This window comes from Medicago sativa, chromosome 1 (assembly GCF_051527215.1).
Source record: "Medicago sativa cultivar Bolivia chromosome 1, Bolivia_mono, whole genome shotgun sequence".
In the NCBI taxonomy this organism is placed as follows: domain Eukaryota; kingdom Viridiplantae; phylum Streptophyta; class Magnoliopsida; order Fabales; family Fabaceae; genus Medicago; species Medicago sativa.
In genome coordinates, this window is record NC_140749.1 from 19,574,104 (window position 1) to 19,635,051 (window position 60,948).

General features: G+C 33.7%; 4 protein-coding genes and 1 long non-coding RNA gene across 8 annotated transcripts in view; 3 read left to right on the forward strand and 2 right to left on the reverse strand.

Annotated features, from left to right (window-relative positions):
• Nucleotides 1-117, forward strand: part of LOC146953416 (uncharacterized) — a 576-nt gene extending 459 nt beyond the window's left edge. Inside the window, exon 2 of the mRNA XM_085741454.1 lies at nt 1-117. This exon is cut by the window's left edge and continues 14 nt beyond it. Coding sequence (XP_085597580.1) covers nt 1-117 — 117 coding nt within the window.
• A 23,456-nt stretch (nt 118-23,573) lies between these two features.
• LOC146953417 (Duplicated homeodomain-like superfamily protein) lies at nt 23,574-30,557 on the forward strand. 4 transcript variants are annotated; one of them, XM_085709666.1, is made up of 5 exons: nt 23,574-23,643; nt 24,642-24,692; nt 25,399-25,497; nt 25,598-26,174; nt 29,726-30,557. In XM_085709666.1, the coding sequence occupies exons 4-5, from the start codon at nt 25,786-25,788 to the stop codon at nt 30,231-30,233; spliced, it is 897 nt and encodes a 298-aa protein (XP_085565792.1). In that variant the 5' UTR covers nt 23,574-23,643; nt 24,642-24,692; nt 25,399-25,497; nt 25,598-25,785; the 3' UTR covers nt 30,234-30,557. The 4 variants fall into 4 exon arrangements, with proteins under 4 accessions (XP_085565792.1, XP_085565787.1, XP_085565807.1 ...); XM_085709681.1 differs by lacking the exon at nt 23,574-23,643 and adding an exon at nt 23,906-24,109; XM_085709661.1 differs by having other exon boundaries at nt 25,399-26,174.
• Nucleotides 30,558-35,557: 5,000 nt separating this feature from the next.
• Nucleotides 35,558-36,095, reverse strand: LOC146953418 (uncharacterized). The gene is made up of 2 exons (XR_015027946.1): nt 35,951-36,095; nt 35,558-35,839 (listed from the first exon to the last, which is right to left on the reverse strand). It is a non-coding gene; the product is annotated as an uncharacterized LOC146953418 (long non-coding RNA).
• A 12,628-nt stretch (nt 36,096-48,723) lies between these two features.
• On the reverse strand, nt 48,724-50,792 carry LOC146953419 (uncharacterized). Its single transcript, XM_085709652.1, has 2 exons — nt 50,629-50,792; nt 48,724-49,134 (listed from the first exon to the last, which is right to left on the reverse strand). Exons 1-2 carry the CDS (start codon nt 50,735-50,737, stop codon nt 48,914-48,916), a joined length of 330 nt encoding a protein of 109 aa, XP_085565778.1. The 5' UTR covers nt 50,738-50,792; the 3' UTR covers nt 48,724-48,913.
• A 6,345-nt stretch (nt 50,793-57,137) lies between these two features.
• On the forward strand, nt 57,138-58,195 carry LOC146953420 (uncharacterized). Its single transcript, XM_085709702.1, has 2 exons — nt 57,138-57,304; nt 57,787-58,195. Exons 1-2 carry the CDS (start codon nt 57,208-57,210, stop codon nt 58,032-58,034), a joined length of 345 nt encoding a protein of 114 aa, XP_085565828.1. The 5' UTR covers nt 57,138-57,207; the 3' UTR covers nt 58,035-58,195.
• Nucleotides 58,196-60,948: the final 2,753 nt, after the last annotated feature.

The window sequence follows — 60,948 nt, forward strand, 5'->3', positions numbered from 1 at the left end:
GCTGGCTGGCCGGTGGCTTTACTTCTTTGGCAAATTTTGGCTGCACGTAATGATGTCATATGGAATGACGCTCATCATACTTCAACGAGCATTGGGAGGACATCACTAGATGCATGACAACAATGGGAAGAGGTTCGTAAACAGCCATCACCACCGGTTGTGCAACACGGGAGAAACAGAGTGCAAGGTAACAACTCAATTTGGGAGAAACCGAGCGAGACGTGGTTGAAGTGCAACGTGGATGCCGCATTCCATGACCGTAACCATATTACATCTTTTGGGTGTTGTGTTAGAGACTCCTGCGGGCAATTTATTCAGGCTCAAACGAAATGGCAGCGGGCAAATATGATAGTATTGGAGCGGGAGGCAGTAGCCTTACTCGATGCTCCTCACTTTGTGATGAAAGTAGTTTTGCATCAAACAAGATAAGTATTTGTATATCGTCTCCACAGGGAATAGTGCGTTATCAAGGACAGTTTAACATCGATTATCATTCAAAGTATTAAGAGTACTTGTTTGTTTGAAAAGTGATTAGCTACACTAATTGCAAAAAATAAAAGTTGAGAAAAATAAGGATTGAAACTTGTTAGGAGTAGCGTTCCTTAACCAAGCGTCAAACGTAACCTAATTGATCCATACGAATTCTAGCTTCATAAGCAACATTATCACAATCAATTCTAAACTATCCTTCGTGTCCAAAGTGATATAATTATTTCTAAGTTATCGTTTAAACATTCGTGTCCAAATTCCTTAAACGATAACAAAGTCGATCGAATAACCTAATCGACCGTGTCCAGCCTGGTTAAGTTATACGAAAGCATTTAGCTCTTGATTATGGTGATTATCACAAGATTAACAAAGATGTCAAGTAAGTTAACCTAAGATATATTGCTATTCTAGCTCAAGATTCAAGAGTTTGTGTCCAAATCATCTTGAATCTCATTGAAAGCATTAACACAAGAATAACAACAATATTGAATATAAATTGCTAGAAACATATTTTGCAAGATCAAAAGATTACATGTTAAGCAAAGATCAAGTACCTCTCATCCCAACAAAGGGTATTTAGCTACACATCATCATGGAAGCCATGCAAGGATGGAATGAAAAGGAAGGATTCATTACACTTGTGATGTCTCAACAAAGTATTAAGATCCAACTTCCAAAACCAATCTCACTCTATGAAGAACTACCTTACTTCTCTCTATGAAAATATCTAAAATAAAACCTAAGAGAAGCTAAGAAAATATCAAGCTAAGATATGAAAAGATATTTACAAAGAATAGCAAGTGGGCTATTTATAGAATTCCCACTATGCTTGAGCTCGCCTCGCGAGCTACATTACTCGCCATGGCGAGTGCTGTTTCCTGCACCGTTAAGATTCTGCCACGTCATCCTGGGAGGGTCAAACCGCCCTTACTCGCAACGGCGAGTAACTCTGCTCGCCTCGCGAGCAAGAGGGTGCTCACGGCTTTTTGGCTTGAATTGCTTACTCGCCACTGCGAGCTGCTGTGCTCGCCTCGCGAGCTGTGTAGTACCTGCGGCCCTTTTGCACTTTTCTTGGCTTTTTCATGCTTGCTTAGTGTCTTGAGATCAAATCCTGCGCAATTGAGTAAATTAAGGCAATTAAAGCGTAATAAGGCAATTATCACTTTTATCTCGGCTTTTCCCTCAATTACTTGCAAAACAAGTAACAAAAGTGCTTAAAATATAACATGAAAGTATCACTTCCTAGCACTTATCAAACTCTCCCCAACTTAACTCTTTGTTTGTCCTCAAACAAAAGATTGAAAATCAAACAAGTTAATAGAACAAGACACAAGTACAAAAGGTTTTGAAAACATCTTCAGATGAATGATTTAAAAGTGAATGCGCTGGCAAGTCTAAGTTTCCAACTAATCTAAAATTCTACTACTAACATGAGATGAGTCCTAAGTACAAAGTTCATGTCAATTATTTCAAAACAATAATACATTTATTTACGAACCACACCTAACACACTTCTTTGAAAGTAGATAAACAATTGAAAACAAATCAATGAGGGTTATGAACACACATCCTGCAATCAAGTTAACATACCAATCAAGTTATGTGTCCATCCAAATATCGTTTCAAAAGGCATAAAAACATGGATCAAAAGGTCTTTGAGGGTTATAACTTGGCTTGGCTACAAAAGAAATGTCATATGTGGGCAATTGAAATCAAAAAGCCTATCAAAGAGGAACATTCCTTGTATCAACCATTAAAATTCACAATCTTTCCTACCAATCATTACAAACCCTTGGTGCTTAAACAAGAAGCACTTTGATCTTGACAACTTATTTTCTTTTTGGATTTTTCTTTCTTTTTCTCTTTTTCTTTTTCTTTTCATGTACACATTGTTTTTCTTTTCTTTTTGTATTTACAACAACATGTTGTCTTGATCAAAGATAAAATTACACCATTGTACTTGACAAAAGATTTACATCTACCTTCTCTCCCCAACTTGAATCAATGATGTAAGATTTTTCCTACATGTCATATAACTATGTACACGTGAGTATATATAGGATCGTTTCCACAGGGAGTTACGTTAATCATAAGCATTTACACAATCGTTCATATTAAGGGTTTGGATATATTCAAGTTTGTTTGTAACACTATATCCATAGATTACACTAAAGTAAAAACGAGAGGGGATCGAACTATTTCGCTTGCGGTATAAGATAACGAGCAAGCATAACAGCAGCAATCTCTCGATCGATTAACAGACTCTAGCTTTATAACCAATATTATTACAATCATTTCTACAATATCCTTCGTGTCCAAAGCGACATCGTTATTTCCAAGTTATCGTTTAAACATTCGTGTCCAAATCCCTTAAACGATAACAAAGTCGATCGGATAACTTAATCAACCGTGTCCAGCCTGATTAAGTATCCGAAAGCATTAAAATCTTGATTAAAAGTAATTATCAAAGGTTTACAAGCTTGTCAAGAGTGATATAACATAAGATAGATTGTTATTCTAGTTCTAGATTCAAGAGTTTGTGTCCAAATCATCTTGAATCTCTTTGAAAGCATTAAAAGCAAGAATAACAACAATATTGAATCATTAAGCTAGAACCTTATATATTAAAAGATCAAAAGATTACATAATAGCTTGTTTGTTACCTCAATACTACATAGAAGGTGATAGTTACATATAGACATGTAAACTAATGCAAGGAATGAAGGAAAGATGAAGATTCCATGCCAAGATCCTTGATGTCTCAATGAATCTAGGGTTGAATCTACTCCTTAATCTCTTGCTTTGTGTTTCTCTCTTTGAAATAGCTCTAACCTCTCTCTAGAAATGTGTAAAATGTTTTCAATGGAATAGTGAATACCTAAAAGAGAGGTAAAAATGCTATTTAAATGGCCTGTGTTTTTGCACCTGCGCTAATAGCGCAACTCACGCTAATAGCGTGGTAAGGCGGCCTATAATCTGGCCAATGGGAGCCTGCCACGTTGTTCTTGCCCTGCTGCTACGCTCCAGCCACGCTAATAGCGTGGCTCTCTGGAGCATTTACGCTAATAGCGTGAAATACGCTAATAGCGTAGCTCTTCAAACCCAGCTTCTGCTTCCACGCTCCAGGTACGCATATAGCGTAGCTCTCTGGACATTGTACGCTAATAGCTCAGAATACGCTATTAGCGTACTCTTCAAGAGTGCTCCAGATCCACGCCCCAGGTGCGCTAATGGCGTATCCCTCTGGCCTTTGGCATTTCTTCATCACGCCAATAGCGTAGGACACGCTAATGGCGTAGCTCCTTTGAACTTTGACATTTCTTGCTCCTTGCTTGTAATTTCCTGCACAAAAAGGGTAGACTAAGGCTCAAAAGCATAAATGACATATTAACACAATATTTGGAGTTTTCCATAGAGAATCTTGCAAAACAAGTCACTAAAACGCCTAAACTCCTATGCGAAATATATCACTTTTAAACACTTATCAAACTCTCCCCAACTTGGCTTTTTGTTTGTCCTCAAACAAATCAATTGAAAAGGAAACTAACAAGGCTTTGGACAAGGTTTTCAACATGGTGTCAAACAATTCAAAACAAAAATAAACAAATGGTGATTCAAAAATGATCGCGTGGACAAGCATGAAGTCCTCCGCTACTCTAGGTTCAAACTAAGAATGCGAAAAATGTCCTAAGCACAAATTATACATCAAAAACTTCAAAACATAAACATATCTATCTATGAACCACACCTAACACACTTCTTTGAAAGTAAATGCAATATAATGATAACAATGAATGAGGTAATGAACACACATCCAACAATCATGCTAACATCCTATTTAAGTTAGGTGTCCATCCAAATATCGTCTCAAAAAGCATAAAAGCATGGATCAAAAGGTCTTGCAAGGGTTATAACTTGGCCGGGCTACAAAAGAAATGTCATATGTGGGGCAATTGATCAGAAAGCCTATCAAAGAGGAACATTTTTTTGTATCACAACTTGAAATCCATATACTTCCCTACCAAGAATTAAAACCTTTGGTGATTAACAATCAAACTTATAACCTTGACAACTTATTCTATTTTTGATTTTTCTCTTTCTTTTTCTTTTCTTTTCTTTTCTTTTCTTTTTCAAATGTACAATTTTTTCTTTGATTCAATGTTGTCAGGTTATTTTACAACTTCACCATAACTTAACATATAATGCCTCCTTTTCCTCCCCAACTTGAATACAACAAAACTCTAATTGAATGTTCCCCTATCCTAAGGCAAGGGACAAAGTACAAAAAGGTTAAGGGTTCAACAAAGTAAAATTATCAAAGTCCTATAAGATTCAACCATGAACTGGATTTTTGAAAAATTTCAGGCAAATTCAACAAGCATTGTGCTTATGAATATTGACAGTTCGTGTTTGAGGACTTGATTCATTAGGCTCAGATTGGGGTATCAGATACTCGCTCTTCTCACAGGTAGGCTTTATGTGGTCAAGTAGGTTACTCTCAATTCAAAAAGTGCCTTGATCCTTTCCATGCTTTCAAACAATTCAAAATAATTATCAGATTTAACATAACTAAAACAAGTTAGACGGTGATTATCGGTCTCCAGCATATATACAACAGATTGAAGCTACCTCACATTTATGTTAAGTACTAAGTGGTTCAAAAATATTTATGTCTATGAAAAGAATTAAATGATATATATTTTGTGCAAAGTACAAGTTTCACATTCTTATTAAAAACCTAGAATAACAGGAAACCAATACCTTGGCCTTACGCTTTATCACAAGTAATATCATTATCACTCACCTGCTTTTGCTCAAACATGGCTCCATGGAGCACTTTAAAATTTATTGTTCATGAGCAATTTTCTTTTGAGAGACACAAGCAAGATGTAAACAAAAATTTCATCCAAAGCATAAGTTATTAAACTAAAAAGCTAAGTTATTAAACCAAATATAAAGTAACAAAGTAACAAAGTAACAAATCAAGCACTAAAAACCACAGTGCTTGAAGAGTACAAAATACAACCAAAATAAACAGATGTTCCAACATGAAATAAAAACAGAGTTATAAAGCAAAAAGAAAAACATCACTAAAAACTCAAGTTCACTGATCATCCTCTCCAGCATCATCCATATCAAGATCCTGGTACACATCATCATCATCACCCACGACTCCAGCATCATCAGGTGTCGCCTCATCATCAACAGCATCAGCCACCCCCACATAAGGATTTGGCCTGCCCTCAGGCCAATGAACATAAGTCTGGTACTGCTCAGGAGTCATAACCGGGTACTCAGCATTTCCCGGATGCATGTGAGCATTGTAGAGGTCCTGGTGTATGCCCATGTTACTCCTCCAAATTGCTTCATTCTGGTCCATCAAGAAGCTATTCTGGTCCCTCACGTACTGGTTATGCATCTGCTGCTCCAGCATAAAGGTCTGCAAACCTGAAAAGTCAAAAGAACCAGCACCCTCAGATGGGCCACCTTCATCATCAGAGAAATGGTATTGGGCTGCCCTCAGCTCTGATTTCTCCCAAGTGCGAATATGAGAGTCAGTAATGGCCCCCTCAATATCCTCATCATAAGGTCCAGTAATGGCCACTCCATTGGCCTTCAGCAATCCCATAATCAAACCCGGGTAGAACAATGCCACCTTCTTAGCACCCGTGGCAACTTTCAAAGCCACAGCCTTCATCTCATTAGCAATGATGCGAGCAATATCAACAGGCACTCCTTTCATAATGCACCAGATGAGTGGTAGAACGGCTTTTGGGGCATCGGAAGTATGGGCTCTAGGCAAGGCATTGTGGACAAGGAATTGGAAAACTAAGCGGGCAGTAGCGGTCATCTCCTTGGTAAGTGCATGCCTAATCTCTCCCTTGTCATTTTTGACAAAGAGCCTACCCTTGTTCATTATATCACGCTCAATTTGCTGATATTTCCAATTTCCTTGAGCGTTTCTCTTAGCATAGGTACACAAGGTGGGCATTGTGGGGTCCTCAGATGGCTCAAGGTTTAAGGCATTTCCAAGGAAATCATTGATTGCATCCCTATCAAAAGGGATTTGCTTTCCTCGAACATAAGAAGTCCAAGAGAAAGTCTCAGCAAGGGTTGCGGGTGAGGCATCAGGGACAGCATTACAATAGAACTCCCTGATTAGGTCGGTGTTAATCTCAGTTGCGGGCACAAGGAGTGTGGTCCATTTGCGACCGGTAAAAATGTGGAGCATGTCAGAGTGTTCGCCACCCGGTTGAATGTCAAAAGTTTTCTCGTGCCAGGTTTTGTACTGTGCCATCTTCTTAAACCTGGCAGAGTGGGCAGGGGTGGGGAAACGGTTTGGGATTGCAGGTGCAGCAGAGGAAGAGGCACCTTTGCCTCTAGGACGCTTAGTCCCGGTAGTTTTTTCAACATTTTTCGGTGCCATCTGCAACAAAACCAGGAAACACCAACATATTGCATAGAAAATATTAGCACAAACTACAATTGGTCATTTAAAAATATCAAAAATTTTGAAAATCTGGGCAAGTACGAAGAACTACGCTAATAGCGCCAGTCACGCTAATAGCGAAATTTTTCTGGGAAACTTTCGCTATTAGCGTAGGATACGCTATTAGCGAAATTTTTCTGGAAAAGTTGCGCTATTAGCGTATATTTCGCTAATAGCGTACTTCTTCGTTCCTGCAATTTTCAAATTTTCAAAATCTTTGTTCCTGCAATTTCTCAGCACAACCCAGCATATTTCAACCCTAGGTTTCATCCTATGTCTCTAAAACACAATAGAATCATGAAAAGGAATCAGAATCACAACATTGGCACACAAATCATTCAAAACCCTTGTTTTTCAAATTTACAAAATGGGTCAAAATCCTTAGATGAATGTTTGTTGCATGTGGGTTATGATTATTGTTCCTTTTCCAACTATTATCATTAAAGAACAATCTCTATTCACAAATCAAAACTCTAACCCTAACCTAACCATCTCTAATCATGTCAAAAGCATGGTTTTTTTTTTCAAATTTAAGAACAAAGATAGGAAGAGAATCAAACCTGTTAGTGCAGTGATTGGATGCAAGCAATAGAATGAATGATGCAAAGATGAATGCTTGGAACCAATTGACCCAAAAGAAAAGGGTTTTGATTTTTAGGGTTAGTGTGTGAGTGAGAGAAGTTTTTGTGTGTGAGAGTGAGAAAGGGAAGAATGAAACCGTAAAAGGAATAAGAGGAGTGGGTTGTGGGAAGTTAAGGGGAGTTACTCCCCTTGGGCCCACAAAAAATTTTCCCCCACGCCAAAACCACGCTATTAGCGTAGCTCTCTGGAGCTCCCACGCTAATAGCGAAAAATACGCTAATGGCGTGAGGCTTCAGGATCAGTTTTTCAAAGTTTTTCATTCTGCTTGTAAATGTATATGTACTACCACTATATGCAATAAACATAAAAATACTTACAAAACTGGGTGTGCCTCCCAGCAAGAGCTTGTTTTACGTCCTTAGCTTGACGCATTTTGAAGAAATCATGGCTCGATTAGTGAAATCGTCGTCAAACACCGATCAATTTCACCACCGAAGTAGGGCTTAAGCCTTTGCCCATTAACAGTCCAGTTGGCTTTGGTGACTGGGTCCTCAAGTTCCACAGCTCCGTACGGTTTGACCTCTTTAACCATGAAAGGTCCGGACCACTTGGACTTCAATTTGCCCGGAAACAACCTCAGTCTTGAATTGAAAAGTAATACCATTTGTCCCGGCATGAATTGTCTCAGAGTGATCTTCTTGTCATGATACTTCTTGGTCCTTTCTTTGTAGAGCTTTGAAGATTCATAAGCTTGATTTCGCAATTCTTCAAGCTCATGCATTTGAACTTTTCTTCTTTCACCGGCCTTCTCTTGATCGAAGTTTAGGAACTTCAATGCCCAAAAGGCTTTATGTTCGAGCTCGACCGGTAAGTGACAAGATTTGCCATAAACCATTTGGAAAGGAGTGAGGCCTATAGGAGACTTGTATGCAGTCCTATATGCCCACAAAGCTTCATCAAGTTTAGCCGACCAATCCTTCCGAGATGTAGAAACCGTCTTCTCAAGTATGCGTTTGACCTCCCGGTTAGAAACTTCGGCTTGTCCATTCGTTTGCGGATGATACGGTGATGCTACTTTGTGCTTGACTCCATAATGATCTAGGGCCTTGGCAAGTTGTGCGTTGCAAAAGTGTGATCCTCCATCACTAATAAGAACTCTTGGTGTACCAAACCGGGTGAAAATATTCTTCTTTAGGAACTTCACCACCGTCTTGCTATCGGCTTTAGGCGATGCTACGGCTTCCACCCACTTTGACACATAATCAACAGCTACCAAGATGTACTCATTTGAAAATGAAGAAGGGAAGGGGCCAACAAAATCTATACCCCAACAATCGAACACTTCCACTTCAAGGATGAGTTGTAGAGGCATCTCATTTCTTTTTGACATTGATCCGGTTCTTTGGCATTCATCACAATGCTTGCAATGTAAATTGGCATCTTTGAATAGAGTTGGCCAATAGAACCCGGATTGAAGTACCTTTGTGGCGGTTCTCTCCCCGTTGAAGTGACCTCCATAGGGTGAATTGTGACATTGCCATAGGATCTTCTTTGCCTCTTCATCATCCACACACCTACGCAAGAGATTGTCCGCTCCAATTTTAAACAAGTAAGGCTCATCCCACACATAGTGGTTAGCATCATGGAGGAACTTCTTGCGTTGTTGCCATTCAAAATCTTCCGGAATGAACCCGGTTGCTTTGTAGTTCACCAAGTCGGCAAACCACGGTCTCACATTGATAGCTAGCAACCGTTCATCTGGAAATTCTTCACGAACCTCCGGTTCATTCTTGGTTACCTCATTGTTTGTCAACCTTGAAAGGTGATCAGCTACAAGATTCTCCGTGCCTTTCTTATCCTTGATCTCTAAGTCAAACTCTTGAAGCAACAACATCCACCGGATGAGTCTAGGCTTTGAGTCGGACTTAGTAAGGAGATACTTGATAGCTGCATGGTCAGTATAAACAACAATTTTGGAACCTACAAAGTAAGAACGAAATTTCTCCATTGCATAAACTATTGCAAGTAACTCTTTTTCAGTTGTGGCATAATTGATTTGTGCCTCATTTAAAACCTTACTTGCATAGTGTATGGCATGAAAAATTTTGTCCTTACGTTGACCCAAGACCGCACCAACAGCATAATCACTTGCATCACACATTAATTCAAAATTTAAATCCCAATTAGGAGCAATGATTATTGGTGCGGTGGTCAACTTTTCTTTTAAAGATTCAAATGCATCAAGACATTCATTATCAAAAACAAAAGACTTATCTTTGTTGAGCAAGTTGCTCATAGGCTTTGCAATCTTTGAGAAGTCTTTGATGAACCTCCGATAGAACCCGGCATGACCAAGAAAACTCCGCACACCTTTGACATTTACCGGTGGAGGAAGCTTTCCTATGACATCGACCTTTGCTTGGTCTACCTCGATACCCTTTGAAGAAATCTTATGACCAAGGACAATACCCTCGGTTACCATGAAGTGACATTTCTCCCAATTGAGCACCAAGCTAGTTTCAATACACCGCTTCAGCACGGTATCCAAGCTATTCAAACACGTATCAAATGACGAACCGAAAACCGAGAAATCATCCATGAACACCTCCATGCATTTTCCAATAAGTTTGGAGAAGATTGCTTGAACACACCGTTGAAAAGTTGCGGGTGCATTACACAAGCCAAATGGCATTCTTCGATAAGCAAAAATACCAAAGGGGCAAGTGAAAGCCGTCTTCTCGTGATCATCTGGATTCATGGCGATTTGATTGTAACCAGAGTAACCATCTAGGAAGCAATAAAAGGATTGACCGGAGAGTCTTTCAAGCATTTGATCCATGAAGGGCAAGGGGAAGTGATCCTTCCTTGTTGCTTGATTGAGTCTTCTATAATCTATACACATCCTCCATCCGGTGACGGTTCTAGTTGGGATCAACTCATTTTTATCATTAGTGATCACCGTCATTCCTCCTTTCTTGGGAACTACTTGAACCGGGCTTACCCAAGCACTATCCGAGATAGGATAGATCATGCCGGCTTCAAGCAACTTCACTACTTCCTTTCGCACCACCTCTTTCATGTTTGGATTCAAGCGGCGTTGCGGTTGTGCTACCGGTTTGAAGTTTTCTTCCATCATAATCTTGTGCATACAATAAGATGGACTTATCCCTTTCAAGTCGGATAACTTCCACCCTATTGCTTCCTTGTTGGCCTTGAGAACCTCTACCAACTTGGTTTCATCATCGATGGACAAGGAGCTACTAATGATCACCGGTTTTGTACCATCTTTCTCAAGAAAAACATACTTCAAATTAGATGGTAAAATTTTTAATTCTACCTTGGTGTCATCAACTTTGGCTTCTTCCTTGGATTCTTCTTTCAAATCTTCAAGTATGGCTTGATTAGGAAGAACCTCCTTCAAGGAATCTAGCTCCTTTAAACACTCTTCAATGGCACTTGCTTCGTCTTCATCAATAGCATTGAGTGCGTCCACCAAAGCACTCTCAAGGGGTGTTCTATTGTGCACTTGCTTCCGAGTAGTCAAGATGACTTCTTCGGTTGCATCCATTTTGAAACATGCACCCTTGTCTTTCGAGTACTTCAAAGCTTCTCGGATGTTGAAGGTAACCTCTTCATCATTTACCTTGACCTTCATGATATTATCATCGAGATCAATCATCATCCGAGCCGTTTGCATGAAATTCCTTCCCATTAAGATAGGCACATCCTCATCTTCTTCGACATCCATAACCACAAAATCAGCCGGAAAAATAAATTTGTCCACTTTTACAAGAACATCTTCGGCCATACCTAGTGGTTTTGCAAAGGATTTGTCGGCCAATTGCAACATCATCCTAGTCCGCTTTATACAAAGGTCACCAACTCTTTTGGCAACGGACAAAGGCATGAGATTGATGCTTGATCCAAGATCAAGTAGTGCTTTACCTACACGTGTTGTGCCAATAGCTACCGGTAGAGTGACTCTTCCCGGATCTTGCTCTTTCTTAGGCAACGTTCTTTGAATAATAGCACTACAATTGGCATCGATTTGGATCGTCTCTTCATCGTTGATTCTTCTTTTCTTGGAAAGGATATCTTTCATGAACTTTGCATAGACCGGCATTTGCTCCAAGGCTTCCGAGAATGGTATATCAATTTGCAACTTCTTGAAGAGTTCAAGAAACCTTGCGTATTGCCGCTCTTTGTCTTTCTTCGATGGAGCATGCGGGTATGGTAAGCGTTGAGCCACCACTTGCTTCTCAACTACTTGTTTCTTCCCTTTATCTTTCCCCACATCTATCATCTTCCTCTCCATCTCCTCTTGCTCTACTAGATCTCTTTTTTGATTTTTTTCTTTTTCAACTAATACTTCTTTATTCTTTATATACACTTCCTCCTCTATCTCTACACTATCCTCCTCAAACAACTTTTTGTCCTCCTCAATGACAACTTCATCATCCTTCTCTTCAACAACAATATCATCACCTACCCCTATACCTACTACTCTCCCACTCCTTGTAGCTATAGCTTTTGACTGCTATGCCTTGTGGTGCTCCTTAGGATTTGGTTGAGTGTTAGCGGTGAAAGCTCCCACTTGCGGAGGACCTTGAGCCATTTGTTGAGCTAACTGACCAACTTGCGTTTCAAGGCCTTTGATGGACGCGTCGGTGTTTTTCTGGTTAGCCATGGACACTTGCATGAATTGTTTCAAGACCTCCTCGGTGCTTTGGGAATTATTAGGTTGTTGGGGGTTATTTGGTGGTGGATTTTGGTATTGATTGTTGTAAGGTTGTTGGTAGTAGTTTGATGGTGGATATTGATAGTTATTGTTGTACGGTGTTCTCCAAGGTCTTTGGTAGTTTTGATTGGCCGGATACCTTCCTTGAGAATTGGAAGTACCCGGATTTTGGGATTGTTGTGAGGTTCCGGCTTGTTGTGGTTGGTTAGGCCTTTGTTGGTTTCCCACATAGTTGACCTCTTCCTCTTCAAATGAACCGGGTTCGGGACAATAGCCGGTTGGATGATCCCCCGTACATAGTCCACAAGTATAGACTTGAGCGGTTCCTCCTTCTTGCTTGAGAGATTCAAGAATTTGTTTTGGCATAGCTCTCATCTCCTTTTGCATAGCTTCTACTTGTTGAGTGAGAAGCTTATTTTGAGCTAAGACCGCATCATTGGCTTCTAGTTCAAGGATACCGGCTTTCCTTTGATTCGGATTCCGGTTGTGAGAAGATTTTCTTGTGTTGAGGGCCATTTGATTGATGATTTTGACAGCATCAGCTGGGTTTTTCATAGCAATAGAACCTCCAGCACTTGCATCTAGCATCGTCTTGGACATGTCTTGAAGCCCTTGACGAAAAAGATATAGTTGCATTTGACTATCAAAACCATGCTTTGGACAATTCCTTAGCAATGATTTATAGCGCTCCCAAGCTTCACAAAGAGTCTCACTTTGGCCTTGAGCAAAAGTTGTAATTGAAGTTTTAGCCTCAAGATGCCTATCCTCCGGAAAGAACCGTTCTTGAAATGCTTTCTCTAGCTCACCCCAATTTTCCATCAAAGAAGTTGGTTGATCAAGATACCACTCCTTAGCCTTCCCGATCAAAGAATGAGGGAACAATTGCACAAACACACCTTCTTCCTCATCTTCTTTCATACCAAGTGTACCGGCGGTAACATAAAAGTTGGTTAAATGCTTATATGGATCCTCATGATCCATACCGGTAAACTGGTTATGAGTAATCAAGTTAATCAACCCCGACTTCAGCTCAATTGACTTGGCATGACGATTGCCAAGATTAGCTAGCCTCCTCGGACTAATCCACATAGGTAGAGCATTCTCATTATCATTTTCCTGAGCCATGACTACTTCTTCTTCACTCTTTGGAGATGAATGTGGTGAAGAATGTGAAGAATCACCAAGTGAAATAGTATGCACCGAACCTGACGGAGAAGGAATAAAAAGTAAAGATTCCGGCTGAGCCAGCCTGGCTAATCTCCTAGCTTCCTTTGCTTGCTTTCTAAGTAACCTAGCAGTTTTCTCTATTTCTGGATCAAATTGTAGGTCTCCTTTATCAACGGTACCTCGCATAAACAAAGTTCACCAAGACTATACCAGGTGGTTAGCATAAAAAATAATGAATGACATAAGTGTATAAGTATATGCATGAAAGAATTTTGTGCAAAATTGACTTAACATGACAAAATTGTTTCAATACTTATGATAAAAATTTCCGTTACTCCCCGGCAACGGCGCCATTTTGATGTAAGATTTTTCCTACATGTCATATAACTATGTACACGTGAGTATATATAGGATCGTTTCCACAGGGAGTTACGTTAATCATAAGCATTTACACAATCGTTCATATTAAGGGTTTGGATATATTCAAGTTTGTTTGTAACACTATATCCATAGATTACACTAAAGTAAAAACGAGAGGGGATCGAACTATTTCGCTTGCGGTATAAGATAACGAGCAAGCATAACAGCAGCAATCTCTCGATCGATTAACAGACTCTAGCTTTATAACCAATATTATTACAATCATTTCTACAATATCCTTCGTGTCCAAAGCGACATCGTTATTTCCAAGTTATCGTTTAAACATTCGTGTCCAAATCCCTTAAACGATAACAAAGTCGATCGGATAACTTAATCAACCGTGTCCAGCCTGATTAAGTATCCGAAAGCATTAAAATCTTGATTAAAAGTAATTATCAAAGGTTTACAAGCTTGTCAAGAGTGATATAACATAAGATAGATTGTTATTCTAGTTCTAGATTCAAGAGTTTGTGTCCAAATCATCTTGAATCTCTTTGAAAGCATTAAAAGCAAGAATAACAACAATATTGAATCATTAAGCTAGAACCTTATATATTAAAAGATCAAAAGATTACATAATAGCTTGTTTGTTACCTCAATACTACATAGAAGGTGATAGTTACATATAGACATGTAAACTAATGCAAGGAATGAAGGAAAGATGAAGATTCCATGCCAAGATCCTTGATGTCTCAATGAATCTAGGGTTGAATCTACTCCTTAATCTCTTGCTTTGTGTTTCTCTCTTTGAAATAGCTCTAACCTCTCTCTAGAAATGTGTAAAATGTTTTCAATGGAATAGTGAATACCTAAAAGAGAGGTAAAAATGCTATTTAAATGGCCTGTGTTTTTGCACCTGCGCTAATAGCGCAACTCACGCTAATAGCGTGGTAAGGCGGCCTATAATCTGGCCAATGGGAGCCTGCCACGTTGTTCTTGCCCTGCTGCTACGCTCCAGCCACGCTAATAGCGTGGCTCTCTGGAGCATTTACGCTAATAGCGTGAAATACGCTAATAGCGTAGCTCTTCAAACCCAGCTTCTGCTTCCACGCTCCAGGTACGCATATAGCGTAGCTCTCTGGACATTGTACGCTAATAGCTCAGAATACGCTATTAGCGTACTCTTCAAGAGTGCTCCAGATCCACGCCCCAGGTGCGCTAATGGCGTATCCCTCTGGCCTTTGGCATTTCTTCATCACGCCAATAGCGTAGGACACGCTAATGGCGTAGCTCCTTTGAACTTTGACATTTCTTGCTCCTTGCTTGTAATTTCCTGCACAAAAAGGGTAGACTAAGGCTCAAAAGCATAAATGACATATTAACACAATATTTGGAGTTTTCCATAGAGAATCTTGCAAAACAAGTCACTAAAACGCCTAAACTCCTATGCGAAATATATCACTTTTAAACACTTATCAATCAACAAATACCCTAATTGAATGTTCCTCTACTCTAAGGCAAAAGGGACAAATAACATTGAAATTTAAGGGTTCAACAATTAAAAACATATCAGAGTCCTAAAGTGCGTCAAGAATGAACTGAATTTTGAAAAATTTAAAGGCAACTTCATCAAGCATTGTGCTTATGAATTGACAGTTCATAATTGATGACTCCGATTCATTTGGCTCAAGTGGGTTAGCAAATACTCGCTCTTCTCACAAGGTAGGCTATTTGTGGTCAAGTAAGTTTCACTTAATAACAAAAAATGTGCCTTGATCACTTCCATGCCTTCACACAATTTAAAACAATTATTGGATTTAACATAAAACAACCGAGTTAAACAATGAAAATCGGTCTCCTTGCATATGTACAAACACTTGAGGTTTCCTCACTTTTAGGTTAGAACTAAGTGGTTCACAAACAAATAAATTATTGTAAAGAACTAAATGAAATGAAATTTGCGCAAAGTACTCGTTCCATATTCGAGTAAAAACCTAGAAAAACTGGAAACTTGTACCTTGGCTTTGCGCTTTAATCACAACTATGAATTGTTATCAATCATCTGAGATTTGAAATTAAGCAAGAGTGATACGCAAGAAACTTCCACAATTTTTAAATTAAAACCAAATAAAGTACTTGAAAAATGCTAATACATTATTATACTACAAAATAAAATTAAACCATACTAATATAAATACGAACATAATAATACTAATTAAAATGAAATAAAAGTTACCATACATCAATATCCAAAATACTTAAACAAAGTGCTGATAACATAAAATAAAATATGAGTTCATGTGCTAAAAGAAAAATAACCAACAGAATATTGTTCACAAAGAAACAAAAGAGAAAACAAATAACAGCTAAGGAAGACAGCAAGAAATGACTGAAAGCTTGATAAAATCACTCTTTGAAGAACTAGCTTTCAATTTATTTCCTCTTCCTCAAGACTGCATGTCATCATCATCTGACCCATGGGGGGTTGAAGTAGCACTTGGCACATTTGCCGGATCATCATCATCATCACCTAAACCACCAATATCTTCCTCCATGTTCAAATCCTCATGACCTCTAAAGTCTCCACCCCCTCCAAAAGGCTTTGGCGTGTCCTCAGGCCAATTTGCATATTCTTGAAAAGCTGGAGGTGCCATGAATTGGTCCATGATCTCTGGAGGGTATCCATGCTGCTGCTGCATAATGTATTGAGATTGCTGAAAGTACAAGTTCTCCCGATGAATGGCTGACATCATATTATAATTAAGTACATTATTCTCATGTTGCCATTGAACATAACTAGCAAAATCAAATCCAGCTGCTGGTGGGAATGGAAAAGGTCCATCTTGAGGCTCGGATTGTGCAGGAGGTGCCCTAGAAGATGAAGCTTGCTTACCCTTACCCTTTTTAGATTGACCCATGATGTAACGGGTAATGAAGGCATCATCAATGGGGTTTTTGATTATTTCATGATAATCAGCGGGCATCCTCATGTGGGTGTCTTTGATTAGACCCATGATTAAACCAGGAAAGGAGAGACGGGTTTTTGGCTCACCATGGCCTTGAAGCACAACCTTTTTTAGCTCCCAAGCAATAGTTCGGGCAATGTCCACCTTAATGCCCTTGAGAATGTAGTAAATCAAGGGACAAACATCTATGGTGCAATCAGCCATATGGCTGTTGGGCTTGACATTGTGGAGGATGAATCGAAAGATAAGTTTGGCCGGTGGTTTCATCAATTTATATTGGGCAATGTGCTCTCTACCCGCATCACTTTTGTCATAAGTTTCCCCTTCTAACATTACAAACTTTTTAATCTCATCGTGGATATTATCAAGGAGGAAGTGACCAAGGTTTTGCTTTTTATGGAAGTCATCAATCCCATCCTCAGCCTCAACATCTAGGTCGAAAGGGTTTCCTAGGTATGTGTTTATGGCATCCCGATCAAACTTGATTGTCCTACCCCTCACAAAAGTTTCAAAGGTGAATGGATCGGTTTGGGGGTTTTGAGGAAGGGCATTGGCATAGAACTCACGCACCAACTCTTCGTTGATTTTGGTTATGGGGTTAAGGAGTCTAGCCCACCCTTGGTCAAGGAAAAGTTTATGATAATTGCCATATGGTCCTTCGGGTTTGATTTGGACAACTCTCTCAGTCCACAAGGTCTGTTTTAGCAAGGCGTTGTACCTATTTTGGTGGTACCTAGTCCTAAATCTCTCTTGGTCATAGGACTGGTTTTGGGTTGGAGGTTGAGGTACGGATGACTCGCCTTGCTTTCTCTTACCCGTATGAACTCTTTTAGGTGCCATGCCTGCAAAACAACCAGAAAAATACCACACCACAATGGAATATACAATTAAAATCAGTATGGAACAAAATAACACAACTGCAGGTTGAATCACAGAAACATGCAGCAAGGTCTGCTGCAACTCGCAGTTGCGAGCATATTCACTCGCAGTTGCGAGTTTATGAAGATACTCGCAGATGCGAGTTGGTTCACTCGCAGATGCGAGTTGCCCAGATTTTGGCAAAAACGCATCCTTTTCAAACTTTTCTCAAAGGCATGGTTTTCTAAACCTAAATGAAGCATTTTCGAACCTAGTATTGATACAGAGATGAGAACAATCATGCATTAAGCTTGAATTTCGAATTGGTCCACATAAATCCTAATTTTATTTGAAAATTTCTTTTTACAAAAGGGTAATCAAAAATTGTGGATGCAAGTGCAATGAAAATGAATCTTTGCATGATTTATGCTCATCTCAAACAAATGGGTATCATTTTCTCAGATTAAGAATCAACAGAACTCTTCTACCCTAGGGTTTGAAGCATGCAGAGAATGATAACAGAGAAGAAACAAACAAACCTGATTGTTTAGTAATACAAGTGCAGAAATGAAAATGGAATGCAAATGACTTGGATTGACTTGAATGACTCCTTGAAGCTTAAGGGTTTGTGTTTCACGTGAGTTCAACAAAGGAAGGGAGAAAATTTTGTGATTTGTTTGATGAGAGAGAAAGCAAAACCGAAAAATGAGATAAAAATGATGATAATGGGAGTTTAATGTGAGATAATGGAAGTTGGTGGCCTTGGGTTTCGTAACTGCCCAAAACTGCAGCCACTCGCAGGTGCGAGCAGCTTTACTCGCAGATGCGAGTGTTTTGGTAGTCAACGCAGTCAAACCCATTCAGCTCGCAGGTGCGAGCAGATTTACTCGCAGTTGCGAGTACTTTTGGTTCAAACTTTTGCTCTCTGTTTGGATTCTGTTTTTGGATGTTTGGATGCATGCACATGACTCTTGTATCTAATTATGCATTTAAAACAATAAATAGACTCACAAAATTGGGTTGCCTCCCAACAAGCGCTTGTTTAACGTCGTTAGCTCGACGCCTTTTTCGTTAGGGTGGCCAAAATGAAACGGTAAGCACATCATCTTTCGAAACCCTACGTTTTGGTAGGAATTCCATGAACTTTAGGAACAAATGATTTGGAGTCCATGACCTCCCTAGCTTTGATTTGAACAAGGCGCAAATTTCATCAATGACTCGATCGATTTCTACCTTGTTCATCTTCTTCCCTCTTGTTACCATTAAATCTTCCTTGATTAGTAACCGTTCCTTTTTCTCAACCACCATTGCTTCTTCAATATCAACAGTTGTAACTTCCTCATTTTGAACCACAACTTCTTCAACAATCTCTCCGACTCTCTCAAACATATTTGGATTATTTTCTTGTTCTCCAAGAGTGAGTTGATTGTTGGTTTGGTTATCCATGATTTGTGCTTGAATCAACTCAATTTGAAGTGATAAAGTCTTCAATCTTTGGTTGGTATCTTGCATGTTTATCATGGATTGTTGCATGAAGATGTTCAAAGTGTTTTCTATCACCGAATATCTCTCATCTTCATAAGAATGTTGCGGATACTGTTGATAGGATTCATACTCGTGTGGAGTATAGAAGTTGATGAAACCATGATCAGCCATGATTGTGGCTAGGTGGTGATCCTAAAACGGAAACAACTTACAAGAAACTTTTCTTTGTTTATCAACAAGGGGTTAGTACAAACAACTATCAAGAAATGAAAACTATTTACGGATATGTACGAATGCTTAAAATGATAAATCAATCATTCTATCTATAATAACTAAACACCATTCCCCGGCAACGGCGCCATTTTGATGAAAGTAGTTTTGCATCAAACAAGATAAGTATTTGTATATCGTCTCCACAGGGAATAGTGCGTTATCAAGGACAGTTTAACATCGATTATCATTCAAAGTATTAAGAGTACTTGTTTGTTTGAAAAGTGATTAGCTACACTAATTGCAAAAAATAAAAGTTGAGAAAAATAAGGATTGAAACTTGTTAGGAGTAGCGTTCCTTAACCAAGCGTCAAACGTAACCTAATTGATCCATACGAATTCTAGCTTCATAAGCAACATTATCACAATCAATTCTAAACTATCCTTCGTGTCCAAAGTGATATAATTATTTCTAAGTTATCGTTTAAACATTCGTGTCCAAATTCCTTAAACGATAACAAAGTCGATCGAATAACCTAATCGACCGTGTCCAGCCTGGTTAAGTTATACGAAAGCATTTAGCTCTTGATTATGGTGATTATCACAAGATTAACAAAGATGTCAAGTAAGTTAACCTAAGATATATTGCTATTCTAGCTCAAGATTCAAGAGTTTGTGTCCAAATCATCTTGAATCTCATTGAAAGCATTAACACAAGAATAACAACAATATTGAATATAAATTGCTAGAAACATATTTTGCAAGATCAAAAGATTACATGTTAAGCAAAGATCAAGTACCTCTCATCCCAACAAAGGGTATTTAGCTACACATCATCATGGAAGCCATGCAAGGATGGAATGAAAAGGAAGGATTCATTACACTTGTGATGTCTCAACAAAGTATTAAGATCCAACTTCCAAAACCAATCTCACTCTATGAAGAACTACCTTACTTCTCTCTATGAAAATATCTAAAATAAAACCTAAGAGAAGCTAAGAAAATATCAAGCTAAGATATGAAAAGATATTTACAAAGAATAGCAAGTGGGCTATTTATAGAATTCCCACTATGCTTGAGCTCGCCTCGCGAGCTACATTACTCGCCATGGCGAGTGCTGTTTCCTGCACCGTTAAGATTCTGCCACGTCATCCTGGGAGGGTCAAACCGCCCTTACTCGCAACGGCGAGTAACTCTGCTCGCCTCGCGAGCAAGAGGGTGCTCACGGCTTTTTGGCTTGAATTGCTTACTCGCCACTGCGAGCTGCTGTGCTCGCCTCGCGAGCTGTGTAGTACCTGCGGCCCTTTTGCACTTTTCTTGGCTTTTTCATGCTTGCTTAGTGTCTTGAGATCAAATCCTGCGCAATTGAGTAAATTAAGGCAATTAAAGCGTAATAAGGCAATTATCACTTTTATCTCGGCTTTTCCCTCAATTACTTGCAAAACAAGTAACAAAAGTGCTTAAAATATAACATGAAAGTATCACTTCCTAGCACTTATCACTTTGCTGATGCGAACAAATGGAATCAGATTATCTTCGAGTATGACTCATCTACTCTAGTCCAAGCTCTATCATCTTTGGGTCATGGTGATTCAGAATTCTATGCTATTGTTTCTAGTATTATTTATCAGTTATCTTTACATTCCAACTTCGAGGTGAAGTTTGTTAGGAGACAAGCGAACATGGTTGCTCATACTTTAGCTAGAGCGATCTGTTCTTGGGTTAGTCACCGTATTTTTTATATTTATCCTTCTTGTATTGTACATTGGTTGATTAATGATAATAGTTAACTTTGCTTTGGTAAAAAAAAAAAAAAAACTCTCAAACAACTAATAAAAATAAAAAGGTGAAAGGGGCCCCGCTTATCTTAAACCCCTTCGTAAAGAAATTTTTTCAATAGAGCTTCCATTAACAAGTATCGAGTTACTGAGCAAACTAAAACACTCCATGATGCACCTCGTCCATCTAGATGTAAGTTCATGCTCTTCATCACCAAATCCAATTATCTCCAATCAACTTAATAGATAAGTTCTAACTATTGTAAAAAAAAATTTCCTAACTTTTAACCAACATATTTTGAACCATTAATTTAAAACTTGTAGCAAGCATATTTAAATTTTAATTTCGGTGTAATGTTGGTTTATCATATTTTATTAATTTATTTAAGAATCAAATACTTTTTTTTAGTTCGTAAAATTTTTAATTGTAATTCCCATTAATGTTTTGTTCATCTTGAGTGTCTATATATGTTTTTGACCAAAACAATTAATAATATATTTATCCTCTTAAAAAATAATTATAAAAAGTTACAGAGGTAAACTTTTTTCTTACATAATAGCCAATACATAAAAAAAAAATCATTTTCTTTTTGTTGTTACAAAATAATCAAGGGGCATGATATATTTATACAAAGATAAATGTTATGAACACTCGGTTTTCATCACACTCTAGCACTCACTATTTTATTGGTGAAATCTATACGGTTCTAAAAATTTTATGTGAAATCTATTTTCAAAGTGTATAACTATACGGTTCTAAAAATTTTATGTGAAATCTATTTTCAAAGTGTATAATATCGATCCATATAGATTTTACCAAATAAATGAGTGATTTTAGAGAGTGTTGAAAAAAGAGTGCTTAACACTCATCTTTATATTATTTTACCAAATAAAATACTCCTAAGAACATAGATTTTTTTTTTCAAATTACTCATTGTAAAAAGTTTAAATTAAAATACTCTTAAAAAAGTTCGAAATACTCATTTTTCTTTATGACTGGGGTTTGAACCTCGGACCTTGCATATATTATGCATTGTCCATACTAACTGAACTAAGCTCACAATGACCCTAACTTGTCCCTTTAAAAGCACTTGTTAAGAAAACAAAACAATTTATATTGAAAATAATATATTTTACACTTTTGAGAGACTGACTATACCTAGTTCTCGGAGCATAACTCAGTCGGTAACGACAATGTATAATATAAGCAAGGTTCGAACCCGAAAAATAAAACTGACCATGCTAAACTCCATAGTATTTTTAATATTCTTTTTTAGTGCCTTGACTAAGACCAAAAAATTTATAATATTTTATAGTAAAAGACACACTTTCTTTTTAATCATTAAATTATAATGAATAAAATATTCAAATAAAGTAAAATAAATTTAATTAATTTTATAAAAATTGATAATATTTATTTTTTGACCAAAGAAGTTTTTTTTGACCAAAAAAGTTAATAACATACTTATCCTCTTAAAAAAAATATAATAAGCTATAGAGGTCAACTTTTTTTCCTTACATAATAATCAATACATACAAAATTATTTTTTAATTCTATCAAAATAATCTCTTGGCTTCTACACCTATTTTATAACAACTTTTGTGACAACTTTCTCTCCATACTCACATTATGTTTTTATTTATCTTTCCATTACTTTGGTTTTCGTATCAATATATATTTTTCTTTGTAAATCTATGGTGGTCCCATAAGTTATCAATACAAATGATTGTTCAAATAACACACATTCGATAAAAAGAGTTTAACATATATAATCACAAAACATATATATTTGTTTTAAGAGATATAACACCATTGCATTTCAAAGATTGAATGCAAATAAAAAACTTTTTGTTCAATCGTATAATCACAAAACATACAACTTTGTTATAAATTTTTTAACACAGTCAAAAACTTTGTTATAAAAGTTTGGGTCTTGTTAACGAGTGCCCCCGGACACTCTTTAAGCATGCTAAATTAAGAAGTTATTCTTTAAAAATGTTAAAGTTTTCAATTTCCAATGTACTGATTACACAAACTTCCATAAAAATTTACCATTTAAAGTCTTTAACCAGTGCCCCGGAGGCACTAGTTAACATTTCCCTAAAAGTTTTAACACAGTCAAAATCTTCATTAATTGAATTCAAATCAATTTTTTTTTTGTTCAAATAGAAAACTTTTTGTTCAACGGTAAGAGATCTTTTATCATCTAATTCATATGCTAATTTACTTTGAGAGCATAGAATTAATTTAAAATAGTAAAATAATTGATAAAGTTTCTTTAAAAAATATTATCCAAATTGAAAATATCTCAATAAAGATTAAAAATTAATTTTTAATTTTGAACAATAATTAATGCAAAACAAGACAGAGAAACTAGAGAGAGACTTGTCAGTAGAACAGTCCAACATACATAAACACAAAACACAGCATTTTTTGACTCTTTTTGTTTATGCAACAGTTCTCACAACACAACTCAATGAAGTTTCAAACCATTGAAGCATTGCACAACACAGATTAAGGTGATGATGACTTAACCATTTCATATAATCAAATAATTCAATAATCATATGATCAATTATATGATATGATATGGTACAAGTTTATTTATTTTTTAATTTTGGTTTGATGAATATTGAAAAACTTGATAAAAATTCAATCTTTTTGCAATTTTGATGATTTTCTCTATCTGGGTCTGTGTGAGTGTAAAATTTGCTTTTGGTTTATTCCTGAATTTCTCTCTCTTTGATGTTGTATTTATCTGTCAGATATTAATGGGTTGCTGCAGATTCCTGTGGTATTTGCAACTTGGGTTGTGGCTTTTTCAACCACAACTTGTCCTATTTGTAGCAAAGCTGTTGTTGGATGGGACCAAATTGACCCATCTGCACTTCTTTGTGCCTTTTCAAGATAACCCATCAATGTCATTTTTCATTTTTTTGTGCTCAATTTTACCCCTTTAATTGAAATTTTCACACTCAAATTTAGGTTTTTTTTCCTTAACCCTTAATTTATTAAGTTTGGATTTTTAATTAGGGTTTAATCAAGTTAGGTTTTGTACATGCAGTTTTATGAAATATTTTGTGGTTTTATTTTTGAAATGGTTAGGAGTTTTCTTAATCATTAATTTATCCTGCCTTAATCAGATTAAAGTTTGGATTTTTAATTAGGGTGGAATTTTTTTAATTAGGGTTGAATTGAATCAAGTTAGGTTTTTTAATTGGAGTTTTATGAAATGTTATGTGGTTTTAATTTTGAGATTGAAAAAAAAAAAATGTTGGTGGGTGAAATTGTCTTTTACTGTCACACTCAAACTTAGGTTTAACTTGAATGTGAATTGTAAATGTAATATGTTAGGTGGAGTGAAAGAAAACTCTTTTTTCATATGATGGTTGGTTAATGTGTCAGAAGCTTGACAGTTCCTGTGACATTTTGTATCTAATGTTATTTATTTACTTTTCTTTTGTGAGATTATTATTTGCTAATTAATTTCATTGCTGATTACACCATTTTCTTACAGATGCTGAATGAAATTTACATTTGAGGACTATCTTCATTGCATTTTGAAGAGGTTGGTTTTCTTGACAAAAGTCTGTTTAGAGATTATGATTATTTCTTAATCACTTTTTATATTTATTTTTACATCATGTTTACTTTTCTTAGATTTTAACCTTAGGAGTTTTATTATTTGTCTTCTTGGTTTATATTGCTGTGATATGTGTATGTTTGGATTGACGGTAAATTTGACGGAATCACTATCTGCCATCGTGATTTTGACAAACAGTTACATTTCAGAGTTTGAACAAAATCACAATGTCATCATGATTTTGTCAAATTCACCATCATTCCAAACATGCACAGTTGCATAATACTGATTTTGTTTGGTGAAATTTGCTTTAAAGTAGTTACTCTTGTTGGTGAAAGTTCAGTGGGCCTGAGCAGTGAAAACTGTTCCTATCAGTACTACTAAAGCTTGTGTTTTTATTCAATGGGAAAATAGCAATTTGAATGCTATCTTTATCCATTACAATCATATTGGTTTTTCCTTCTTTGTTTGTGTCTGAAAAGTCTCTTTCTTATATTAGAAAATCATAGCTTAGTAATAACCATTTCATTGACAGTGAACTTCACAATAATAATAATTTCTAAATTTTCACTTCTCTTAAATTGTCATCAAATATTGAATCTATGATTTATGATTTATTGTTTTTTTGTCAGAGACTCTCTGGATATTTCTCATGTTCTAACTGAAACTTTATTGCCTTTTCATTCATCAGTAGGTCAGGAATTCACAAGTGTCCATCTTTATTGATTTCTGAAGCAAACCCACCTTTGCAAAATTTTCACATATCTCAGAGATTTCTTGGTTTTCATTGGTATTAAACTCTGTTCACTTTCCTGCAAATTTTCTCCTTTTTTGGCTGTACTTCAAGTTTAGGTTCTGAATCTTATAGTACAACAAATCTTTTCCCACAGTTTTGCATACCATCAAAGTTAATACTACTGGCAGTTATCACCAAAGAAAGAATCTAGATCCAGAATCCTCATAATTCAATCAAGAGAGTTTGTGTTTTGCTGTGGTATTTAAGATGCCCTTAACCTAGATTTCAAGTAATTAAGTAGAATCTTGAAAGTTGAAACCTATTCTCTTTTTCAACAAGACTATGACTATGGATGAAGTGGACAATAGCTCTGAGTGGAGCTGGGAGCAAGATAAGGCATTTGAAAATGCCTTGGCGACGTATCCTGAGGATGATTCGGATCGATGGGAGAAGATTGCGGCCGATGTACCAGGGAAGACTATGGAAGAAATTAAGCAGCATTATGAGCTCTTGGTTGATGATATTAGCCAGATTGAAGCTGGTTGTGTACCTCTACCGTCGTATAATTCTTCTTCAGAGGGTTCAACAAGTCATGCTAGCGATGAAGGAGTTGGGGGGAAGAAGGGTGGTCACAATGGCCACAAAAACGACGAGTCTAACCATGGAACTAAGGGCTCAAGATCTGATCAAGAACGACGAAAGGGTATTGCTTGGACTGAGGAAGAACACAGGCAAGTTTATCTCTTAAACCTTTATGCCAATTTTGATTACTTTTAACTTTTAATTATTTCTTTTCAAGCTAATGATGTTTTAAGCCTATAGTTTTGTGGTTAGTTGTATTCGATTGTTGACTCTAATTCCTGTCATATGAAATCTGAACATCTTGATATTTTCAAAGTCACTGTTTGATTGTGAACTTTCTTAAACTCTTTTGAATGCTTTCTTTAAATGTCATTTTTTTGGTACCATTTATCTGTATTAATTAGCAACTATCTTAGCAAGTTATTTTTACTGAACCATATGGCCTGTCATCTGTTAGTCCTTAAAATAGTTGATGCATTGCATTGAGGTTTTAGTTGAGGATGAAGAGTGGTAAAAGATAGAGTGGGGAGAAGGGAATTTTGGTATTGAACTGAATTTTGCTCCAATTCTGTACTCTGCTAGTTCCATCTTAACTATTGTAATTATTAAATGCTAGTATAGCGATTTCCTCCGATGTGATCTTGTGTGGTAATTGGTATCAATATCATATGGTGTTTATGTCTATATGTAACATGTAATATATGTATATGTATATGTATGCTGTATATTATATATTGTTTGTTGGAGTACTTTGTCAGGTCATCTCCTTGATTTGTTTTGAAGAAATTACTTAGAGTGCATATACATCTCGAAATGTGTCTGTTGTGGTTGTGTTTGTGTTTGTAATAGTCTTGTCAAATAGCGGTTATAGTGGCGCGTAGCGTAGCTGAATATGAACAAACCACTATTGTGATACGCGACCCAGTACGAAGTGTTGTCAACTAGGGACTACTGTGCTTTTAGGGTTAATATCAATATGACATTGTTGAGTTTAATAAATATTGCGTCAATGGAAATGGGATTGGTTTGAAACCTTTTTTTAAATATGATTACTTTTTGCTGCTATACGACAACACTTTGTACGAAATAGCGTATCACGGAACAATAATGATTTGATCAAATTTCACTTCGCTATAGTGCTGCTATAGCTGCTATTTATTAACACTGAATGAGAAAGGGTAGGGGGAGTAAGTTATTTAGTATGGGATGACTTTTTTTAGAGTGTTGATTCATTGCGCGTTCATCAACTTCTGAACTCGATACCTAACATGGTGTTAAAATGATAGAGGAGTAGTTATTTTAATCTTGATTTCATAATCTTTGTTTGAACTGACATCTATGTGGCAAACTTATAAAATGAATTTGAGGGTGTTCCGCATGAACATGGTTACTTTTCTTCTGCACTGATTTGTGTTATTCGGTTCTTATTTCTTGCTAGTTATACGTATTCAATTTTATACTTATCCTATTTGGATGCAGTGTTGTCAAATAGAGGCCACAGCGTAGCGAAATTTGATAATCACTTTTGTTCCTTTTTAGTAGAAAGTGTTGTCAAATAGCGGCTATAAGCCGCGCTGTAGAACTATAGCATGGCTGAATCTGAACAAACTGCTATTTTTATTGACAAAATTTATTGGATAAGCCATCTGCTTTGGTGGATAAGAACTGCCTCATCTGCTATAATGAGTATCCAGGTTTTTCGAAAGAACTTGGACTCTCTCACAAGATTCCCAAACTTTTAAATCGAAAGGCCTTGTTACCAATAATTTCCCCCTCTTATTTATAACCTATTATCTCCAAGGATGTTGTTGGTTTGATATGTTTTTGCCCCATTTTTGACACCATTGACACCATCACCATGTTGATGCCACTACACTACTCATGCCAGCTTCCGTAGACGTGGTCATGTGGCTATTGCTACTCAGAAGAAACATGGCATCTCAACTTCACTTTTCCATCTCTTCTCCACCATCACATGTCCTGTGACAGTACTTTCCGCTTTTGTCTTTACTATTGGCAGATCTGTTTTTTCATCCCTTTTCACGATTTCCTTCTGATGTTCTTCGCTGATTTCTAGGACACATTCAAGCACGGCGAGACACGTTGCACCTTTTGTTGACATGTTTCTACAATATTCAATTAACAGTTATGGTCTAGAGTCTAAAGATTAATCTTATAGTCCTACGCATAGAAGGGTATGAGATCTTAAACCTATAAAATGGTTTAACACTCGTTTTTGTTGACAAACCACCAATTTGAATAGTGTTGAAAATATAGGGTTAGATTTTTTTGCTTTAGAGTGACGAAAAGGAAAGCCTAGCCTAATGAAACTATATTGCTTTTAATAATATGTTGAGTTTTATTTTAGGAAACAAATCGTGAAAAACTAATTTGAAGAGATACATTTAGATACTTTGACAGACTTGTTAGAATATATGAACAAAATCATTATGTAGTGCATCCAATAATTGCCATAGATATTTTACAGCTATTCTTACAAATGGTGTCCTGCATCCATTAATTGCAATGAGCCGTACATACAGATTAAGGGAAAAGATAGGTTAAGGCTCATGGGTTTAGTGTGGCTTGGAAAATTGATAGGCCCGTTAAGAGGAATGGACGTGAGTGATAATTCCCAATACAAGGACAGCCGTAGAACCCCCACCTTGATCCCATTGTTGGAAAGATAAATATTCAATCATGTTTGAAGTATCACATAATTGCCATGAACATATGCAGAATCTTTTACCACTGTATCCATGTAATTTGGTTAGTTGGATAGTCCTTTTATACCGTGGCTGGAAAGATCTCACTATGAAGTGGAACAAATCTTGAGAGTCCGTTTCTGTCTCTACTTTCTTGTTTTCTTCTTTGGCCTTTGTTTTTTGTTCTGTTATTGACTCAAATAGTATTGATTCTTGTTTCTCAATTGCTCCAATTTGAAAAACTTTTTTCATTGTTAAAAGATGCAGATTCTGTGGTTTAAGTTATTGTATAAAACATGGTTGTTGTTACTATATCCCTATTTCCCTTGGACATTGTGTTATCTGTTATGGATTTTTTAACTTCTATCAAGCCTTTCTTTCTGTAACCATTTGGATTGAATTGAACACGTCACACAAACCATGTCGGAGACACCATATGCCACTGCTTTAAAGGCTCTTTATAGGATTCTTACTTAACTGAAGTGATCTTTTGCAATTACCTTTATGATTGTTATTTATGACTTTTATAGTTATAAGTATATTGTGCTAGTTTATTGACCGGTTACATGTATGCTACTTTGTGATTTCTCAAGAAAAGTCATGTGCGCCATTATATTCGACTATATTTGCTTCAACTTAATTGCAAATCTGATTCCAGCCACTAGTTTGCTCAAAATGTATTTCATATTAGGCCTTTAACCTTCACCATAATCCATTTTCATTATTCCCATTTCCTTGTGTTCTTTAAGGTTCTCTAACAAAAAAAATGATAGAACAGGATTCCGTAGTTAAGATTTGATCCTTACATTCTTCTTTGACTTACAAATTGCCAATTTCATTACATGCAAATTTACTTCGTCTATTTTGATATCTGTGTTTAAAAGTTAGAATCTGAGGATCAATGAGTGCAGCAGTGTGTGAATTTTGCTGTTTTATGGCTACTGTCTGTTTCTAATGAAATGGTTCTCATATTTTGCTTCAAATTGGTTCAACAGGTTATTTCTTCTGGGCCTGGACAAGTACGGAAAAGGCGACTGGCGAAGCATTTCAAGAAACTTTGTTGTAACCCGAACACCAACACAAGTAGCTAGTCATGCACAAAAGTACTTCATTCGACTGAACTCGATGAACAAAGACAGAAGGCGATCGAGCATACATGACATTACAAGCGTTAACAACGGAGATGTTTCAACGCCTCAAGGACCCATCACCGGTCAAACAAACGGTTCATCTGGAAATTCTGCAGGCAAATCAGTCAAACAAGCTGTTCCATCGACTACCGGGGTACCAGGTGCAGGAATGTATGCCGCCCCTACCATTGGACAACCGATAGGAGGACCTTTAGTATCTGCTGTTGGCACCCCTGTGAATCTTTCCGCTCCTCCACACATGGCTTATGGCATTCGAGCACCAGTTCCCGGTACAGTTGTGTCCGGTGCACCAGTGAACATGGTCCCTATGACATACCCTATGCCTCATCATACTTCTGCTCCTCACAGGTAAAGTGCTGCTGTTTAGAGACCTAATGTACAAAACATAGAAGACTTAGATTGGCTGCTGCAGTGGATGTGATTCTTTTGCTAGACTATATCTTTTTTTATTTATTTGCATGCATGGATTTTATTCTTATTCAGTCATTTGAATAATAAACTATATCAGGGAGATTTTGAATGTATGTTTCATTACAGGCTGCCATGAAATGTGACAGCCTTGTGACATAGGTACCATATGAGTATGGTTGTTTTGTAGACTTTTGAATTGCTATTTTGTTAAACTGCGTTCAGAGGAAGGTTCTATGGATTTATTAAACTGTAAATTATTGTTGCATGGTCTTGGTTTTTATAAGATATACATTCTTCTATTTACGTAAATTTAATTATGTGTGTTGGGCTGTCAAGAACCAACGCGAAAATAAATTAGGCGTAGGGGAGATGAGGATGTTGCGCTGGATATGTGGCAAGACTAAACGAATAGGATTAGAATAGCCGACATTAGAGAGTTGGGATCACACCTATAGTAGAAAAGATGGTGCAAACCATGCTTAGGTGTTTTGGACATGTAGATAAATGATATGTGGATTCCGTAGTAAGTAGAGTAGATTAGATGGAGAGTAGTGATGTGGAGAAACTATTATGAAAGATCTAGAGCTTAATGAGTTGGATAGAATTATGATTTATGATAGAGCATTATGGGATCGTTTGATTAGCCGGCTTCAATTAGTGGGATAAACTTTGATTGTTGCTGTTGTTGCAGTGACCATCATATCATATAGAATATCTTTTTAGCACCCTCAATAAACATGTTACTTTGCATATAAATGAAACCAACTCCGAATTTGAAATTAATGTGTAGGATTTGACTTTATGTCGTTAATGTTGTGATCACAAAACAATATGCATCGTTTGTTTGAAAGTAGTCGAACTTTCACAGTCTTTGACGGAAAACATGGGAGGGTAGATGTGAAGTTTGAGTAATCTTACATGTTTGAGATTGCACTTGGGTGACTCCGGAATTTGGTTACTTTAGTGTTTTTTGGGGATGTATGAATAATTAAAATAAATTATTTAGACGAGAGAGAGCGTTTGGTTAGGAAAGTGATATGAACAAAGACACCAAAATCACTAAGCATCAAAATTATCCAAATGATTTAGATGTTGTATGTTGTGATGTTGATGTTCATGAGAAACACCATTTTCCTGTTTATAATGATTTTGAACGGTTGTTGAAGGGAAAATAGTTACCAACCATTATGGAAGGGTACCTAACTTTTTTATCATCAGCAAATTAAGAGATAATTTGACAGATAGGAAGTACAAATGTATGATTCAAGAGAAGTGGTCCATTTGCTATGCTGAAAGTGATATTGGGTGAAATTATATTTCTTTTATGAATTATGATTGCAAATTCAGTTTAATATAAATCTTCCTATATATAAAAGAAATAGATGATTTTTGTGTAGTTTTTTTTCCCTCTAATTTAACCTTCATTTAAATAATTCACCACTTCAACAACACCAACCAGGCGTCATAATCAAACAATTGAGCTCAAGTGATTTCAAAAGAACATGAGTTCGACTCATTAATGAAACAATTCTTAATTAGCTCTATTTATCTCCGACATGGACAGATCTAGGTGTAAAGGAGTGGTTTTTGGTGCCCCGCTATGTTTTGAATATTTTGTTCATAAGTACTACACTATACTCTATGGAAATTTCTCATCCCACTTTTAAAATTGCTGAAAAACCACCCCAGCAGCAGTTAACCGCCATTCGACTTATCCAATGGTAGTTAAGTGTCGTTGGACACTTTTCAGAACAATTCAATCATTTTTAAAGTCGGTTTAACCGATCTTAAAAATGCCCTACAACATTTAACTACTACTAATAGTTTTTGAGCAATTTCAGAAGCGAGAAGAGTGAAATCCGTACTCTATATAATCATCTATTTATATTTCCTATATTTATAGAATGAAAGTAGGACTAAAGTTTCCAAAAAAAAAAAAAAATAGATGGACTAATTTCCCAAACCATAAGAGATGTTATGTGGCACAAAAAGTCCAAAATTAGGAATAGTGATCTCTCTCTCTCTGTAAAAAAACAATAGAGATAAAAAAGAAGAGAAAGAGTAAGAACACAATGTGCACATGGGAGAGAGGGTTGTCAAAAATTATCATAAAATAGTTGTACAAATATCATTTTCGTAATAAATTACAATTAGAAAAAAGTTTAAGTTGTTTGAGATCAGCGAACAGCGATACAAGGTGTTTGTGAATAAAATTACGGTGAAGGGAGATATAACACGTTTGTAAATACTCTTTTTTTTAAGGGTAAAATACTTATGTTTTTTTTTTTGTTGAGATAATATAAATACTTATTATATTTTTTTGAAAACTTGGTATCCAGCTCAAGAACCGATTAATTTGGGGAGTTTAATCTCAAGGCAAATACTTTATCTTGTTTCCTGTATTGTTTGAGATTAATGGCTTATAGATGAAGAAATTCTTGAAGTTGAAAGACGAGGTTGTGTGTATATGTTTTTTTTTTGGTTTGTTTTTGAAATCACACCTAGTCTTTAACACCCGGTGAAAAAGAAGAAATACCATTTATTTCATGTTTTTGTTTAAGATTAACTTTTGTTGTATTTTTATTTTAAATTAAACACAAATTAACGTCTTTAATTTGAATATATATTCACTTCTACTCATTGAATGTCAATGTTCACTTGCTAGTAAGACCTTTGAATTATACCAAATATGGGAGAAAGTGTGGGTGATACATCATAACATTTGTGGCGCACCAAAATCTAAGCATACATTAAACTCGCTCACGATGGGAGTCCTATCAAGCTCTCCCACCCTAGACTGAGCCAGCCAACAACATGACCATAAAGACACAGATATAATTGGTGTGTTTAATATGTTAAAATGTAAGTTATGAATAGATCAACACATCACAAACTTTTAAGTTATTGAATAATATTTTGCCCTGTATAATATTTGATGAACAAAAGACTACTTTGGTATTTTAAATAATTTGTAAATGAGACAAAAAATTGTGTTGTTGTTTAATGAAGGACAAAAATTTCAATTTTTGTCTAGTATCTTGCCCTCCAATATGTCCACTCCCATAAACAGTTATACAATCAAACACAATATAAATAAAGTTGGCTTCCAATCATTTACTCCCTCCGTCCCTATATCTAACCACCCATTTGACTTTATTTTTGTCCCTAAATCTAAACCTCTTTTCAAATTACTAGATGCATTTATTATTTTTTTCCAAAACATACCCCTAATTAATACTACTAACTTGTTTTGAAATTTAAAAAGTCATATTTAATACATATACAAACAAAGGACAATATGGTAATATTAACACACAAAACAGACATAATAATTACACTGTCAGCTTTTCTTAAGAAATGTGAAAAAAGCAAAGGGAGGTTACATTAAGGGACGGAGGGAGTAGTTTTTAGCGGATCAAACACACCCTAAATATTACATCAATCAATGACAGTGGCGGAGCCAGAAAAAAAAATAGTTTGGGTGGGCCGCTAAAACAAACTATAAACAATAATATGTAAACATAAAACTAAAGTGGTAATAAGCCTTAAGCATGAAGTTGATATTGCAAAGTTTGACTAAAAAGTTTGAGTGAATGCTTTAAAAAAATAAATTACATAGTTTATTAATGCTATATATTATGAATATTTTTTTTATAATCCAACTCTTAGTTGGGGGAATTTTCATTTGACAAGACAATATTAAAGAGATTTGAAACCCAAAAAAAATAGAAGGTATGTAAACCTCCGCTAACCAGCCAAGTATAAGCATGAAAAAAAAAATCACATATGTCACTTTTGAAACCGCCGAAAACCTAAACTGTTGAAAAATTATTTAAAAATCGCAAAATAGACCTATAATTTTTAACTTTTTAATTATTTAGATGGGCCACTAAACCAATTAGTGCAAATTTGGATCTGCTGAACACTAAAATCGTAGCAAAATTGTTTAAAATATCGTAAAGTAGACCTACTGTTGTTAAGTTTTTTATTTTTTCCGGGGCTGCCCGCCACTGATCAATGACACAAAATTAAAATTATTAAGAATTTTTAAAAAATTTTATCGTAAAGTCACACTTTAAGATTTCAAAATATAGAAGTTATAGATTCAAAAAGGCAAATAAATTAATTTTCAATGTATTGAATATACACTTTACATAAAAAGTTACTATTTTAGATCTTTAAAGAGTGTCCTAATGTCACTCAATAACATTTTCCATTTTTTAATATTAAACTAGTTACAAACCCGTGCTTCGCACGGGTTCAATAACGTATTCGATAAAAAAATTATTCGAAAGAAGAGATGTTAAAATGACGGAACATTGTGATTCATCATAAAATATATATATATATATATATGGGCTGATTAAGAGAGCATATAATCAGTTTATGAGATTAGGAATTTACATATTATCCAAAATTATAAAAAAGAGTGATGTTGTTATAGAGTTACCAAAAAAGGATTGATACTCATATTTACATCAATGAAATCAAACAAAGAAGTAGCATCGGTGAGTGAAGATAATCTAGTCTAGGATTAGAGTTAAGGTGATCTATTCAAAGTGCGGATCATGAACACCAAATCTTTATTTGGGAACGACTTGAACGTGCATATTTTTAGGTGGCTTCTCTAGATAAAAAATTAGCTTATCACCTACCTCTAACATATATTCTCGGCAAAAGTTGAACCATTGGCCGCCTAAGTATTTTTCGTAACTTTCTCTCTTTGCCGTTATCAAGCGACACTTATACCTTTTTTGAGCTTGTTTGTCGATGAATGTGATTGTCTTCCGTGTTCCTTTTAGAAATGTCCTTGATATCTCATTTGGGAAGTGATGGGTACAAAACAAATTGCAGATAAATAAGAACCTTGCTGCATATGCAGTTGGCCAAATCCATCTCTTTCACAATAGAACTCGTGCAGGATCTCAAATCTAGCTATTGACTACAAAATGGAAGCAAAGAACTCAAGATAAATAGAAGGTAAATGATAAAGCTACAAAGTATTTTTCCCATAGTGTTACATCAACTATATTCCCACTGCATAAGGAAAGACATCTTTCAGGTCATTATCAAACTTATACAAAATTCTATCATCTGATGCTGACAAATTAGAAAATAATACTTTTATCTTTCAACACAATGTTCGTACACGGTTTCTTTCCAGTCCCAATTGGCGTTGTCTTGACAATCTCATGAAGAAGCCCGTTGATTTCTTTAAAAAAAATTACATCTATAAGAACATTATAAACGGAGAAAACATAGAAATAAATTAAAGCACATAACTATACCATATAAAACGTCAGTTTTGAATTTTCCATCTTGAATTTCCTTAAATGACTTAAAGCGAAATTCATGAGTAAGAACGTTAGTTAACTTGTCATACTTCTGCACCTTTGTACCAGAACCAAAAACAACCTTAAAGGGATTAAATGCAATGTCATTATCAAACACATGACAATTATACAAAGTATAAGTCTTGTTTTCCTCGATCAAAGCCTTCCAATGCTCCAATTCTCTATATCGAGTTATTACATGAACTCGATCACCCTAAACCCGAGAAAGAAACCAAAAAATATAAATAAATCAAAATGTACACTAATAAGTAACATTGATAAATCATAAAGGAAATTACAACAAATCTTAACTAACTCATCTAACATTTGCATCACAAATAATGAGCTTCATATGTTGATTCTCATTACTACCAGTCACAATCTAAGAATCTAGCACTCCAAATCCTATTTTCCAAATGTCCAAATCATTTTTGAGATCCTTAATGTAGTCATAATCCCTTGAAATTGAAAGTCCTATATAGAAATACAATAATACATCATTTAATTTTAATCCCTTTGTTCATTCTGATATTGAAAGAAGGTAACATATTTCTATGTGATCAATTTTTGCATCATCAAATCAACCAGATCTTAAATGCACAAATTTCTGTATCATCAAATTTTTGGACCTCAATGATATGACCAAAACAAATTTACACCAATCAACTTTCATACGACTCAATGATATAGGAAAGAATAAACCAAATATGAAAACTGTTACAACTTTAGGATTACTCACAAAAACTAAAATAACCCACATGAATCAATTTTTTTTCAACTACAGTACCAGAAGTTAAAATAACAATTGTGTCAAAACCTTACCATGAATTAAAATTCAATCATCATGACCTTTACTATACTCCACATAACAAAGGAAGATTATTCTACAGTCATGCAACATAACAATTTCTGGTACATAATCCACTAACAATTAAAAAAAAACCTTAAAATGCAGAATCTTGAAAAAAGCAAGAAAACCGTCTATGATGAAGCAAAAACTAAAGCAATGTCGAAAAATGAACCCCTCAAGCCATAAAAATCAGTCAACTCAAGTCATGTATGTTCTCAGAACCATGAAAAAAGTGAAACAGTGTTCCCAGCTGAACTTAGATACCGTTTGGCCAAGGTTTTTTACGGTATAAAAGTTACTTCAAGACAAAGTTAAAATAAAGGTCTTTAAGAAAGAAGGTAAAGTTATTTGGTTTCTTTGTTTTTTTAGTTTTAAAGCTACTTTTAAGTTAAATGTTGTTTGGCAAAATATTGTACAAACTTTGATTTTTTTTTTTTTATGGTGTCCGGGGTTCGAACCTCGGAATTGACATATATTTATGCATTGTTCCTATCATTTGAGCTAATCTCATGAGGACAAAACTTTGAATTTATTATGAATTAACATAATAAATAAAAATGTTTAAAATATTTTCTGAAGGCTAAAAATCCGACTTTTTTCCAACTTCTCTACATTTTTAAGGAGAAGTTAGGCCAAATACAATATCAATTAAGTACATACTAAAAAAGGTACTTTTTTTAATGTATAAAATTGAGTGGAATGAGCTTTGGCCAAAAGTTGTTGAATGCTACTTCAAAAAACTACTTCTCGACAATTTATTTCACAAGCATCTCTCTTCAATTCATGTTGGGAACCTTTTCTTTTATTTTTTGTTATTATATTTCAAATATGTTTTTTCTTCCATTTAATTTTTTGTTGTGGGAGATTAAGGTATTGTTTGACCAGGCTTTTTTTCAACTTCTCTACATTTTTAAGGAGAAGTTAGGTCAAACACAATATCAATTAAGTACTTACTAAAAAAAATACTTTTTTTAATGCCTAAAATTGAATGGAATAAATTGAATGGAATGAGCTTTGGCCAAAAGTTGTTGAATGTTACTTTAAAAAACTACTTCTCGATAATTTATTTCACAAACACCGCTTTTCAACTTACGCTGGGAATCTTTTCTTTTATTTTTTAATATTATATTTCAATATGTTTTTTTTATTCCATTTAACTTTATTTTATTTTATTTTTGAACCGTTCCATTTAATTTTTTAAGGAGGTTCCATTTAATTTTATTATCTTTTTATCAAAGGAATTTTATTATCTTTTTATCACTTATATATTTAAATATTTTATTTATTTTAAATATTTTATCCTTAGAGTAATATTTACTCAATAACGTTTATTTTTTGTGACATGAATACAAATCTATATCATCATATAAATGACTTGTTAAATATTTGAATAGGAGAAACAATTTAAGGAGCCTGAAATAATAACATAAATAATATCAAAATAGTTGGTTTTTTCTATTTCAATTATACTCTATAACAAATTTCGTTATTAGAATACCATATTTTTGGTGTCTTTCAAAAAGATAAGAATTTATCGTATATGATATTATATTTGTTACATTGTTGGTGTCAAGGAAACATATATGTTAAGTTTTTTTGAATAAGAAAAAGATATGCATAGTTTGTTACAATATAAAGGTGCAAAATATATATATATATATATATATATATATATATATATATATATATATATATATATATAAGTATAACTTTTTTAGGCATCTAGACCTTTTTTGAAGAAAAGACATCTACAATTTTACTTTTAATTAAAATCAAAATTTTATAAAAATAATCACAAGCATTATGCAACGTCAAAAAAAAAACTATACGCAGTAGCGTAACAAAAAAACAGACACACATAAAGTATTACTCTAAACGCTAATATGTGTGTGTGTGTGTATATATTTGCGAGGTTGAAGAAAGAAAATAAAAATATTTGGTATCATTGAATGACAGCGTGAATAAAAATATTTGTGAGGTTGTGATGATTAAACGGTATTGAAATTAAAAATATAAGTGATAAAAAGATCATAAAATTCCTTTAAAAAAAGGTAATAAAATTAAATGGGACCTCCTTAAAAAAAATTAAATGGAACGGTTCAAAAAAAATTAAATGAAAGAAAAATACATATTGAAATATAATATTAAAAAATAAAAGAAAAGGTTTCAAACGTGAATTGAAAAGAGATGCTTGTGAAATAAATTGTCGAGAAATTTTTGAAGTAGCATTCAACAACTTTTGACCAAAGCTCATTCCATTCAATTTTATGCATTAAAAAAAAGTACATTTTTAGTAAGTACTTAATTGATATTGTATTTGACCTAACTTCTCCTTAAAAATGTAGAGAAGTTGAAAATAAACCGGGTCCAACGGTATTTTAATCTCCCACCACGGCGGTGTAGAAGCAACTGAATTTGGGAGAAAAAATTGGAAAATAGTTAAAAGTTTTTAAAAATATAAAAATTGAAAAATAGTAAAAAAAATCGGCGAGGTAGCACTCAACCAAGCAACACTAAAAAAAATTATGTGCATTAGCGTAACAAAAAAACAGACAGACGGACATAAAATATTACTCTAAATGTTAATGTGTGTGTGTATATCCGCGAGGTTGAAGAAAGGAAATAAAAATATTTGGTATCATTAAATGACAGCGTGACTAAAAATATTTGTGAGGTTGTGATGATTAAACGATATTGAAATTAAATATATAAGTGATAAAAAGATAATAAAATTTCTTTTAAAAAAATAAAATTAAATGGAACCTCCTTAAAAAATTAAATGGAACGGTTCAAAAAAAATAAAGTTAATTGGAAGAAAAAACATATTGCAATATAATATTAAAAAATAAAAGAAAAGATTCCCAGCGTGAGTTGAAAAGAGGTGCTTGTGAAATAAATTGTTGAGAAGTAGTTTTTTAAAGTAACATTCAACAACTTTTGGCCAAAGCTCATTTCATTCAATTTTATGCATTTAAAAAAATTACTTTTTTTAGTAAGTACTTAATTGATATTGTGTTTAGTCTAACTTCTCCTTAAAAATGTAGAGAAGTTGGTAAAAAAGCCGAGTCAAACGATATCTTAATCTCCCACGACAGCAATGTAGAAGCAATTGAATTTGAGAGAAAAAAATTGAAAAATAGTTAAAAACATAAAAATTGGAAAATAGTTAAAAGTTATTAAAAATATAAAAATTATAAAATATTTAAAAAAAATTGTGAGGGGCAAAATGGGAAATGCACCCTTATAATGGTGAGGTGTCAACAACCACATCCCACCTATTAGAAAATTACAAAAATGCCCCTCTTAGGGGCAAAATGGTAAAATCATAGGGATTGATATTTATTATATAGTAAGTAGATAGATGTTAGTAGGTAATGTGTTAATTTGTTATGTTAGTGGAGAGAATCTAACTCGTGACTTTTCTTTATCACTGATTTCCTTATTTTATGTCTCTCTTTCAAACCAATCCATCTACCTTATATTCCCTTCTGGTTGAAACTTGACTTCATTTCATGATAGTATTTGTCTTTACTTAATATTTTCCTGCCCTAAGTTTCATGCACCGAGAGTTTGATTGAATTTCTTGTCACATTACTTACATTTGGACATTCTCGTTTCACAACTCCAATGGTGGCAAATGGCAATTCAAATTGCACATACTTCCTTTGTTTCTGCTAATTGCATACAATCTTCACCGAACCAAATATTAATTACTAATAATAGTAACTCAATATGGAAACAAAAGAGAAAATTGACAAAAAAAAAATTTATTCTGCTTGATTGGTTATAGATAAGAATCAATTATAAGTTCATAAATGTCAACGAACGAATTGAATGTTCTTTGCTTTATTTCTTCTTCCCATTGCCTATAAATAATACACAACATTGAGCCATTTCATTTTCATCGATTGATATACTTATGGGTCCTGCTAACCGGTGCCCCCGGGGCACATGTTAAGCATACCATAAAAGGGAATTATTACCATAAAAGGAAACTGTTTTTGACTTTATTATAAATTAATTACACAATTTCAATGCATTAACTACTACTCCCTCCGTGTCAAAATATAAGCAAAATTGACTTTTTAGATTCATTCATTTAATAATGTATGTAGTCCATATTATGAACCACATACATCATTAAATGAATGAACCTAAAAAGTAAATTTTGCTTATATTAAAAAACGGAGGGAGTATATAATTTCCTTTTTTCATATCCTTAACCAGTGCCCCGGGGGCATCGGTTAGCATTTCCCTATACTTATATAGATAGATATATACAATAGTTTCAAATTGAGTTAATTAGGAAAAATGAATTCCAAGGTGTTACTCTTTCTTGCTATGTTGTTGGCCACCATATACTTCTCATTTCTGCTGAGGCTGCATCCAAAGACAAAGACAAGAAATTCAATAGTGATGGTAATTATGTTCATAAAATTTTCACAAATAATTACTCTATTGGTTCAAATATGCATATTTATTTTTTAAGGTTTTTTTTATCAATAAGAAAAATTTCAAATTTCTTAAAAAAAAAAAAAAAACATCCAAATGTATCCTTACATTTCATATTGGTCCCCCTCCACATTTTATTGCAGATGTAAAATATTGAAATTTGAAACCTTATGGATAAATAAGAGTAATTTTGTTTTCTAAAATATCAAAATTTTAAAATCAACTTAGATAATATATTGTTAGTGCATTGTTGAATGAAGTCTGTGTTGTGTTTGTGTCTGGCTCTCTAACATAGGATTGTGTGGGGTCTCAGCAACCCTTCATAGAAGGTAGATAGAGTTTTCTCACTATGACTTCGGTCTGAACTTTTATTAATAAATTTTTAGCAAGAAAATATTGTTCATTGCAAAGAGTAGCATTTTCATTGTGTAACATTTTTTGATATTTTTCAAGGGCTATCTTTTAAACAACTTTTTTAAGTCATTGGTTTTACTTTATAGAAATTGTTATATTTTTTTTAAGAAGCAAATGTTAGGAAGTTAATAGTTATACTAGTTTCAGGGTTTGAGCTCGAAATCTTTTTCTTAAAACACTCTTAGTGTGTGTTAGGAATCTAGATACTATCCGTCCTACACGTGAAGAAACCGCGGCATCCAACCATAGGTTTGCCATTATCCTGTTTTTCTTTAGTTCCCATGGTGGAAACCATCGAGTGTGTTGGGTTGAAGGACATTTTTGCACAAATTCTCTCAAATCATGATCATCTTTCCTTGTGAAAAATAAATGCATAGAAGCGGCAAGTGGCTTTTTTAGTTCAACAAAATGCAATACAACTATGTGTTTATTCCTTTTTAGTTATGTATATCGATCTTGCTCCAACTCATCTTCATCTTCAGTTCATTCCACTACCCCCTCTTCCCATATGACCCGACACTATCTATTAGAAACTCAATATTACCATCTCTATAGTCTAGTTAAAAAGTCGTGTTTAATTTTGTTTGTATGTTCGACATGAATTAATGAGAAGAATTAGTTGTTACTATCTTTATTTTAAATCCACTTTTTGTGAGCTATCAAGGAAAAAAAAACATGTCCATGGTGATATAAATTTATTTTGATGAAACATTGACGTACATTTTATCGGTATATTGATTGTTGTTTTGTTGGTCATTAACATGAATGTGATGGAAGTTATGAAACACATGTTTTTGAAGAAAAACTATATGGTTGTAGATTAGATAAACAAATTTGAAATTCCATAATTTTATATATAATTTTTAATCTTATATTGTTATGTTAAACAATGTGCGTCAACAAAATTCAAATAACTCTCACAATTTTGTTTATTTAGCAAATTGTTTATGTTTTCGTATCTTTTCTTTTGGCAATGATTTGAAAATGTTCACTTTCTTTTCACAATTTCTTCTCAAATTTTTAAAATAATCTTTTTTATTGACAAAATGATTTTGGAAGGATTTACTCTATTATAGTTTAACCCTTTGGGAAGTTGAAATTTTATTATATTTTGTATGATACTTGTATATGAGATGTATGAGTGGAGTTGTAGTGTTTGATTGTAAAATTTGGATATTTAATAAGTAAATATTATTCCTAATACCAAATAAGCTTATATCACCGCAACCTACACAACATTCATGTGGTTTAGAAATTAATCATTGCAATATGTTTTACCTAAATAAGATGCCGTACAACTATGTGCTTATTCCTTTCTAGTTATGTACATCAATCTTGCTGCATACATATGGAGATTGTATTTTGATGCGGCTCTAGAGTTATATTTTACATGGCTTGTAAAAGTGCATTTAAAAATTGAAAATGTTGTGTACTTTGTTTATTGATTAACATATATTTTTGGTATGATTACTTAACATTAATTGACCATTTGTATAACATATATTTGGTGGTTGTTTGCTCATATCATTTCCTTACAGTTTTAATGATGTAAATTGTATGCTAAAATTTGATGTCATAATGCAACAATTTTAATGTGAATTTTAACGTTGTTTATAATTTTGTATCTTTTTTTTTTTGCAATGATTTAAAAATGCTCACTTCTTTTCACCATTTGTTCTACAAGTATTTGAAATAATCTTTTTTATTCTGACAAAATGCTTTTGGAATAATTTACTCTAATATAGTTTAATCATTTGAGAAGTTGAAATTTTTATTATGTTGGTTATAATACTTGTATATGAGAACATGTTGTGAGATGAATTTGATAAAAAGTCAATATATTTTTTTTTTGGTTTAAAATGTGAGAATTTAATTTTAATTATTGGGTTGTGTATATGTATAAGTGGAGTTGTAGTGTTTGATTGTAAAGTTTGGATATTTAATAAGTCAATATTTGAATAGAAATTATTTTTACGAAAAAAATAATGATTGTATCATGTTGTACAATGATGTGTTGCATGAATTTTTTTCGATTGTATCATGTTGTACGATGATATGTACAAATATTGAAATAACCTTTTTTTTATCAGTGTAAAAGGAAAAATGTTTTACTAACACTACAAATATACATTAAATATTTCATGTTAAAATGTTTTACAAACTCGAGGTGTTCCTTTGTAATTTGTTTTAGTCACCTTAACTAGTTGTTTTTTCTTTTCTCTTTGTATTATAGGATTTATTAGGTCAACCACATATGAGTTACTCAGAAGGTTGCGACATATGAAACACGTGTAGTGTGATTTATGTTTGATTGCTTCATTTGGTTTAAAAAATTTATGTATAGATTTGAACAACTGAACTTCAAAGTTTTTTTCACTTTAAATATTGTTGTCAAGAACCTACACTCAAACTTCAAAGTTTACGTTATCACTTGGAAGCCTAAAATTGTACCTCTTATGTTATTACATGCAATTTTCGCTTAATTTTGTCATATTAGAAAGTGTTTAACATTGCCTACTAACATTTAATATTAAAAAATCCTTTAAAAAACATTTAATTTTAAAAAATGGAGAATGTTATTAAGTACCGTTTGTAATGTTATTAACCTAATAGATTCCACTACCATTTGTAATGTTAAACACTTAAATTATTATCATCTATTTATTATTATCATATATTTATATGCGATAGAAAAATACAATTGCTCTTTAGCACCTCAATTTCACTCCCGACAGGATCATAACTCCTAATCAACTATTTTCAGCAAAGTGAGCGATTTCGAAGTGCCTAAAAATCAATTGTCATAGAAAGCGTTCTTAACAATTGAAGCCAATTGCGTTCTTAAATTGACGAACAACAGAAGTGGTTGGCACAACTGGCTAGCACCTAACTCGGCTACCTATTATCTGTTAATAAAGGCTCTGTTTCGCCTAGATAGGCACAGAGAGGCAGTTGTGCTCTTAGAGGAATTTCTTGTGAAACTTGAAATTCATACTTTGAAAACTGAATAAGGTTCGTTTGAAAAACAGTTCATGATGTGGTACAAGAGAAAATTGTGTGGAAAATATGCTCATTTAGTGATTGGAAAGTTAACTCAGAAGCTGGCTAAGATGTTTGCAACTAAATATGATCGTGGATTGGGTGAAAAGTCGAAACAGAAGTCTGCTAGTGAGTCTTTTGAAATCTACTACTATGATGGTTTAATTACGGGATTAAGAAGTAAAGAGAAGTATGACGATGATCTTGGTAAAGCATTGTACAAAGAGTAATACAACCTGTTCCTTGGTGATTTAAAAGATAGTTAGACACGTGAAAAAGTCACTGAGATGAACATTGTGGATGCTATATGTTTTTAGTATTTTAGGCGAAGATGTATGCATTTTAATTCCTATTTTCAAATCTGACAAATGTGGCATGTGCATATTTCCAAAGGTGTGTCTACCTTTTACATGTGGAAGCAATATATAGGAATTTGCCTCAGCTTTATAATTCATATTTTAATAAAGAATTTTATGCAGTTATTGGTTTTATGATGCTTGAAATGTTTTATGATGCATTTTATTTTTTTTCCATTACTCTTATATATATAAAATGTGGTACACTTTTTTTGTTGTTGAAGATTATGGGACAAATAAGACAAAAATGTTTATTTTTTTCTTTTTACTAAAACATAAATATTTGTTATTGGTAAATAAAAAAGCACAAGAATTTTTTTTGTCACAAATACATATTAAACACAAGATAAATATTTATAGTTAGTAAACACAAAAATGTAGGAGTGATATTTGTCATCGATACATAAGAAAACATGTTTGTTTGTTTTTTTTCTTTTTACAAAAACATAAATATTTGTTATTGATAAATAAAAAAACACAATTTTTATTGTCACAAATACATATTAAACACAAGATAAATATTTATAGTTAGTAAACACAAAAACGTGGGAGTGATATTTGTCATCGATACATAAGAAAACATGTTTGTTTTTTTTTTCTTTTTACAAAAACATAAATATTTGTTATTGATAAATAAAAAAACACAAGATTTTTTTGTCACAAATACATATTAAACACAAGATAAATATTTATAGTTAGTAAACACAAAAACATGGGAGTGATATTTGTCATCGATACATAAGAAAACATGGCAAAAATATTTACAACATATACAAAAATATATATTGGATAAATGTTTGTCATTGATACATTAGAAATCGCAGAACAAATAATTGTTATTGATAAACATAGAAAAAACATGTGGCAAATATTTGTTATTGTTACATGAAAAATTGAATAAATATTTGTCACTAATAATTTTTTTTGTCATTGTTAGTTTATAAAAATCACTATCTTTAATTTATTCTCTGTGTGTACGCCAAAAAATGTTGTTGCTAATGGCTCGATCCTTGGTTTGGAATGTATTATTTTTGTCATAATTTTCTAAACAAATTCAAAACATGATTACGAAGAATCTGACAAGTTGCTCCAACCTATTGTATGAGGAGGATTTTTCACAGTAAGATTTACGATAAACATACCTTAAATGTCACAATTAATTGTATATATGTAGATTAGGGGTAGCTCTACTTTGTCTTGTCTGTCATTATTCACAAAGTCTGACCTAGTGATTGATACTACACCAGTTAACACCTTTCTCAAGGGTTTTACTATGCATAATAATTAATCAAGATAGAGTTTATGGTGTTTCAGCCAAATGATGTTTCATCTGAGACGAATTCATCGTTTGTTTGTATATGTCTGGTTTGGATGACATTTTTAAGGCTAAAGAATCTCTCAAAATTGAAGTTGCAATAGAATTCAATCTAATATAGTAATGTATGAAAAAATCATCGATGCATGTTTATATATTATTTTATGATTATTTAAATCATCATATAGTTGCATAGTGATAATTCATACCCTCTTGCTTATATATATCCTGATTCACCTTACAACTTGGGATTACGTCTAGTCCCCTCAACTTAAGTGATTTTTCCTTTATAATCAACATTGATTACAAAAGTCTAAAATTTCCTACATCTCCTTGATGACTTCCTAAAGTTCAACATGATCAGAGTTTACAACAAATTGATGTTTGTTTACCTTTTAGAATCAAAGAGTGGTAAACCAATTTAAGCCCAAACGACCTAAAAACACTTAAGAATTTCTAAGATGAAGTTTGTAGGAATTGTTTTAAGTGTTTTTGTGCAAGAAATTTAATGAGAGTTTTGGTATTATTGATTGTGTGTAGTTAAATTATCTTCTTCAAACGCTCAATGTCCTTTTATAGGAGATTTGAATACAGTTCAGATTTTAAATCTTTGTCTCTTAAGGACAATTCCGTTGAACACCACTTCAGAAATCCATTTCTTCTTTTGGAATGGTCTTTTGCATCCAATCTATTTTTAAAGAGCTTTGTCCGTTCCTGCAACATGTTCTTTATTTAGGACAAAAATATCACTGACCCATTGGACAATGAAGTTTCTTCAAAAAAAGACAAAACTAGGTCAGATGTTTATCGGAGCGTTGACCATTGACTTGATCATTTAGATCAATGCTTTGTCTTCATAACTTGATGAATACTCGTTCAGAGATTTGACTTTTCGTTGGCCATCTTCAGATCAAATCTTTGTCATTAGAGCTTTGTCTTGGATACCAAAGTTGTTCTATTTTGTTTAGAGCACGGTCTTTCAAGGCCAGAAATTTGTTCTATATTGTTCAAAATCCCATCTTGATTCAACAATATTACGTGGATCGACTATTAATTTGATCCTTTGTGTCAAATAATGTTACCAATTTTGTTTGATGTTTGTTTAATCACGGTTCTAGAGGATGTATACTATGAGAATGACTATCTTATATGAGAATAATGAGAATGATCATCAACCATTAGATCATAAATAGATGGTTGAGATTTAAAAGTCATATATATACCTCACCTTATTATATCAATTCTCATAAACTCATTTCCCTTTTCATCTTCTTCTCTCCACAATCATAGCTAAACAAAATTAAATTCATATTCCAATCTAATTAAATCATCTTGAATGCATGGCCAAAAATTTCATTCCAAAAACGTTACTGAAAGTTCATTTGTGTAGATAGGGATAAATCAATTTGTATGTAGGGATAAATCAATTAAACAGAATTAAAAAAGAGATTAATTAGAATAGACTGACAGTGTAAAAAGACTTTACACTATCAACCAATTAAACTCACCTAATTAGACACATCATGTTAAGTGTTAAAAAAGGAGAAAAATCAAATAAAATATGGATAATAATGTCATATCCCACATTTAATTTATTAGCCTAAAACAAAGGGAATACAACATCAGCCTAAGCCTCTCTTTGCTTTCCCTAACCTTCTCTTACCTTTGTCCAATTCCTGTCAACAATTCATCACAAAATGATAATAATTTCTATGATCTTCAATTTTCTTATTTTATATCCTCGATCAATTTTGTTTCAATTTTGCTGAATAAACAGAATTGACTATTATTAGCCTAAAACAAAATTGTTTCTTTTTTCATGATTTAAAGGAAGACATAGTTTGAGTGCAAATTGGGCATATGCTTAGATTTTTTTTCCATTACGTTTAGGAGCATCACTACTAGAAGGCTAAAGATTGTTAATTAAAAGGTTTTGGAGCTCAAATTATTTGCTATCGGCAACGAAATTTAATAAACTCCTTCCAAAATAATCAAATTTCAATTCCTTCCTCCATCAAATTAAATCTGAATTGCATATTATTTCAATTTAACTGCAAGGTAAATGGATTTGTGCATCAGACTATTAATCTTCTTTATTGTTCATAGATGTCAACTCTTGTAACTCATAGGCCAATGTTACAAGATTAGATAACTTGCTCATAATTAAAAAAAATAATTTATCGGATATCAACATCATGATTCATCAAATTTTTAAAACTAAAGGGGTGAGAAGGAGGAAAAACAATTGAACTTTCACAGAGGAATGTAATGGAGCATAACCATTAATATTTAGATATATTAAGAAATGTGGGTAGCAGGCAGTTTTTAATTTTTATTTTTTTGAGCAAGGTAGAAGGTAGTTATTGAAAAAGATTTTGTTTGATTTTTTCCTTTTCCAGTAACACTTAAGATTAAGATGATGTGTTTAATTGGATAATTTTAATTGGTTGACAGTGTAAAGTTGTTTTACACTGTCCGTCTATTCTAATTAATCTCTAATAATAATAATAATAATAATAATAATAATAATAATAATAATAATAATAATAATTTATAGTGTTCATATATTTTTGCTGGTTGTGCTTTAGATTTTTGTGGTCAAGAGATATAACACTATTTTTTTTTTGTGGTGGTCGGGATTTGAACTCTGGACCTTGAAAGAGAGGAAAATGAAAGAGGAAATAACATGACAATTATATTTTTAGATGGTTTAGTAATTTACAAGCAACGATTTCCAGTTTTATTATATATCTATTACAACTACATACACTTCATATTCTCATGAAGTTTTATTCATACTTATTATTACTACAAGAACACACTTTAGACTTTTTAGTACTACAAGTTTCAATTCCTTTGTGCTTAGTTGTGAGGTTCAGCATCAATATCAGCAGCATGATGTTCACGAGGATAGCAGCACCTTCTACAGCTTCCATGGTAGCCCCAATCACAGCAACCATGATGACAAAATCGTCCGCCGTAATGTCCTCCACCGTATCCACCTCCTCCATAACCATTTCCACCACCACGCCATGGACCGCCTACATATTGGCTTTCATCTACCCCATTTGTTTCATAGAACTCTAGAAATATTGAAAAACAAAACATATGATTATGTTTACACATATATTTTACTATATAATATATGATTCTCTTGAAACATCTTATTGTCCATTTTCTCTAAGTCCTCTTATAAATTTTTACGTGCATTAACTATTTCTTTACAAATATATCTCTAGCGATCATATTAATTTTTTTCCACATTCAACAAAAGACACTATGATAAGAACATAATTCTAAACTAATTTTCAGTAAAGGAAGTTTTATATTTAATGACATATTGGTTGAATGAACTAAAAACATTTAGTATAAACGTATAATTGACGGCGGAATAAAGAGTACAGCTAGGTCTGTCAATGATCCGAACCAACTTGACAATAGTTCGAAACTCAATTCGAAAATTATCTCGTTGAACTTGGTTCAAGAACCAAATGAGCTGAACTTAAGCTGAAAATTAAGTTCGATAAATAAATGAGCTGAACTTGAGTTGTATATAGTTCGACTCGGTTGGTTCATGAGCCTACTCGATAATATATATTACTAATTTAATTAACAATAATTATAATAAAAGAGAGAAAAAAAGAAAAAGACGCTAATAACATACTTGTACAAGCTTTTAACTAAACACATATGTATACTAGTTGTATATAGTTCGACTCAGTTGGTTAGCCGACTCGATAATATATATTACTAATTTAATTAACAATAATTATAATAAAAGAGAGATAAAAAGAAAAAGACGCTAATAACATACTTGGACAAGCTTTTAACTAAACACATATGTATACTAAAATTATTCCCACATCAGGGAGTTTGAAAACATCTAACAGGAGAAGTATATATAAAAAGAGAAGTGCGCTGCACATTGTATGGAGTACGCTACTACATGGACCGTGCTACACTACCGTTGATAAAGTTCAACTTTTTTTTTTTCTTAAGTAGTCTTAAGACCAGCATATGGTCTGTAGTTTTATTTTATTTAGTTCAATTTTTGTTTTTTTTTTAAATTAATTAAAAGGTCAAGCTATACATTTTGATAAAAAAAAAAGAAATTTGTCAAATGAGTTGAACCTAACGAGCTGAACCGAGTGGTTCGTGAATTTTAAATGAGCCGAATTCGAGCTAAAAAAAGGTTCGTATCAAACTCGAGTTGAGTTTCGAACCGAGCCAATTCTTATCGAGTCGAGTCGAGCTTAGACGAGTTCGGTTTGATTCGACTCATTTCCAGCCCTAAGTACAGCTAGCCAACATGAGTAAGTATAATTTGTCAAAAATAAAAAGAGTAAGTATAATATTTAAAAAAAAAAGAGTACGTATAAAAAGAGTATACGAATAGTTGTTTTTTAAATATGTATACAAATACTAGTTGTTAAGGACCTAAGGTATGCTAGATACTTTTGATCTAAAACCTAAACAATATTCAAAGTGCATGATACTATCAAACTATCACGGGTTACAACTAATAACAATAATTAATTGTCATATAGTAAAACTTAATTATGAATAGACTTAATTACCATCCTTGTTGTCAAGATTCTTGTCCAAGTCTTTGGGTGCAGTCTCAGCAGAACTGAGAAGGATGGAAGCTAACAACATAGCTAGAAAAAGTAAAGCCTTGGAATTCATTTTTGCTAACACAATGTGAGAGTTGTATGTATTTTATATGTATGGATGGATGAAAATGAAGTGACTAAATGTTGTTGTATTTATAGTCAAGGTGAACAAGAAATAAAACAAGGTAGAGCATACAATATTTGACTTTGATTTAATTCATTCTTATCTTTAACAAAATATAATGCAAAAATAATGATCACTGATATTTACACACTTATGTCACCCTACCCTTTGTTTCCGCACGTTTTCATTCCCGAGTTGCTATTATTAGTAAGTGGGTCAATGTAGTCAAACTGTGAGAGCAATATCTGGTAACAATATCATATGGATATTTTGAAGAGGAGACACAATTTTTGACTTTTGTAAGTCGGCTAAATTTACAATACATTCTTAAAAAGAAAACTGCATTCTAGTGGTCACTCTAAAATGGAACCGACAAAGTTTAAAAGAAGAAAACAAAAAGGAATTTCTGTGTTACGTTTTTTTAGATGAAAACCTATAACAATAGCACAGATAACAGAGATATTGTAACTTAAAGTTTTCTCAATGCAAACAAATTCAGAATTGGAAATAGAAAACTTAAGTAGGTAGTGTGCAGCTTGGTTTGCGACACGTCTAATGTGACAAAATTGTAGTCTATGAAAGTAAGGAAATGAACTAACACATTCTTGAACAATGATATTCAAATAAGAGTGATTTTTCTGCTGTAGCCCATTGTTATGTTGAAGGGAATTAATTAAAAATAATCTACATTATAAATTATGTGTCATTTCATGGTTTTTTTAATGCTAAACAGTGCCTCAGAGGCATTGGTTATGCAATCACAAGAAATAAGTTTTCATTAAAATGTTGTGTAATTATTTTTAATCAAAAGGAATAACTTATATTTTCTAGACAAGTTTTTTTTTTTGGATTCTTTAACCAGTATCCCATCAACTTATAAAAAATCCGCATTCAACAATAGACAAAAATCTGCATTCAACTATTTCTTTACATAAGTAAGCTCTTATGTTAATTCATAAGTTCTCACAATCGAAAATTGTATCTTCATAAGCGATTTTTTACATAAACTACCTTAACAAGTTTATGAATAATACATATAAACTTATTTATTTATGTAAGTTGTTTTATATAAGCTAAAAAATAAACGAATCCAAATGGGCCATATATCTTTCATTTAGCGCATTCTTCTTTGATGTAAAACTAACAACTTATACTGAAATTCTTACAATTGTCCCCTTAAAATAGTGCAAGTTTCCTACATCGCTATTTTTGCACCATCGTAACTAATCAACATAATATATCTCTCGTCTACACCGTCAAAAACACACTCGATACAAGAATCCAATAAAATAGATTCACTTACGCCCCCTCACTAAGTTGAACTAGACTCTGATATCCCGTATTGGCGAATCAGATGGAGCACCAAAGCAAGAATGATCTAATGGATCAAAACCACATATATTATTAATTTAGTTCATTCTCAGTAGATGTGAGGCTAACCACCCATACTCAAGTTCGAACTGATTTGAATATCATAATGAGTGTTTGTAAATACATATATACATTGATCGAATGTTCATATCCGATTTTATTTCTAGATATTCAAAAGTACATATGTATACTCATTGTCATTCATCATGTAAAAACCATGGTTATTGGGTAACAATAATATAGACCAAATACATCATTTATTAAATGAACCTAAAAAGTTGATTTTTGCTTATAATAGTGACCGGAGGGAGTAGTAACTGAAAGTTTTCTCAATGCAAACAAATTCAGAATTGGAAATAGAAAACTTAAGTAGGTAGTGTGCAGCTTGGTTTGCGACACGTCTAAATGTGACAAAATTGTAGGCTATGAAAGTAAGGAAATGAACTAAGACATTCTTGAACAATGGCATTAAAATAAGAGTGATTTTGCTGCCGTATCCCATTATGTATCATTTCATGTTTTTTTTAATAGATTAAGATTAAAATAAGAGTGTTTTTTTTTTTGGTAGAGCCATTTATATATTATTATTTTTTTTTCTTTCAAAAAAAAAAAATATATAAATGGCTCTACCAAAAAAAAAAAAAATTAAATGAAAGAATAAGCGTGCAATTTGATAAAACTACCCTCATTAACGGTTGATTATTATTTTAGCATTGTTTTAGTTTTTTCTTTGATTTTACTCTGAAGGAGAAGGATTTTTTTTTTTTTTGTTCCGTTTTAGATTGGCTTGAGTATTTCTTGTGCTCATTTTTGTATTTGTTTGTGTTTTTTTTATCTGTCTGTACTCTTTTGGGAGTTTTCATACCTCACATTAAAAAAAAGAAGATGTAATGTAATGACGTGAAAGTTGTGAAGACAACATTAATTTATGGCTAAGATTGAAATAAATTAATTAATATTGCATTGGGAAAGTAAAACGATCCTTATTTTAGAATTTTATTTTTACTAAAACGAAATTTATTTTAAAACAGAGAAAATATATTAGAGATTGATCAAGTTCATACCTCACATTTTCTCTAAATCTCATTTTTTACAATAAATCCATAGCAAAAAATATTTCAGCAATTTTTAAAATTGAAAATTTTAAGATTTTTCACATTTTAAAAAATGAAGAATTTTTTTGGATGAAGAAGCATGGGAATAGCAATGAGCTAAATATGGCCAGGACAACCAAGAAGTCTAAGTATTTCCATCCAAAACTTTAATGCATTGGTAAAGTGAGGCGGTTCTCTTATATGTGTCCGTTTGGATTGGTTTATTTTTGAACTTGTAAAAAATAACTTATGCAAATAAGTAAACTCTTATGTTAATTCATAAGTTCTCACAATCTAAAATTGTATCTTCATAAGCTATTTTTTCATAAACTACATTGACAAGTTTATGAATAATACATAAAAACTTATTTATTTACGTAAGCTGTTTTATATAAGCTATAAAATAAACTAACCACTTGTACTTAAATTCTAACAATTTTCCCCTGAAAATAGTGCAAGTTTCCTACATCGTTATTTTTGCACCGTTGTATCTAACTAACATATTTATCTCGTCTACATCATGGAGCACGAAAGCAAGAATGGACTAAAGGATCAAAACCACATATATCATTAATTTAGTTCATTCTCAGTAGATGTGAGGCTAACCACCCATACTCTAGTTCGAACTGATTTGAATATTATAATGAGTGTTCGTAAATACATATATACATTGATCAAATGTTCATATCGGATTTTATTTCTAGATATTCAAATGTACGTATGTATATTTGTTCCATCCGTAATCATGATAATTAGGGTTGGGCAAAAATAACCAAAAACCAATCCGAACCGGTTAACCGAATCGAACCATACTAAAATTAACCAAACCATTACATTGGTTATCTAACCGAACCATTATTTTAAAGACAGTTTACTAACTGAACCAAACTGTTGTTAACCGCAATTAACTGTTATGAACCGAACCGAACCATTACAACTCAATTAATTCCTTTTCACAAAAATATACATCTAGTTGTTAAGGACATCGAATTCTTCTTAAATTTCTTCTAAACCTATGTTGTCGAAATTCATTCAGCTAGTTTTCACATAGAATGAATTGAATATGTGCATGAATAATTGGTAAAATAAAAATAAAAAAACAAAATAACAACTAATCAAATTGTGATAAACAAACATAAAAAATATTAAGGTCATTGATTAGAATATCATTAAGTATGCAATGAAAGCATGTCTTTACCTCATCTGTATTCCTTTCTTGTTTTTTCACTCTGGCTATATTATCATTGAAAAACGTTTGAATCATGAAACAATAACACAGTTCAAATGTGAAATTACTACAGGCTTCAAATTGAAAATTCATTTATGTTTAAATACATTGTAACTATTATCCATTATAATATATTTGTTGTTTTGAAATTGCATTCAAGATGTGAAGATAAACCTTTGTCTTTAGTGAACTCATTGAGTATTGTGTGTACATGTCATCCTGTGTGTGAAGTTATTTCATGGCCAAGAAATTCAGGAATTAGAAAGATATCAAGGAGATTTATACTTGTATTTTATAGATATTTGTAATCAGGAAAATATACAAAATGGATGTTCAAGGGATAATGTCTGGAAGTGTATAACTTTTTTAGAGCCTATTGGCATCACTAAATGAATCTGAATACTTTTCTTATAACGAATTCCTAATCTCTCATTGATCGGAGTTTGGAAATGCCATTGTTGTGAAATTGAAGTTAATGCAAACTCTTGAGACTCACTCCAGCTTGGAAATATAAATTTTGGTTCAGTTCGGTTCATAAGTTACGAAACGGTTAACCGAACCATAACTTTGGTTCAGTTCGGTTCGTTCCAACTCTTAAACGGTTCGGTTCAGTTATTCCGAACCATTTCAACACTACAGTTCGGTTTGGTTCGGTTAATATGGTTAACCGAGATAATGCATACTCATTGCATTCATCATGTAAAAAACCATCGTTATGCGGTAAATCACTAACGAAAATAAAGCAAAATCTCTCCACCAACTCATTAAGGGTGTGTTTGGTTACGAAGAGAAATTGTGAAGAGAGAAGTAGGTAAGAGAGAGTTTGAGAAGAGAGAAACAAGTGAGAAAAAGGTGAGAAATTGAGTAGATTTGATGGATGTTTGGTAGAAGAGAATGATAAGAGAGATAGAAGAGAGAGAATAATGTAATTGCTTTTAAAGGACAATAATAACCTTAAACAAAATAAAAAGAAACTAAATAATTGTTTTGAGTAGAAAAACATAATTTATGTTCTCTTTGGTCAAAAAATAATTTATGTTACCTGAAATACATTTTTTATCAACATTAATTAAAATCTTTATTATAATTAATTAAAAAATGAATAATTTTTATTAATTAATTATGTTAATTAATAAACAGTTCCATTACGTAAAAAAATATGTTAATTGTTTATACAGAAGTGTGTTCATATTATTTTTATTGCTAAGTTAATTTTTCTTTGGGAATATTATCATGAAATTAATTAAAAGTGCAATAACCTTCACAATACATACATGATAGCACAATACATACATGATATTTACGTTTGTCTTTTCCTGATGCAATGAGGGGTATAACTGGAAAATAGCAAAAATTGCAACTCTCCCCTCTGTTTCTTCGCAGCCATGAGAAGATTAAAAAAACAGTGGGTCCCACAGGATTTAACTCTCTCTTCTCTCTTTCTCACCACAACCAAACAAGAGAAGTTTAGGACTTCTCTCCTATTTCTCTCTCTTCAACTTCTCTCTCTCCTTTTTCTCCTCTAACAAACTAACAAAGATGTATTTTAAAAAGTTTCATTGGGTAACAATGAACATAATTGACCAGCTTAGTTTCAAAAATTTCACGATATAGTTATTTATGTCTTATAAGTACCAATTAGGATCTTAACCCTTCTAGTCATGTAACGTACGTTAATTGGATCTCTTGCCATCATATGTACATCAAAACTTCAGGGCCGTTCCTAGAGTTTTACAGGCCTTGGGCATAATATGAGAAAAGAGCCCCTTACATAATACATCATAATTTTTTTTAGCTCATTGTTGTGATTTTATCAGGTTTTCTTTTCGTTTTTTCCCCGCTTTTTACTACCAAATGATCCTAAATTCGTCTCACATGATTTAACATAATGATATAATTTAATTTCTTGCAACATTTGAAAGACAACATTAAGATTAATTTCTCCAGTAGGTTTATTTTCAACTAAAATATAATTTGGTTTGTTATAAAATTCCCAATTTCTTGGATAATAAATATGACCAATATATTTAATATCAGTGACGCAAATTATTAGAAAAAAGGGCCCAAAAAAAATATCAAAAATTTATTCGATAATAATTTTTTTTGCACATTATTAAGAAAAACAAAAAAAATTATAGGGAGGGTGTATGTAGAAATTTTTGTATATAAGGGGTATATATAGCAAATTGAGACAAAAGGGCCATAAACATTAACAGGCTTCCGCACAGCCTTTCAACATGTTTGGGCCATTCAGTAAACTTTTCTATACACACCCGCTAAAAACAAAATATTTCTACATACACCCCCTATCGTAAATTTTTTTTAGGGCCCCCTACCGGCAAGGGCCCTAGGCCGTCGCACCCCGGCCTATGCTTAGGGCCGGCCCTGCAAAACTTGCATATGAGAGGTGGACATCATGGTTCTCAATTCCATTGCTACCAATCAAAGATCATGTACAAGACCAGCTTGTTATATCTAATATTCAAAGTTCTTTTCATACAATCCTCAAAACAAAACAACAATCTTTTCATACAATCTGAATGTTGCCGAACCACTTACTAATAATAGTAACTTGGGAAAAAAGATAAGAACAAAATAATTTAATGCTCTTATTATTTTTCTGCTTCCCCTTTTTCCTATAAATACCCAACATTCAGCCACTTCATTTTCATCCATCATATACTTATATTGATACACAAAAGTTTCAAAGTGAGTTCTTTTTGAAAATGAATTCCAAGGGGTTACTTTTTCTAGCCATGTTGTTGGCTTCCATCCTTCTCATTTGTGCAGAGTCTGCACCCAAAGACTTGGACAACAAAGATGGTAATACTAATTTTGTACATCTAGTTTAATTTCCCACCATTATTAAATGTTTAACATAATTTTACCAAGTTTTTTTCAAGAAAAAAATTAACTTAGTAAAATCATATACTAAGTTTAAAAAACAAAGCACTTATTATTTGTACGTTATTATATGAAAATAAGATAGCTTCACTGCAAGAAAAAGTTAAATAGCGATAGGAATGTGGGATAGGAAAATTCAAAATCCATCTCTAATAAGTTAACTATTATATAGAGGAAAAAATAAGTGGTAAATTTAATTTATTTTTAAATCTAATTTTGGACGCTATTTCAACTTTTTATAGTAGTGCTATCTATATAGAGGAAAAAATAAGTGGTAAATTTAATTTATTTTTAAATCTAATTTTGGACGCTATTTCAACTTTTTATAGTAGTGCTATCTAGATGTTGTAAATAGACACAAATGGACGCAAATTTGATTATATATTTTTTATGGTTTGCAGAAAAAATAGACACGAATGGATATTATGGAGGTGGGGGTTATGGTGGTAGGGGTGGTTATGGTGGTTGGCGCGGTGGTTATGGCGGTAGGGGTGGATATGGTGGATGGCGTGGTGGCTATGGTGGTGGACGTGGTGGTTGGGGTGGTGGTGGTTGGCGTGGGGGTTATGGTGGTGGCCGCGGCGGTTGGGGTGGTGGCTGGCCTGCCGAAAACCATGATGCTTATACTGATGCCGAACCTCAGAACTAAGCAAGAACTTGAGCTAGTGTGGGTTCATAATACTACTACAATAAATAAAACTTCATGTGAAGTGTACTTCTGTAGAAAAAGGAAATATATATAATAAAAGTTAGAATATATCCTATGATCTATTGTACCTGTTAAATGAATAATACACTTAATAACCTCTACATACATAATCTTTCTATTTCTTTCTTTTACAAGTCTTGCATTCGGATTTGAATAACCCTAGCTACACCACAACACACGGTGTAGCAACTACAAGATCGTTAGATCAAAGTTGCCATTTATTTCTTTGACTCAACGGCTTGTAGTTGTTACACCGTGTGTATACAACGTTGTAGGTGATTCAATCACCTTATGTTCTCTCATGATCAGTTTCGGTTAATATCAAATCAATCGACTGGTGCACATAATATTTCTTATGATTCCATTCGTAAATAGAAGCAATCGATAATCACAATTCACATGTTATCAATTCGTCATATATTATAATCTTGACTATTTCATTCATTAATAAGGCAAGCTAACACATTTCATCTTCAAGATTACATGTTCGAGTTGTTGCAATTTTGAACTGTTGGGTACCAGAGTAACAAAAATATTATCACGCAGCTAAAATAAGAGACGAGAAAAGAGGAACTGAACACACAATATTTTACGTGGAAACCCCTCAACAAATAAGGGGAGAAAACCACGGGGCAAGAGTAGAGAACTTTCACTATGTGGAAGAAATTACAGGACCTCTCTCTAAATACAAGGAGAGTACAATTACCACTCTCTCTTATAAATAAGAGAATACAAACTAACACAACCTAGGAGAAACCTCACAGAAGAAACTATTTTTCTCTCTATATTTTTTCTCTCACTATTGTGTTGTTACTGATGATTTTGGGATGCGCTGCTTGCTTCACTCTATTTTCCTTCACTGCCAAGGCCTCTATTTATAGAGGATTTCCACCGAAATAAAGGCATGGCTGTGCAAAACAATTGTCCACAATGTCTGCATAAACAAATGCACCGAAAGGCTACTCCAACAATGTCTGCATAAACAAATGCACCGAAAGGCTATTGTCATAGGCTTACTGTAGCCATTATGAAATATTGCTTGCTTTAACATTTGTGGTGGGGGCCAACAATCTCCCACTTGAAGACTGATTTCAATCTGTCTTCACACCTCGATCATGCAGCAGCCACATTTGTGAGTATTCAAAAATCTCTCTACCTTGCCAACTCCAGTTGCTACGTTTCCAATAGGCCATATGAGGATCGACACCATACAAACTTGTCAGCGTTGATCGGCTTTGTCATTACATCTACTAGGTTATCATTGGTGTGAATCTTTTGCATATCCACACTCCCTTCCTCCACTACTTCTCGAACAAAATGATATTGAACGCCAATGTGTTTCGTCCTTGAATGAAAAGCTGGATTCCTTGCAATGTGCAAGGCACTCTGACTGTCACAATACACAGTAATTTGTTCCTGCTTGTGCCCGAGTTCCTCCATTAACCTTTGCATCCAAATAGCTTCCTTACACGCTTGGGTAGCTGCCATGTACTCAGCTTCTGTCGTTGACAGAGCTACAACAGTTTGTAACTTGGACAACCAACTGACTGCTCCTTCAGCAAGCGTGAACACATAACCAGTAGTAGATTTTCTTTTATCAAGATCACCTGCAAAATCTGAATCAACATAACCCCTGACAGTTAACTCCGATCCTCCGAAACATATTGCAACACCTGAGGTTCCCTTAATGTACCTCATGATTCTCTTAACAGCATTCCAATGCTCTTTACCCGGATCCGCCATAAACCGACTAACCACTCCCACTGCTTGTGCAATGTCTGGTCTTGTACATATCATGGCATACATAAGGCTTCCCACCGCCGATGCATACGGTACTCGAGACATTTCCATCCTCTCCGCTTCATTGCTAGGGCTCATACCTGAGGATAATTTAAAATTCACAGGAAGTGGGGTAGAGATTGGCTTACAGTCTTGCATGTTGAAGCGGCGCAAGACTTTCCTTAGATAATTCTTTTGAGAAAGCCAAATCTTCCTGTCTTTTCTGTCTCGGTGAATTTGCATCCCTAAAATCTTGTTTGCTGGTCCCAAGTCTTTCATATCGAACTCCCTAGCCAACTGTGCCTTCAATTCCTGGACTTGATCTTTGTTGGGGCCTACCACCAACATGTCATCCACATACAACAGCAAAATGATATAATCATTATCATCAAACCTTTTGTAGTACGTACAATGGTCTGAACTCAGCCTATTGTAATCGAGGCTAATTATGAAAGAATCAAATCTCTTGTACCAACATCTGGGCGCCTGCTTTAGACCGTACAGAGATTTGGTCAACCTGCAAACCAAGTTTTCTTTTCCTTGTTCCTTAAATCCTTCTGGTTGGAGCATATAAATTTCTTCTTCAAGTTCTCCATGAAGAAAAGCAGTCTTTACATCTAGCTGTTCAAGATGTAAATCCAATGCAGCACACATTGCCAACACTACTCTGATAGTAGTAAGTCTGACAACCGGAGAAAATATCTCATTGAAGTCAATACCTTCTTTCTGAGCATATCCTTTTACCACCAGTCTTGCACGATACCGTTCCACTTGATCATTGCCATCACGTTTGATCTTGTATACCCATTTGTTTCCAATGGCTTTCCGACCCTTTGGAAGTTCAACAAGTTCCCATGTCTTGTTCCTATGTAAGGCCTCCATTTCTTCATGCATTGCTGTCATCCATTGAGAAGCATCTGAACCCTTCAACGCCTCTTGAAAAGTTGAAGGTTCACCTTCTTCAGTTATAAGACAATATGCATCATGGCTTGTCATAACATAGTCTGATTGCCAAACTGGTTTCTGCGTCTGACGCGTTGATCGACGAACACCATTATTGACCTCATCTGGTTCT

Excerpts from the sequence above, each read along its gene's own strand:
- LOC146953417 (XM_085709661.1), top strand. The coding sequence starts at position 25,786 with ATGACTATGGATGAAGTGGACAATAGCTCTGAGTGGAGCTGGGAGCAA. Across the intron at positions 26,175-29,725 it reads TGGACTGAGGAAGAACACAG|GTTATTTCTTCTGGGCCTGG; the intron begins GCAAGTTTATCT and ends TTGGTTCAACAG.
- LOC146953419 (XM_085709652.1), bottom strand. The coding sequence starts at position 50,737 with ATGAATTCCAAGGCTTTACTTTTTCTAGCTATGTTGTTAGCTTCCATC. Across the intron at positions 49,135-50,628 it reads GAATCTTGACAACAAGGATG|AGTTCTATGAAACAAATGGG; the intron begins GTAATTAAGTCT and ends CAATATTTCTAG.
- LOC146953420 (XM_085709702.1), top strand. The coding sequence starts at position 57,208 with ATGAATTCCAAGGGGTTACTTTTTCTAGCCATGTTGTTGGCTTCCATC. Across the intron at positions 57,305-57,786 it reads AGACTTGGACAACAAAGATG|AAAAAATAGACACGAATGGA; the intron begins GTAATACTAATT and ends TATGGTTTGCAG.